The 72,089-nt window shown below is 42.2% G+C and overlaps 1 protein-coding gene across 4 annotated transcripts; it reads left to right on the forward strand.

The window, feature by feature from the left end:
• The first annotated feature begins 347 nt into the window (after positions 1–347).
• Positions 348–37,681, forward strand: LOC123997431 (zinc finger protein 644-like). 4 transcript variants are annotated; one of them, XR_006832112.1, is made up of 10 exons: positions 348–451; positions 4,075–4,124; positions 18,781–21,858; positions 22,169–22,379; positions 22,607–22,817; positions 22,992–23,190; positions 25,772–25,897; positions 32,191–32,296; positions 35,427–35,492; positions 36,485–36,608. XR_006832112.1 is itself a non-coding variant. In XM_046301644.1 (10 exons), exons 4-10 carry the CDS (start codon positions 18,795–18,797, stop codon positions 36,864–36,866), a joined length of 4,299 nt encoding a protein of 1,432 aa, XP_046157600.1. In that variant the 5' UTR covers positions 368–451; positions 1,318–1,373; positions 4,075–4,124; positions 18,781–18,794; the 3' UTR covers positions 36,867–37,681. The 4 variants fall into 4 exon arrangements, 3 of the variants coding, with proteins under 3 accessions (XP_046157599.1, XP_046157600.1, XP_046157601.1); XM_046301644.1 differs by lacking the exon at positions 35,427–35,492 and adding an exon at positions 1,318–1,373 and having other exon boundaries at positions 368–451; positions 36,485–37,681; XM_046301643.1 differs by lacking the exon at positions 35,427–35,492 and having other exon boundaries at positions 36,485–37,681.
• The last annotated feature ends 34,408 nt before the right edge of the window (positions 37,682–72,089 follow it).

Consider the following 72,089-nt stretch of genomic DNA (forward strand, 5'->3'; position numbering starts at 1 on the left):
TTCCACTGTCTAACAAACATTTCACCGTGTGTGTTAGACAACATTATCACTCTACCCCTACAGTTATTGCCATCTTCCAAGCTCCATTTAACCCAACGACTTTTCTACAGTGGGTCTGGGATGGTCCATATTTTGAATAGGGGACCGCTAGTTTTTGTCGTGAAGACCATTGCCATAATTTGAACAAGAATGGAATAAAATACCGATTGTATTACATTATGTTCATTGCCTTTTGCAGTGTCGGCGAAAGAGAGGAAGTCCTATGCGTCGTGCTATTCAGCTAACGTTAACATTTATTTCCCTCCGCTGCAAACATCCCTCTCAGAATTATAGTTTAACCTGCAGAATTTTAAGCAAAATGGCGACACTGTAATGGATGGAGGACGAAAAACGTACAGTGTCAAGTGTAATGACAAACTTGCTAATTGTTATTGTTTCCTGCATTGGGAAGGTAGGTCTCATGCTTCGATACACGCGTCTATAGACAATATATTATTATTTGGGGTATCTGGTGTTGACATGTTTAGAGGTTCGTGGTAGCCCTGGTTTTATTGAGCACGGAATTACAGCGGACACACTGGCACCATACTGGCATAGAGATGAGATAACGCAAGACGTTGGCTCGACATGCATAATGGTCAGTATGGACTGATGGACTTGACTTCCATTCACCAATTTGTGCACTGTCAAGTTACCCGATACTCACTAAGCACTCCATTGTCCTGTATGTTGTAGTTAAGCACCGTTCCAAAAGTTCTTAGCTTTCAGCTACTCAATAGACTCTTTGTTGATTCTTTAGCTACGCAATGGGGCTTGTAGCCTACCTGTACCCAATAACTTAACACAGAGGGCTATACCTTTTAATTAAAGGGGGTGTTGTCAAACTCCAGACAGAGCTATACGTGTCACATCTGCAGCCAGTCTGATATTTTAGTCATTTGACACTTCAAGTATTCAAACAAGCATGGAGCAATGCATTCCTCAACTAATTAGGTCAGATTTGTAGCCACTACCCTAGGCTACTTACTCAACTTTTTTAGAAGACTTACACGAATCATGCACTTGACCTATTTGAAACTTAGACTGATTGTTTCAAAGTATTAAATACTATTATAATCGATTCCCACATTTTTTGGGGGGTTCTGCTGTCATGGAATGCCTTTCCCATACTAAAGATACTCATAGAATCAAGTGCTATTTGCATGTATAAATATCACTGTGTCCATTCCATTCAAACATGAAAACAATATGTGAAATGCATTATATGGGTATCATGTCTCTGCATGCCCTAATGTTAACTGTAAACCATTGTTCTAGAAACAGATTCCTGCAGTAGCCTACTTTAAAGGCAATGGGATCTTTGCACTTTGAAGGTAATCTGCCACAACAACTGCTAATTAAGTATGCTCACATTAATAGAACATTAATAACACCTTTCAGTTATGGGAGTCACTCACCCCAGTTACACTGTACCTGGAATTCATACAAATTTTGAAGAATTTATAACATATTATGATAATCTATGATTATGACCTACCTCAAATAATATTGACTTTATGTGAAAGTTGATCTACAGTTGAAGTCAGAAGTTTACAAACACTTAGGTGGGAGTCATTAAAACTTGTTTTTCAACCACTCTACAAATTTATTGTTAACAATCTATAGTTTTGGCAAGTCAGTTAGTGTATGACACAAGTAATTTTTTCCAACAATTGTTTACAGACAGATTATTTCACTTATAATTCACTGTATCACAATTCCAGTGGGTCAGAAGTTTACATACACTAAATTGACTGTGCCTTTAAACAGCTTGGAAAATTCCAGAAAATTATGTCATTAGAAGCTTCTGATAGGCTAATTTACATAATTTGAGTCAATTGGAGGTGTACCTGTGGATATATTTCAAGGCCTACCTTCAAACTCAGTGTCTCTTTGCTTGACATCATGGGAAAATCAAAAGAAATCAGACAAGACCTCTTAAAAAAATGGTAGACCTCCACAAGTCTTATTCAGCCCTTGGGAGCAATTTCCAAATGCCTGAAGGTACCACGTTCATCTGTACAAACAATAGTATGCAAGTATAAACACCATGGGACCATGCGGCTGCCATACCGCTCAGGAAGGAGACGCATTCTGTCTCCTAGAGATGAATGTACTTTGGAGTGAAAAGTGCAAATCAATCCCAGAACAACAGCATAGGACCTTGTGAAGATGCTGGAGGAAACAGGTACAAAAGTATCTATATCCACAGTAAAATGAGTCCTAAATAGACATAACCTAAAAGGCCGCTCAGCAAGGAAGAAGCCACTGCTCCAAAACTGCAATTAAAAAGCCAGACTACGGTTTGCAACTGCACATGGGGACAAAGATGGTACTTTTTGGAGAATTGTCCTCTGGTCTGATGAAACAAAAATAGAACTGTTTGGCAATAATGACCATCGTTTTGTTTGGAGGAGAAAGGGGAGGCTTGCAAGCCGAAGAACACCATCCCAACCGTGAAGCACGGGGTGGCAGCATCATGTTGTGGGGGTGCTTTGCTGCAGGACGGACTGGTGCACTTCACCAAATAGATGGCATCATGAGGAGGGGGAAATGATGTGGATATATTGAAGCAACATCTCAGACATCTGTCAGGAAGTTAAAGCTTGGTCACAAATGGGTCTTCCAAATGGACAATGACCCCAAGCATACTTCCAAAGTTGTGACAAAATGACAGCAAAGTCAAGTTATTGGAGTGGCCATCACAAAGCCTTGACCTCATCCCATAGAAAATTTGTGGGCAGAACTAAAAATGTGTGTGCAAGCAAGGAGGCCTACAAATCTGACTCCATTACTCCATCTCTGTCAGGAGGAATGGGCCAAAATACACCCAACTTATTGTGGGAAGCTTGTGGAAGGATACCCAAAACGTTTGACCCAAGTTAAACAATTTAAAGGCAATGCTACCAAATACTAATGTAGTGTATGTAAACTTCTGACCCACTGGGAATGTGATGAAAGAAATAGAAGTTTAAATAAATCATTCTCTCTACTATTATTCTGACATTTCACATTCTTAAAATAAAGTGGTGATCCTAACTGACCTAAAACAGAGACCTTTTACTAGGATTAAATGTCAGGAATTGTGAAAAACAGAGTTTAAATGTATTTGGCTAAGGTGTATGTTAACTTCTGACTTCAACTGTACACTCTGGCGTCACACACACGCAAGCACACACACACACACACACACACACACACACACACACACACACACACACACACACACACACACACACACACACACACACACACACACACACACACACACACACACACACACACACACACACACACACACACACACACACACACACACACACACACACACACACAGCAAATTCCTCCTTGTAAACCGATTTCCCAGTTTGACTTAATAAATGAGATGGACTAGGCAAGTTATCCTCATTGATTATATGTAACTTGACAAGGTCAAATGTAAGACGCCAGAATACGCAGAATGCACGGCATAGCAAAACATCATGTGTACAGAAATGCATCCCAAATGGCACCCTATTCCCTACATAGTGCACTACTCTTGGCCAGGCCCCATAGGCCGCTCTGATCAAAGGTACTGCACTATGTAGGGAATAGGGTGCCATTTGGAACACAACTTGAGTCTGCTGTCTTGACGCGCTCATACTGCTATAAATGAAGACGCCAGGGACTACTGTAACGGGAGTACACTGCCCTGAATTATCAACTCAGATGAGCAGCTGCAGTGAGAGATGAGATATTTTAGTAATCCTTAGGAAGGATATAGTACCAAGGACCACATATCTTTTAGTAGCAAAAGGAAATAAGGGCAGAATGATTGGATGATGTGGCATACATTGACAATATCCTCTTAGTATAAACCATTGAATCTATAGGAAATGTCCTATTGCAGCTACTTCAGTAGCCAAAACTGCCATTGTACCATTGCCATTGAAGGGAACATTTGTGTATCACTTTTAAAACTCAAGTTTTGATACTGTATGCTACGCTATATTACTGTGTGGATACATAAAGGCCATTTTTATTTCTTTATTACAGGTGGGTTTTCAGAAGACCGTAGAGTGGAACCAATGGTTTGGAACAGATTGGTAAGGAATGACTGCTTTGGAATCATTTATTAGTAAACCACAAGCATTAGTAACATGTCTACAATTGCATTTTGTGCTGAACCATATTAACCATAACCTTTTACTGTAGTGTGCTAAATCAGGGTTTTGGTAGTCTTAAACAAATCTAATTTGAAACCAAAGTATACACTTCACACACATGGTTATGGGCTTAAGAAAAATACACCTGTACCATGTCAGATATGTCAGCTATAGAGTTGAAATATATTCAATTTTGAGTTTTCTTCCCAATATTACACTTTATGACTGAAATATAACAAAACCATCTGACAAAGAAACACAATATTCTAAGCTGTTAAAAAAATATATGTTTATTAATTATGAAATTGTAAAAATATTAACAACATTCCACCCATGAGGCCGCTAGTCATTTGACTGCAGGAAAGGGCTACTTATCTTTGTATACTTCAATGAATGCATATTAAATTCAAAATTGAAGAAGATGTCATGCATGACTGATCATTTTTTTCAGGTTATATTGAAGGAAAGGGATCTTAACGCACAATAATGTGACTGTATGTTGTTGAGGTGTGATGATTGTGAGACGCAGTTGTGTTTCTCCATACATACTGCCATAACACCTGAAACTGTAGCTCAGAGCTGTGAACTGCTCTGATACTATAGCTAGGTGTGATTAGATTAAGCAGAGTCAAATTAAATCTCAGATGTCACTTCCATCCCAAATTGCACCCTATTCCCTACAGTATATAGTGCACTAATTTTGACCAAGAGCCACAGGAAATAGGGTACCATTTGGGACGCACACCATTTGTCACTGCCATCTCCAACAATACACTACACTACATCACGCTTGGCAGGTCATAGGCAGTGTTAAGTCTATTTCCTGTTACTCTGATTATACCTCTAGTCATACACATAGACCAAGAAGAGATTGACGCAAAACAATATGACTGTGATTTTAAGTGTTGTTATGTGATCTAGTAATATTGTAATATTGAAATTAATATTCTATTTTCTTGAATGACATACATTCATGGTACGTTTGATCTATATCCAAGGTAACAGGGGACGTCCTCAGGACAATCACAACATTCACTGTTGGTCCCTTACTGGGACTATATAGTGCATCATGTGTAGAGAGAGGGTTCTAGCCCCTTGCAGGTCTCCTGGGGTTTTGACCCCTAAACTCACTGGGCACTCCAGTAACACAGGCTTGTTGAAGTATCTCTACAGTGTCAGCCAATCTGTCTGTTCTCCTCAAACATGTCTGTCAGGTTACAGAGCGTTCCCACCACTAAGGGGCACAATATTATCACTAATGCCTTAATTAACCCCCCCCCATTCAGACGAGTTAAGTTACAGGTCTAGATGAACAATGGCACATAACAATAGGCAAGCATTACAGTGATTAATTACTATTTTTGATTTGTCATTGCAGTCTATAATTTTTCGAGGAGTATTTGTAGAGTCTGACAACAGTGAAGGTCGACAATCACACAAAAAAGCAATATTTCAGAGGAAAAAAAGCATTGAAACATTTTCATTGTGTTCCATACTAAATTAACCTACATTTCTAAGATCCTAACTGTATACAATATTTACTTATGACTGAATAGATACGTCTATATCAAGTCTACGGTATGTTGAATGCACATATAAATACAGGTACGTTTAGTGATATTTAAAAGAAATAGAAAGTATTTGTATTTCCATTCTGTAGCTCTGTAGTAATAATATAATCTTCATAATGTGACCACATAATGTCATCCAAATTAACCACATGCTAGACCACAGACAAGAAGGCCCAATCAGTAAAGACGTTTGAAAATTCTTGTGCAGATTCCAGGATCAATACAACCAAGGCCGGAAGAATGTTCTATTGATGTGGAAGCTATTCACTCATTGAGCGCCAATTAACCAAAAATGTAAGCCCTGTGTTTGTATTGATTGAGAGGGTAACAGCAGAAGTTTGCCACTAAATTAGTAACAAGGCAGCTGGACCTTTCTGTGATATCTATCAAGGTTGTGGCCATCCTAATTAAATTTCCCATTTATTCTCAGAAGTTGGATGTGATATTTTTGAGATTTGAGCATAGGGCTACACAGGCCAGACTTGGCGCTCTGGTACCGCTTGCCGTGTGGTAGGAGAGAGAACAGTCTATGACTAGGGTGGTTGGAGTCTTTGACCATTTTTAGGGCCTTCCTTTGACACCGCCTGGTGTAGAGGTCCTGGATGGCAGGAAGCTTGGCCCCAGTGATGTACTGGGCCGTTCACACTACCCTCTGTAGTGCCTTGCGGTCGGAGGCTGAGCAGTTGCTATACCAGGCAGTGATGCAACCAGTCAGGATGCTCTTGATGGTGCAGCTGTAGAACCTTTTGAGAATCTGAGGACCCATGCCAAATCTTTTCAGTCTCCTGTCGGGGAATAGGTTTTGTTGTGCCCTCTTCACGACTGTCTTGGTGTGCTTGGACATATTCGTTTGTTGGTGATGTGGACACCAAGGAACTTGAAACTCTCAACCTGCTTCACTGTAGCCCCGTTGATGAGAATGGGGGCGTGCTCGGTCCTCTTTTTCCTGTAGTCCACAATCATCTCCTTTGTCTGGATCACGTTGATGGAGAGGTTGTTGTCCTGGCACCACATGGCCAGGTCTCTAACCTCATCCATAAAGGCTGTCTCGTCGTTGTCGGTGATCAGGCCTACCACTGTTGTATCATTGGCAAACTTAATGATGGTGTTGGAGTCGTGCCTGGCCGTGCAGTCATGAGTGAACAGGGAGTACATGAGGGGACTGTGCACGCACCCCAGAGGGGCCCCTGTGTTGAGGATAATCGTGGCGGATGTGTTGTTACCAACCCTTACCACCTGGGAGTGGCCCGTCAGGAAGTCCAGGATCCAGTTGCAGAGGGAGGTGTTTAGTCCCAGCTTATTGATGAGCTGTTCGGGCACTATGGTGTTGAACGCTGAGCTGTAGTCAATGAATAGCATTCTCACATAGGTGTTCCTTTTGTCCAGGTGGGAAAGGGCAGTGTGGAGTGCAATAGAGATTGTACCATCTGTGGATCTGTTGGGGTGGTATGCAAATTGGAGTGGGTCTAGGGATTCTGTGATAATGGTGTTGTTGTGAGCCATAACCAGCCTTTCAAAGCACTTCATGGCCACAGACGTGAGTGCTACGGGTTGGTAGTCATTTAGGCAGGTTGCCTTAGTGTTTTTGGGCACAGGACACAGGCTATGGTGGCTCCTTGAAAACGGCAGCTCTAGCCTTTAGCTCAGTGAGGATGTTGCCTGTAATCCATGACTTCTGGTTGGGGTATGTACGTACGGTCACTGTGGGGACGATGTCATCAATGCACTTATTGATGAAGCCAATGACTGATGTGGTGTACTCCTCAATGCCATTGGAGGAATCCCAGAACATATTCCAGTCTGTGCTAGCAAAACAGTCCTGTAGCTTAGCGTCTGTTTCATCTGACCACTTTTTAATTGATCTAGTCACTGGTGCTCCCTGCTTTCTGAGCCTACCGTTATACTTATGGTTAGTTGTTACATAGTGATGAACCTTCCTTTCTCTCCTCTCAACCATCTCAGGGAGACAAATCCTCATCTAATCAGCTCATTCTAGACACATTCCTGCCAGCTTGATTTATAAATGACCTTCAAAAGGATAGATCAGGGCCATTTTTTCATATTATATTTTTGAAGGATTTGTATGTCATTTTTAGGGCAGTGAAAATGCTCCCTTAAACTAAGTCCTGTTCTGATTTGAGTACTATTCACTTCTTAAGAGGGGTAAGATCGCTGCATGGTCAGCTGTTCATACTAATGCCGCTGTACTAAACATAATCTCATTATTCTGACTGCAGAGGTTATATTACAAATCTTTAAAAAATTGCATTGAAGGACTGCTACCTGGTAAATTACAGTATCCTACTCAGACATTTGGAATATGTGTTTGATATTATGAAGATAGGAGTAAAACAATATATTTTTATCATTGGTACAGTTATTCTTCTAATCACATCAATGTTTATTTTTCACGTACACAGATTAGCAGATGTTATCGCAGATGCAACGAAAGGCTTGTTTCTAGCTCCAACAGTGCAGTAATAACTAGCAAAAAAACAATACTCACATCATCAAAAAATATGAAATTGAGAAATATCAGAACAAGCAATGTCAGAGTCCGGTGTATAAATAAATATATATAGTGGTGTGTATAGACAGTATGAACAGTATATGAATAGATAAGGTGTGTACAGCAGTAGTTATATAGGAGGAGCCATGACTAGAATACAGTAAATCCATATAAAGTGGCTCATATATAACATCATGAAGTACACAGAATCTTGCCTTTCATAGTTCAGTCTTCTAGTGTTGTGTTGTGTGTTGAGTTTCTGCCTGTGAAGTGTTGTGTCCAGTCCACCTGTGTGTACAGGACAGGAAGGCTGCAGCAGGGCCATCTGTTGGTTACTGTTGGTATTGGAAGAGGTCCAGTTATACACATGATCAGGTTACAGTAATATACCTCTCATGATACACATCTGACAAGTACTCCCATGTGACTATGACAATCATAGATTAATGTTAGCTCAAACCACTACTCAGTTATCTGATAGATAACTTGTAGGGGTAATTGAGTATTTAGTCAATCTCTACTTTATTACTCATATCTTGCTCTATTGATGTAAAGATATAAAAATACATATTTAAATAGAAAGCGATTAAGGGAGTGTGTCTTACAGATACACATGTTCAGCTGGTTGAGAGTAAGGATTGATAGTCTTAAACTGAATCGTTAGAGATTCAAATATTTTGAACGAGCTATAAGTTATAGTTTCAGACTCTCACTCTGCATGTTTGACTGATTGATAGTGACTAATACTATTTAACTGTAATAAACTGAATCGTTAGAGATTAAAATATTTTTAGGGCTTCCAAATCAGGTTTTCAATGTGAGTAAATCTGATGAAAGCACTGCCTGGCGAACATTTGACTGAGAGTCTTTGAAGAGTCAACTTGAAATGAATCCCACAGCATCAGAAAGTTAGTGAGAAGAAAAGAACAAACTAACAAATTCAATAAAAGGAATGAAAGATTAAATCATCCTTCATGAAAACAGTATTCTGTGGATATTTTTTCTGAACGCTCACAAACTGATGCAATCACGCTCGCAGCAGCATAATAGATGAAGTTATATCATGTTATAGTCATATCATGCATTAGCAATAGATGCCATAAGCTCTGTCTATAATTCATGAATCTATATTTAAAATCACAGATAGCAGGTGGAAGAAGACTACTTCCAATGGTATTTAGTACAGTTGTAATGTTGCTACATCCTTACAATAAAATAAAATATCTCAGAACAATGGGGGGGTCAGTCAGTCGTCAAAAAGGGACATTTGTGAACCTCTTTGATTTTTCTGGTTTCTTTTCATCTGGAAATGAGAGGGAGGGAGGTTTTTAAAATCTCCTTAAACTCCCCCAGGCCTGACCAGCCTCCCATAGGGTTAATGACCGGGGCCTAGTCTCTGTTGATTAATACACATACTCATAGGATGGATGTGGTGTGTGTGTGTGTGTGTGTGTGTGTGTGTGTGTGTGTGTGTGTGTGTGTGTGTGTGTGTGTGTGTGTGTGTGTGTGTGTGTGTGTGTGTGTGTGTGTGTGTGTGTGTGTGTGTGTGTGTGTGTGTGTGTGTGTGTGTGTGTGTGTGTGTGTGTGTGTGTGTGTGTGTGTGTGTGTGTGTGTGTGTGTGTGTGTGTGTGTGTGTGTGTGTGTGTGTGTGTGTGTCAAACCCTCGCCTGTGATCAGTGGCTAAGGGTTAGACGGTAGACGCCAGCCCACCCCACCTCTCCACGGTGTACCTCCATTGATAAGATTATATTAATTGGTATGAATAGAGAGCACTTTCTCCCCCTACTCCACCTCTCCTTGTATACGTTTACCATTATACTCATTAGATTCCCCAGTGCGGTGCCTCCCAGCCAGCTTCCCTTGTCCTCCACATCCCCCTGGGGTCTCCTGGGAGGCAATTTGCATCTCTGCATGGAGCCTCTCTGGGGTTATTGAGGAAATATTAGCCTCTTTTCTTCCCCGGCCGACCCTTTGATTTATTTGGAGGCTGGGCTGGTAGAGTGGCAGGCCCATGTTAATGACTGGTCCTGGTGCAGAACCCCTGGTGCAAGCCACTCTTTGATCCACGCTGGAAAGGTGCAATTGACAAGCACCACCGAATAATCATGTTATGTGTGTGTGGGTGGGGGGGGGGGTCTGTGTGTATATCTCGATGTATATGTGTGTGTACTGTATGCACAGCTTAGATAGGTGGACCTTGAGAAATGACAAGAGGGAATCCCTTTGCTGTCAGGGTCAGTGCGTTCAAGTTGCTCAGTGTCTCTGATGACCCAGAGTGCATTGTGGGTTAGATTATAAAGGTTAATAAATACAATTATGTTTGATTGGAAAGGTTTGTGTTTACTTACTTGTATCCCTAGCTATATCTATGTGTTTTTTATTATTTTATTGTTTGCTTGGAAGGGGAAAGTTATTTTCCTTCCTTCGAACCAGGAACAGTTCATGGGCAGTTGTTATTATTATTGTTAGTCTTTGCAGATAATTTACTTCTCGTTTATGGGCCTAGGACTAAGGACCACATCCCCACTTCTGGCCAGCCATATAGTTCAGCTCAGCTGCCACACAGTAGGTGTAGCAATCTAACAACACTCTAACGGCCTGCTAGATTACACGTTCTTTACCTGGAGAATACACTAATAGCCGAAAGTATTTTAAAACGGAATAATATTATCGGAGAACACACAGATTTAAAGGTATAAAGTACTTTAAATGGGGGACAATGCTCTGTTCTACTGATGATGAATAATGCTGAATCAATTGAGTTTGGGTTGCTTTGTACTGTAGCTAGCTAGTGAGAGGTCCTTGTTATACCCCCTTCTGCCTGATCCATCCTTGCCATGTACTCTGTACGACTGATGGAGCCAGATATTCATGTTATGTTTTTAAAGAAAGGTAATGAGAGATTTTTCATCCTGATATGTGCGATGCTTGACATTCCTCCAGATGTAAGCGTGCTGATGCCTGCTCACTCGGCAGAGAGAGGAGCCTGTCCTCCGTTTGGAGAGGAGTTTGACACTGACATCTCTTTCATGTGATTGGTCACGTGTGTGACTACAGAAAAGTGGCAGTGACAAAGTTTTATAGGCCTATATTTTATATAATTCCATCTCAACAAAAAGACAGGGTGCAATCTGAGCATGCCCGATCATGATCATAGCAATTGCTTGTATCATGCATATAGCCCCGAAGTATTTATATATGGTGAGCTCTCACATTTACTAAAAGCCAAAATCCATACAACTAATAAATAAATTAAATAAATAAATACAAATAGCAAAGCTACCAATGCATTCTACATCTAGGCCTACATCACACATTCAAAACAGATGAGAAGATATGAATCAACAGCTCATGTCATGAAGGATGCAACAAACACAGTGGTACATGGAAATGTGCCATTTTCAACAGGCATGAACAGCACTGCACAGCTTGCCAGAACCAGCCGAGTAGATGAGTGTGGCGGCGATATGCTTTAGTTAGAGTGTGTCCCAAATGGCAACTTATTCCCCATTTAGAGCCATAGGGCTCTGGTCAAAAGTAGTGTACTACTGTATATAGAGAATACAGTGCCATTTGGGACTTAACCAGTGACTGTTTTCTTCTCAGTATTTGTGTGTATCTAAACAGAACAGAAATGATGTTCATGAACCATCTGTCTGCTGTAGTATTCACAGTGACTGTGTCCCAAATGGCACCCTACTCCCTATATAGAACACTGCCTTTGACCAGAGCCCATAGGGAAAGTAGCTGCTCCTCTGTGGCCACTGGCCCTGGTCTCCTCCTCATTGTGAGAGAGAGAGAACTCACTAAAACGGTCACATGAATGCTTGAAAAAAACCTCAGACCTAAGATTTTTTTTCTTCTCCTTAAAAAGGAGAGAAGTTTAAAACTAACAAAGCCCAGGGAAATCCCCATCAGACATCCCTCCCTTAATCCATTTAATTTTGAAAGGTATTGTTTAAAGCTTCAAAGTTTATATAGTTTAATCCCCTCTCTAACACTACGGGCAGAAAATGAGGCCATGTCAGCAGTTTGAACAGATATAATCTACTCCACACAACAGAAAAGCCTTGTGCTAGACAAGGTTGCGTAGGTTCCCTGTGAACTCAAACGTTTGATGTTGCTACCTGCTATTGAACATGACTTCTGTCTTAACCCAACTGTCACTCGCTCCCTGTCCTCTTTTATCACTCCCAATGTTCTCTCTACACTTTTTTTCATCAGTAATTCTTCCATCACAGCCATTTAATTTATTCTCTTTCTGTTTTTTAGAGAAAAGGGCATGAAAAGGTTTGGGGGTTTGGTGCGAGGTGTAGTTTTTTACATGCTCTTTATTCTTAACTCTGAGAAAGGAAACTAGCCCACTTGGTTTTTACTGACAGGATGTATTATTCTTTTGTTTAGTGAAATTCAGGGCTTGCTTTCAGAGCATGTTTCTGGCTAGTTGAATTTGAGTCCACTCCTCATTGCCACAACTTTACATCACTATTGCCTTCATGGTGTGTAATCAGCATTTTTTTCTCTCTGTTTTTGTTATTGTTCCATAGAATAGAAAGAAAGCTCAAGGCATGTTCTATTATTCTTACATTCTTCCGAACCTTTGTTTACTGAGTCCAAATATACACACCACAACCTATTTTAGAACATAGGCTATTAATATATAATTTTAATCTATAACAGTGTCTGTGTCCCAAATAGTTCCCTATTCCCTATATAGTACACAATTTTGACCATAGCCCTGTCAGCCCTGGTCAAAAGTAGTGCACTTGTGACTAATGCATTTCTCTTCATTAGAACTGTTTGAGTCAAATACATGTCTTTTTACTCTAGCAGTGGATTACATTGTTTGGCTATCAAAGGCTTTGTGTAATTACATTACCATGATTCAGCTGACAAGACTGAGTGTAGTGCGTCTGCTCAGGATACAGGCATACATAATCACACCCCGAATCAGGATACAGGCATACATAATCACACCCCGAATCAGGATATAGGCTAGAGGTTGTCCGATTAATCAGAATGATTAATTAGGGCCGATTTCAAGTTTTCATAACAATCATAAATCGGTATTTTGGGCGCCAATTTGACAATTAAAAAAAAATATATATATATATATATTTCACCTTTATTTAACTAGGCAAGTCATTTAAGAATACATTCTTATTTTCATTGACGGTCTACGAACGGTGGGTTAACTGCCTCGTTCAGGGGCAGAACGACAGATTTTTACCTTGTCAGCTCGGGGGATCCAATCTTGCAACCTTACAGTTAACTAGTCCAACACAATAACGACCTGCCTCTCTCTCATTGCACTCCACAAGGAGACTGCCTGTTACGCAAATGCAGTAAGCCAAGGTAAGTTGCTAGCTACCATTAAACTTATCTTATAAAAAACAATCAATCATAATTATAAGTTAACTACACATGGTTGATGATATTACCAGATATTATCTAGCATGTCCTGCTTTGCATATAATCTGACTGAGCATACAAGCATACAAGTATCTAAGTATCTGACTGAGCGTTGGTAGGCAGAAGCAGGTGCGTAAACCTTCATTCAAACAGCACGTTCGTGCGTTTTGCCAGCAGCTCTTCGTTGTGCGTAAAGCATTGCGCTGTTTATGACTTCAAGCCTATCAACTCCCGAGATGAGGCTGGTGTAACCGAAGTGAAATGGCTAGCTAGTTAGCGTGCGCTAATAGCGTTTCAAACGTCACTCGCTCTGAGCCTTCTAGTAGTTGTTCCCCTTGCTCTGCATGGGTAACGCTGCCTCAATGGTGGCTGTTGTCGTTGTGTTGCTGGTTCGAACCCAGGGAGGAGCGAGGAGAGGGACGGAAGATATACTGTTACACTGGCAAGACTAAAGTGCCTATAAGAACATCCAATAGTCAAAGGTTAATGAAATACAAATGGTATAGAGGGAAATAGTCCTATAATTCCTATAATAACTACAACCTAAAACTTCTTACCTGGGAATATTGAAGACTCATGTTAAAAGGAACCACCAGCTTTCATATGTTCTCATGTACTGAGCAAGGAACTTAAACGTTAGCTTTCTTACATGGCACATATTGCACTTTTACTTTCTTCTCCAACACTTTGTTTTTGCATTATTAAAACCAACTTGAACATGTTTCATTATTTACTTGAAGCTAAATTGATTTTATTGATGTATTATATTAAGTTAAAATAAGTGTTCATTCAGTATTGTTTTAGTTGTCATTATTATTATAAAATAAATAAAATAAAAAATTGGCCGATTAATCGGTATCGCCTGTTTTGGGCCTCCAATAATCGGTATCGGCGTTGAAAAATCATAATCGGTCGACCTCTAATACAGGCATACATAATCACACCCCAAATCAGGATACAGACGTAGATAATCATACCCCAAAATCCCTCTAGAGAGAGTGGATGCTATTATGATATAGATTACCTTTTGTTGACAAGCTATCTGGATGATAAAAATGAACTTAATCAAGCCAAACGTCATGTCATGTACAAACGTCATGCAAGTCTGGAACCAACAGTGCCCTGCACAGCTTCTACCCTCAAGCCATAAGACTGATAAATAGCTAGTTAAATAGTTAACCAAATACCTACCTGGACTATCTGCGTTGACCCCCCTTTGCACTAACTCTTTTGACTCATCACACTGCTGCTACTGCTTATTATCTATCATGTTGCTTAGTCACTTTACCCCTACCTACAGTATATGTACAGATCTACCTCAATTGCCTCGTGCCCCTGCACATCGAGTCTGTACTGGTCCCCCGTGTATACAGTATAGTCAAGTTAGTGTTACTCATTGTGTTTTTATTCCTTGTGATATTATCTTTCTATTATTTTCTATTTTTCTCTCTGCATTGTTGGGAAGAGCCCTTAAGCAAGCATGTCACTGTTTGTCTATACCTGTTGTTTTACCAAGCATGTGACACATAACATTTGATTTGATGTATGAAACTGCCCACTTTATTCTCTTTATTCTCTTTACAAGCACCATTGAATTTATTGCAAATTCATAATTGTGAGCTCTAAATTTACAGTAGTTGCTGAATATCTGTGTTATTATTACCGTGTTATTATGAGAGTTGTAGGCTACACTAATCTTTTTGGGCCTGTTTCTCTTGTGTCTCTGCATGGGTCTGTCTGGGTAAAGGTGCAGTCTGTGATATTAACTATCATTTGTTTAAGTATATAACTTGTTAATGCCTCAAAAGCTTACCCCATCCTAAGCAAAGATATCTGGTGTCACTGGGTCTATGTGGTTATTGGTTAACTGTAGGCTTTAGACCACACTGCAGCATATGAACTGAACCAAGCCTTTCCTATTCACTGTGACATTGAGGAGAACAGTGCTGTGCTCTCCTCTCATTGGGACTGCTGAAGAGTCAGACTGAATCTCTGCCTGTTTATTTTGATCCGTGGGTTTTGATACTCACACTTGAGAGGCAGCTTCATAAATTCACTATGTGTCAAATAAATCAATAGTTCCCATTAGCTGAGGAAGTTGTGGAGCTGCTGCAGTACTTGAGGGGCAGCGCCGCCCCCCCCTTGTTGTTTAGATGTGTGTTTTCTCTCCCACTGAAGGCAGAGGCAGAGACATACTACATGGGGATAGGTGGCTGTCTGTTGATCCATTCAGACAGCTCCAGTGGTTGAACTGGTCTGGTTGACTGGTCCTAGTTGGGAAGAGGGAATTCCTTTGGACACTAGTCCCAAACTCAAAAGCCTTTAGCACTGATTCCCTACTGATGTTAAGACTGGCTAGCCTGGCACTCTTTTGTGATGTTTTCAGGCTATTCACATGATATTTTAGCCATTTCCTGGACATTATGATAAATATGGTGATGAATGGAGCAACAGAGATATTTTCGTTATTTTTCTAATTGTAACACAAAATTGCAATAAAAAATGTAATAAATGTCATATTTTTTTGCAGGTTTTGGTGAGGGTCAAGAGTAAGACGTTTAAAGTTTTAAATGCTTTTCTACAATGCTTTTAAAGATAATGGGTCATTGAGACAAGCTGGTTATTAAATATCTCAGAAAGGTTTATGTATCTTCAGGGAATCCAGAATAATAATGATAATATGCAATTATCGCCTCCCTTTTTCTTCTGTAGTAACCTCAAGATAAGGTGCTATACAAGTGTTCCTGAAAGTACTGATAGACCTGTAAAAAAATATTAAAATAAAGAAAGAAAAAGCCAAGTAACATATTATACATATCTGGGAGGTGGTTTCAGTAAGAGCTCTTGTTATTCCTTCAGTAGAGTTTGGCTGAACATAACCGTTCCATTTCAGAGAATTCTAGAACATGATGATTACTGAACATTCTCTCATATAAGATGTCTTAGGGAATGATGCAGAGCTGGATTAATGGTAATACATCTCATTGATAAGATACAGATCGATCTATGCATACGGTTTAAATGTATTTAAGATTATAATCCTTGCAAATAGCTTCCAGAAAGGCAAAGTCAGCCTTTTAACATTGACTAAATGAAGTAAATAGAAGCAAAAAATATGTTTTCAATTGCATCCCTGTTGAACCCTGAATGTTTGCTTTTGGTTGTTATATATGGAGCAGAGAGAGAGAGAGAGAGTCATATCGCATGCTAGTAGCCCCACTAATGAGCCTTTAAAGCTGAAATCATATTCTGATGGCTTTGCCACCCTGCTGTTCGGGGGGTAGCAGTGAAGTTAGCTTTAAATGCAGAGCGTCTGTTCTGCCTCTCCCTCCCTGCTAACCCAAGCCCCTACAGTAACACCACAGCAGACGGAGGGAATAGGGAGCTCGGAAGGTTTTACCTCAGAGGTGGTAACAGTGAAGCCACTCATTAACACTGAATTTACCACTTTGTTAGCGACGTAGCTTCCTGCAGAGAGCAGCCAACACTGGATCATGTCAAATCCACTGAGCATACATTGTAGACTACACAATAGTTCCATCCCAAATGGCACCCGTTTCCCTATAAAGTGCACTACTTTTGACCAGAGTCCTTATCGGCCTTGGTCAAAAGTAGTGCAGTAAATAGGGAATAGGGTGCCATTTGAGATGCAGTCTATGTCTATCAGCTTGGGCTACAACAACCCTGCCTGGACACTTCACATTGTACCAAGCTGTAAAATACATCACCTCGCCTCAGTCTCACAGCTTGGCTATTACAAGGCTGGGAAGAGTGTTAAATATTAGAAGATTTTATTAATGTATTTTCACTCTCTTAAGTGGCTTGTTTAACATGTTCAACAGTTGAGTCTATATTACATTTCGCAATCTGTCAAATGTTGATTGCTGTTTATATGTTTGTTAGTGATGGGGGGGAAAAATCGAGACAGTAACATATTGTGATATTATTTTTCATTATATCGGTATTTGACTCAAAGTATCGATTTGTTGGCTGCACCTGTGGCAATACTCTTGCATCCTATAGCTTGGTGTCCATCTTCCAAAATAGTTTGCCAACATGTTTTCAGCATTTTATTTTTCTGACTGATCAAAACTTGTTTTCTCATAAACCTATAGTGAGCAATATGTTTGGAGCATCAAATCGCAATACATATAGAATCATGAGAATCGTGAGAACAGTAATACATACCTTTATCAGCACCTAAGTATTGTGATAATATGTGTGTGTGTTTATAGATGTATGTGTGTTTATATCTCTTTATGTATGTGTGTGTGTGTGTGTGTGTGTGTGTGTGTGTGTGTGTGTGTGTGTGTGTGTGTGTGTGTGTGTGTGTGTGTGTGTGTGTGTGTGTGTGTGTGTGTGTGTGTGTGTGTGTGTGTGTGTGTGTGTGTGTGTGTGTGTGTGTGTGTGTGAGGGAGTGTTTCCATGCGTGTGTTTGTGTGAGTGTATGTGAGACAGACAGATTGTGTAGCCCGACGCATGCCAATTTGTCAGGATTGGAGCAACAACAGTGTCGTGCTGGGACCCGTGTTAGCACCATCACAGAGTGCTAAGACTGAGTATGATCTCATTGGAAGTCTACTTTGTTCACATGGAAATGGACCAATTTTAGCAGGCGTCTGGGAGCGTTCGGGGGAGGAACAGGAAGGTTGTATCCCAGAGGTGTGCTATGGTAATTAAGAGCCCTCACCGGGGTATCTGAGGCTAACAGCAGGGTTTGTTGTGAAGAGAAGTGGTGGACTAGGGTGTTAGGAAAATCATAATGCAGTACCAGAGAGCCGATCAGAAGAGTACTGTGGATGAAACTCTCATTGTGTGGAACAATTGGAGAGAAAGTAGGCAGAGCTGACACTGAACACTGACTGATTTTCTGTGTGTATAAGGAATAATAATTGTTTGTTATTCAACATAATATTAGCCTGCATTTTGACTTTGTACCAATACAAGTGTTATGGGTTGGGCTGTATATATATTTCCTTTTGCCACATTTAGACTTGTTTTAATCATCCATTTTTCATCGCCTTTAGCCCTCAAAACACAATATAAATTATTGAGTATGTTTTAAGCTGATTTGGTGTTTTTTTCTCTGTTTCTCTCTTCTCAGAACATACTGGGGAGATGGCTGATATAAAGCCAAATGCACAAGAGGACAAAGAAGGAGATGTGGTGGAACCATTGTGTAATAGCTCCGTTGCCACTCAGGAGCCATTACAGCGTCACACATCCTCCCTTAAGAACAATGCTGCAAGGTTGACAGAGCAGCTGTCCTCTGACAGACTCTCAAACCCTTTAAATGGAGCACAGCCCAGTCCAATTGTACCCAGCAGTGTCCCTGCTGTTCCCCACACAGCCCAAACAGCCCATTCACTACCTTTTGTAGCACTTGTTAATGGACCTGCTTCACACCCTAACTCAGAGGAGAGCTGTGGCCTGAACAAAGACAGCACAACGCCCAACAATGTCCTGGTGGAGGCCCAGGACACCCAACTATGGCAAGCAGGGAGGGACACAAGCCCTCAGGTGTTACCGCCACCCAGTGAGCTTCAATCAGACGCCCTGAAGAACCCAGCAGGGCCAGGGCCTGTTCTGAAAACATTAGCCACCACGCAGCCAGAGGCCAACAACACGTCACCATCTGACTCTGGGGAGAGTGAGGCTGAACTTCCCTACCAGGCCCGTGACACCACCTTGTCAGACCACAGTCCACAGCCTCACCAAACGCCAATTAACCAAATATGGACGGCTGAGAGAGTCAAGGCTAGAGCTAGATCTATATGGGACTTACACACCACAGAGTCCTCTGAGAGCTCGTCGGACGGTTCTGACGGGGCTGACTCACTACACTGGGATTCTCAGAAAGAGCTTATACGGGTGTTGTGGAACAATCGTAACGTTGACAACAGCTTACAGGAAAACACTGCGGGAGTGGGAGTGATGCCTCAGCTTACCAGCCAAAGACAGAGGAAGCGTAAAATACACCTGGTGGGTACGTCAGGCTCTCCTGAAAAAGTTTACAACAGCAGCTCAAATCACACCTACAAAAAGTGGCATATTGAAGAGGAGGAAGATGATGACGAGGATTTTGACATCGCCAACGTAAATGATGAGGATTTCCCTTGTAAAAAGGCTGATGTACAATCTTCTGTGAATTCATGTCAAGAGCATCCCAGTGACAGTCCTGTAATCATCAAGAAACTGATTATAAGAGCAGATTGCCACGAAGACAATCACTCCGACTCCCTCTTTAGTAGAAAACCCAAGCAGCTAAAAACAGAGCAATCCGAACAAGAACCATCGTTCTTCCCATGCACAAAGTGCAATGTTAATTTCAAGGAGAAAAGGCATTTGCATAGACATATGATGTATCATTTAGATGGGCATAATCATCAGATACGCCACCACGAGAACGTTCCAAGGCCTTTTATATGCAGGGAGTGTGGGCGTTCGTTCCGCGATCGCAACTCCCTCCTCAAGCACATGATTATCCACCAGGAGAGACGGGAGAAACTTATGGAGGAGATACAGGGACTCAACAAACTCCGAGACGAAGGCAGGAACGCCAAGTTGCAGTGCCCGCAGTGTGTGTTCGGGACCAACTGCCCCAAGACGTTCGTCCAGCACGCCAAGACACATGAGAAGGACAAACGTTATTACTGTTGCGAGGAGTGCAACCACATGGCCCTGACAGAACGGGAGCTTGAAGCACACCTGTACGCGGTGCACTGTGACACACTGCAGTACAAGTACAAGAACATGATCAAAGATGAGGAGTCAGAGTTTCCTACAAATAACAATGAAGATAATGAATCAAGATCTGTTGTGTTTCACTGTAAAGTGTGCCCTTTCAGCACCCAGAATCAAAATGACCTGAAGAGCCATTGTGACCTAATACACCAGTTTTGTGAAGATGAATGTGACAGTCCACCGTTTAACAAAGCATCTGACCATCAAGATCAATATAGGCTAGCTGGCCCGTCCAAAAAAGCAGATTTAAATCTCCTACAGCTGAAGCAAAAGTTCTATATTAAAAAGCCTGCTTTTTGGAAAAGAGCAGATTTGCCCTTTTGGTCTAGTAGTGTAGCTGACTTTTACACAAGAAACAAAGCAGACGCACAGAAGTATTATAAAGATCTTACTGCCTCACAGTTTAAATGTAGTATTGGCAGCTCAACAAAAAAGCTGTCACCATCTATGTGGAGGAGCGACAAGCCAAACAAATTATCTCCCAAACCAACAGAGAAAATAGACGTGACAACAGGTCTCCCTTATGTTGAGGAAGAGAATCAACAATACGACCATGTCATTTCAGGAATCTCAGAAAGGACAAAATATCCCTCAAATGTTGACGTGTTGGTTACATCCAAGATGGCTAAAATAGGCCAGATGCTAAATCATAGCTATGACTCTGACAAGAGTCAGGGAGATAGCAACGACTTGACCTGCAGGAAGTCAGAGTCCCAAGCTGTTACCCGAAAGTCTCCATCCAAACGAAAAATGTCCACACCATTCCGCAACACTGTGGACAAGGTGGTTGATAATGTTTTTCCAAAACTGAACCCAAAGTTAAGAGAGACTACCACTCCTGAAGACACAGAAGATGATGATTATGAGGACACGTATGACTTTAGTGCCTACACCAGCGAGGCTACAGCCAATTTCCTGGATAGTAGTGAGAATGAGAGGAATCCCTATGCCCGTAGCTACTTCATACGCAGACAGAGGGGCTCTTTTGTTAAAGAAGATCCTGCACCTGCCGCTGATGTCGGACATTTTGAAAAGAACGCTACTCAGGCTGACCACCATTTTGAAAAGACTGAAGTCAAGGAGGGGGAGTATGACAGCGATGACATACAGAAGCTTATCATCAAAGAGGAGTGTATAGAAAGCTCAGTGTGTGACGATTCTCCGGAGTCACCCACCACCACCAAAACACACAACCAAAGTCTCTCCTATGAGTATGACGTCTCCCCTCCATGTGGGTCAGAAAGAAAGTCCTGCCCCTATTGTCCTGCTGTGTTTGAGTCTGGGGTGGGCTTGTCCAATCACGTGCGAGGGCACCTGCACAGGGTGGGGCTGAGTTATGATGCTCGCCACGTGGTGTCACCTGAGCAGGTAGCTTCTCAGGACCGACAGCCACGCATACGCAGGAAGATCCCCTCTGTGGCACGGAGGATCAAAAAAGGTGAGCAACTTATTATATTTTCCCTGTCTTTATTCAATTACTTATTGTTTCTTATTGTACTGTAATAGGGTAATTCATCTGTAATAAAAGTAATCTGAAATCACATCTAACAATATTTGTGACTGCTTCTTTCACAGTCAAGTGTGTCATGTTATTATTTTATAGATAGTGTGTAATATTCAAAGTTACCACAAAGTTACATAGTAATTTACCTAGATCGCTTTGGGTAAAAGCATCTGCTAAATTACTAAAATGTTCATGTAAATATAGATATTGTGTTAAAACCTTTTTTTAAATCTTCATGTTACAGCTGAGAAGCCGGAGTCTCAGGCGGAGCACACCTGTCCTTTGTGCTGTGGCTGGTTCGACACCAACACGGGCCTCTCCAATCATGTGAGGGGCCATCTAAAGCGGATAGGGAAGACCAGCACCACCAGCACCAGTAAGAGTCCAGTGTGTATCCTTAACGAGCTGCTACAGGATGAGCAGGAACACCAGAACATCTTCCAGACCCTCAACAGGTACTATAAACAATTCTTCCACAAGTTACTGTTTACACCTTTTAGGGATATAATAGAATATTCTATCTTATATCAGCTATATATTTATTTTGAATTTCTCTTCATTTCAATGTATTTTTCATTTTTTCTACTTTTATGTCATTGTACTTTTTCATGTACCTCCCTTGCTATATGTTGTGACTAGTGTATCCTATATCATTGTTGTGTTTCATTTGAAATCTGAACAGGAAGCAGTTCCTCTCTCGACCAATCATCTCCCAGAAGTTCATCGGGAGTGATGGGCTCTTCCTGACACCCACAGGGTTCCCTGTGAAGATCCAACATGGCTGCCAGCCAGGCAAGGATGGCAATTCCACTTCATGGGGGCCCAGTGCAACTACACCCAGGCAGGAGGAAGTTAAGGGAGAGGAGTTATTTTCTGAAAGGAAGAGTATAGAGGTACAGTTGTTGTGTTGTTTTTTGGTGCTATGTTCTTTTGTGTGTTGTACTTTTACTCTTAGTTATGTTGCTTATAATTACATATTTTTTTATTCTGTAAGTGTCCTTGGGTATCTTGAAAGGCGCAAGTAAAATGTATTATTGTTATTAATAGTATTATTATTATTATTACAGATACGAGGGGTCAGGGAACCTTCCCAGGGCACTTTAGTAGAGCTGCTGAGGAAGAAGAAGTTGGACAAGGAGCAGGGGCAGCTGAGGGATAACAGCAGATCGTATGATGCAGATAGGAATCACTTTACTGTGACCAAAGAGAGGTTTGAGGAGAGACAGAACCAGCAGGCCAGCAATCTGGAACCACACTGGGCCCAAGGTAAGCAGATTCACAGCTAATTTCTATACAAATCAGAATATCATGTCTTTTTAGCGACCAGAAAAAATTATACTTTTTTTTTTGTGATTCGATTTTGAACAGTGGATAAAAGGACCTACATAGCCAAATTATAATTTGTTTTCTGCGAAGTAACCGTGAAACACTATACAGTTAAAAACTACAGAGTTAGTTTATCTGCCAAATATATTTTATTAATGGTACTGATTATTGTAGTGCAACAAGGCCCCTCTGTGACAGCAAAACATATATGACATATGATCAGTCTGTTTCAAGTGATGTAGAATCAAAGAAGACAAGAAAGCCAGTTAAGCCAGATAGATGATGGATAGAAGTGACAGACAGCTTTATTAGCTTAATTGGGTCGCCAGTCTGTTCTTTTCACAGTGTTCATAGGCTTGATCAGTTTAGTCCTTTGCAGATAGGTATGATTATTTTAGGTGATCTTTATAACAGTTTTATTGAGTGCAATGATACAGAGTTAAGATAGTAGTTTACCCTCCAATTACAGTAGATCAGCTTGCCATAATGAAACACAAACTTGTCTTGTTCCGCAGCTGTTTTGTGTGTTTTATTATTGACAGGCGCTCATGTTAAATCACAAAATGTCATTCAAATTGAGCTTCATTAAATATGTATGTGAGCATCATCATAATATCCCAGTACTCTGTCTGCTCTTCTGTCAGCAACCTTGAAGTCACCAGGAATCATTATTATTGTAATAAATTGGCTTTGAAATTGAAATTAAAACCTGTCACGTCCTTTTGATGTGGTTCTGGGAGCACATCAGCTGTGTTTACACACCTTTGTTTAATCTCTGTCCAAATAACAGTTTCCGTCCGTTTCGCAGAAAGATTAATAAAGATGTCTAAATCAGATATCGGAACCTCCCAAGTGGCACAGCGGTCTAAGGCATCACTACAGACCCTGGTTCGATCCCAGGTTGTGTCACAACTGGCTATAACCGGGAGTCCCATAGTGCGCAGCACAATTGGCCCAGCGTCATCCGGGCTAGTGGAGGGTTTGGCCGGGGGGGCCGGCTCTGTAGTTGGCTTATTGCACTCTATCAACTCCTTGTGGCGGGCCGGGCACCTGCAGGCTGACTTCGGTCGTCAGTTGAGCGGTGTTTCCTCCAACACATTGGTGTAGCTGGCTTCTGAGTTAACCGGGCGGGTGTTAAGGAGCGCGGTTGGGTGGTCATGTTTCGGAGGACGCATAACTCGACCTTCGTGTCTCCCAAGCCTGTTGGGGAGTTGCAGCAATGAGACTAGATCGTAATTGAAATTGAGAGGGAAAGGGAGGTAAAATACAACAACAGAAAATACAAAAATATATATAGATTTTTTTAGATGTCCATCTCAATTCTAATGATTAGCCGTTCTGTGGCTGACATTGTTGAATGTCATAGTAACATTTTACATTATAGCTGAAAGCTGAAACCTTAAAAGGGAGAATAGACTGACTCTGACATTCAGATTTAATCACCTAAGGCTTTTACACCATTTTGGTGTAATCAGTGTTATGTTAAATGGAGATTTAACACATACACTGGGGAGAATACTGTATAATATATACTTAAGCTTTTTTATGGGCATTAGTTAATTAATCAAGAAGAGATTCATTTTGCACATGCAATTGTTGCAAACGATTTGCAGGTAATTTAAATAACCTTTAGTGGCTTGTCATGGTTAAAAAACACCTCCGTAGCAGATGTTTTCCCCCCTATTAGGTGTGAAATGAATGGGAAGCTGTCTCTATAATTTTCACACCACTGCCAGTAGCTTCAGGACAGCCTGCATAGAAACTTGGTGTGGGCTTGTCATCCAATCAAATCTGCTCTAAAGGGTGTACTGAGAGACCTTTCCTAATCAAACGCTTTTATGATTTAACATGCTCTAGATGTAGCCTGTAGTGACATGCCAAACTATTGTAATTCATGTGCAATATTGACACAATCAGCACAGTATGAATTTCTTATCATAGCCTAAATCAAATTCTAAACCCAGGTGAAAATAGGCACCCTGGAGTTCTTAGATTGTGATAAACATTACTCTCAACAATACAGCTCCAACTGCAGAGTGCAAAACAGATCTTTCCAATATGAAAACAGATGGAGGAAGAGGTGATGGCACTCAGGGAATAGCAGTTTACTTCATGTTCATCTCTATGTGCTCTGTAGTCACTTTTAGCCATATTTCTTCAGATTTTTCCTTAGAGTCACCTCAACTCACCTCCAGATTATATTTGTCAAAGACGCTCATCAAAGACCCTGAAACCAAACAATTTATTTAGATGTAATGTGTGTAGAAGTTGAACAAACAAAATGTCTCTAATGGAAGATAACTGTTAATGAAGTAAAAAACGAATGGAGCGAGGTAATCCGGAGGCTTAGTGGCATTTGAATAAAATGCTATACTCTTGACACTATTTCAAAGGCATTCTCTTGCAAGAAAAGTGTTGTTAAGGAGTGTTTTGAACATATTTTACATTTTGAACTGAACTTGTGTGTGCTTTGCTTTCTTTTGAAATGTCTCTTTCCCTTTCACATGTCTCACTTTTCCAGAGAGAAATGAATCTAATAAGAAGATGTGCATTCACTGTAACACAACCTTCCCCAGTGCTGTTAGCTTGTCCAATCATCTTCGCGCTTACGCACGCAGGAAGACGATCGCCATGATGGAAGGAACAAGTAAGTTCTCTGAGCCTGGTCAGAAAAATCAAGAAAATAAAGGCACATTTCTGAAATTACAGTATTGAATGTTCCTTGTAGAAAATGTACACAACATCGCGTCCCAAATGGCGCCCTATTTTCTATATAGTGGACTACTTTTGACCAGAGCCCCATAGTGCTCTGGTCAAAATTAGTCCACTATTTTAGGTAGTGTTCTGGTCAAAAGTAGTCCATTATGTAGTTAGGGCTCTGGTCAGAAGTAGTCCACTATATAGGTAGTGCTCTGGTCAAAAGTAGTCCATTATGTAGGTAGGGCTCTGGTCAGAAGTAGTCCAATACATAGGTAGTGTTCTTGTAAAAAGTAGTCCATTATGTAGGTAGGGCTCTGGTCAGAAGTAGTCCACTATATAGGTAGTGTTCTGGTAAAAAGTAGTCCATTATGTAGGTAGGGCTCTGGTCAGAAGTAGTCCACTATATAGGTAGTGTTCTTGTAAAAAGTAGTCCATTATGTAGGTAGGGCTCTGGTCAGAGGTAGTCCACTATATGCAGTTGAAGTCGTAAGTTTACATACACTTAGGATGGCGTCATTAAAACTTGTTTTTCAACCACTCCACAAATTTCTTGTCCTAACAGACTTGCCAAAACTATAGTATGTTAACATCTACTTGGTGCATGACCTAAGTAATGTTTCCAACAATTGTTTCACTTATAATTCACTGCATCACAATTCCAGTGGCTCAGAAGTTTACATACACTAAGTTGATTGTGCCTTTAACGAGCTTGAACAATTCCAGAAAATGATTTCATGGCTTTAGAAGCTTCTGATAGGCTAATTGACATAATTTGAGTCAATTGGAGGTGTACCTGTGGATGTATTTCAAGGCCTACCTTCAAACTCAGTGCCTCTTTGTTTTACATCATGGGAAAATAAAAATAAAAATCAGTCCTCCGAAAAACAACAACAAGTCTGGTTCATCCTTGGGAGCAATTTCCAAATACCTGAAGGTACCACGTTCATCTGTACAAACAATAGTACGCAAGTATAAACACCATGGGACCACGCAGCCGTCATACCACTCAGGAAGGAGGTTCTGTCTCCTAGAGATGAACGTACTTTGGTGTGAAAAGTGCAAATCAATCCAGCAAAGGACCTTGTGAAGATGTTGGAGGAAACAGGTACAAAAGTATCTATATCCACAGTAAAACAAGTCCTATATCGACATAACCTGAAAGGCCACTCAGTAAGAAAGAAGACACTGCTCCAAAACCGCCATAAAAAAGCCAGACTACGGTTTGCAACTACACATGGGGAAAAATATGGTACTTTTTGGAAAAATGTCCTCTGGTCTAATGAAACAAAAATAGAACTGTTTGGCCATAATGACCATTGTTATGTTAGGAGGAAAAAGGGGGAGGCTTGCAGCCAGCTATTTGTCGTCCTTAACGTAGGTGACTCTGCTAGCTAGCCAACGCTAGCCAACGTCTTCTGTATAGAACTCAACTACCCGGTCGCATTCACAGGTAGTATCACATTTTCACTTCATTTCATTACAGTACAACGGTTTGATTTGTTTGATCGTAGCTAGCTACTTAGCTAGCTACATAGCCGTCTTTGTATCAAAGATAATTGTGTAGTCTAGAGCGATTTTCTAGGTTCGCTAGCCAGCTATTGTCGTTCTTTTAACGCAACGTAACGTAAACAACACTGCTAGCTAGCCAGCTAGCCCCCGAATAGCAACACTGCAGAAACTATTACACTCAACGGAACGACTTGATTAGTGTAGTGTCAACAACGCACCCACTGCTAGCTGGCCTACTTCAGCAGTACTGTATCATTTTAATCATTTTAGTCAATAAGATTCTTGCTACGTAGCTTAACTTTCTGAACATTCGAGACGTGTAGTCCACTTGTCATTCCAATCTCCTTTGCATTAGCGTAGCCTCTTCTGTAGCCTGTCAACTATGTGTCTGTTTATCCCTGTTCTCTCCTCTCTGCACAGACCATACAAACGCTCCTCACCGCGTGGCCGCGGCCACCCTACTCTGGTGGTCCCAGCGCGCACGACCCACGTGGAGTTCCAGGTCTCCGGTAGCCTCTGGAACTGCCAATCTGCGGTCAACAAGTCAGAGTTCATCTCAGCCTATGCCTCCCTCCAGTCCCTCGACTTCTTGGCACTGACGGAAACATGGATCACCACAGACAACACTGCTACTCCTACTGCTCTCTCTTCGTCCGCCCACGTGTTCTCGCACACCCCGAGAGCGTCTGGTCAGCGGGGTGGTGGCACCGGGATCCTCATCTCTCCCAAGTGGTCATTCTCTCTTTCTCCCCTTACCCATCTGTCTATCGCCTCCTTTGAATTCCATGCTGTCACAGTTACTAGCCCTTTCAAGCTTAACATCCTTATCATTTATCGCCCTCCAGGTTCCCTCGGAGAGTTCATCAATGAGCTTGATGCCTTGATAAGCTCCTTTCCTGAGGACGGCTCACCTCTCACAGTTCTGGGCGACTTTAACCTCCCCACGTCTACCTTTGACTCTTTCCTCTCTGCCTCCTTTCCACTCCTCTCCTCTTTTGACCTCACCCTCTCACCTTCCCCCCCTACTCACAAGGCAGGCAATACGCTCGACCTCATCTTTACTAGATGCTGTTCTTCCACTAACCTCATTGCAACTCCCCTCCAAGTCTCCGACCACTGCCTTGTATCCTTTTCCCTCTCGCTCTCATCCAACACCTCCCACACTGCCCCTACTCGGATGGTATCGCGCCGTCCCAACCTTCGCTCTCTCTCCCCCGCTACTCTCTCCTCTTCCATCCTATAATCTCTTCCCTCCGCTCAAACCTTCTCCCACCTATCTCCTGATTCTGCCTCCTCAACCCTCCTCTCCTCCCTCTCTGCATCCCTTGACTCTCTATGTCCCCTATCCTCCAGGCCGGCTCGGTCCTCCCCTCCCGCTCCGTGGCTCGATGACTCATTGCGAGCTCACAGAACAGGGCTCCGGGCAGCCGAGCGGAAATGGAGGAAAACTCGCCTCCCTGCGGACCTGGCATCCTTTCACTCCCTCCTCTCTACATTTTCCTCCTCTGTCTCTGCTGCTAAAGCCACTTTCTACCACGCTAAATTCCAAGCATCTGCCTCTAACCCTAGGAAGCTCTTTGCCACCTTCTCCTCCCTCCTGAATCCTCCGCCCCCTCCCCCCTCCTCCCTCTCTGCAGATGACTTCGTCAACCATTTTGAAAAGAAGGTCGACGACATCCGATCCTCGTTTGCTAAGTTAAACGACACCGCTGGTTCTGCTCACACTGCCCTACCCTGTGCTCTGACCTCTTTCTCCCCTCTCTCTCCAGATGAAATCTCGCGTCTTGTGACGGCCGGCCGCCCAACAACCTGCCCGCTTGACCCTATCCCCTCCTCTCTTCTCCAGACCATTTCCGGAGACCTTCTCCCTTACCTCACCTCGCTCATCAACTCATCCCTGACCGCTGGCTACGTCCCTTCCGTCTTCAAGAGAGCGAGAGTTGCACCCCTTCTGAAAAAACCTACACTCGATCCCTCCGATGTCAACAATTACAGACCAGTATCCCTTCTTTCTTTTCTCTCCAAAACTCTTGAACGTGCCGTCCTTGGCCAGCTCTCCCGCTATCTCTCTCTGAATGACCTTCTTGATCCAAATCAGTCAGGTTTCAAGACTAGTCATTCAACTGAGACTGCTCTCCTCTGTATCACGGAGGCGCTCCGCACTGCTAAAGCTAACTCTCTCTCCTCTGCTCTCATCCTTCTAGATCTATCGGCTGCCTTCGATACTGTGAACCATCAGATCCTCCTCTCCACCCTCTCCGAGTTGGGCATCTCCGGCGCGGCCCACGCTTGGATTGCGTCCTACCTGACAGGTCGCTCCTACCAGGTGGCGTGGCGAGAATCTGTCTCCTCACCACGCGCTCTCACCACTGGTGTCCCCCAGGGCTCTGTTCTTGGCCCTCTCCTATTCTCGCTATACACCAAGTCACTTGGCTCTGTCATAACCTCACATGGTCTCTCTTATCATTGCTATGCAGACGACACACAATTAATCTTCTCCTTTCCCCCTTCTGATGACCAGGTGGCGAATCGCATCTCTGCATGTCTGGCAGACATATCAGTGTGGATGACGGATCACCACCTCAAGCTGAACCTCGGCAAGACGGAGCTGCTCTTCCTCCCGGGGAAGGACTGCCCGTTCCATGATCTCACCATCACGGTTGACAACTCCATTGTGTCCTCCTCCCAGAGCGCCAAGAACCTTGGCGTGATCCTGGACAACACCCTGTCGTTCTCAACCAACATCAAGGCGGTGGCCCGTTCCTGTAGGTTCATGCTCTACAACATCCGCAGAGTACGACCCTGCCTCACACAGGAAGCGGCGCAGGTCCTAATCCAGGCACTTGTCATCTCCCGTCTGGATTACTGCAACTCGCTGTTGGCTGGGCTCCCTGCCTGTGCCATTAAACCCCTTCAACTCATCCAGAACGCCGCAGCCCGTCTGGTGTTCAACCTTCCCAAGTTCTCTCACGTCACCCCGCTCCTCCGTTCTCTCCACTGGCTTCCAGTTGAAGCTCGCATCCGCTACAAGACCATGGTGCTTGCCTACGGAGCTGTGAGGGGAACGGCACCTCAGTACCTCCAGGCTCTGATCAGGCCCTACACCCAAACAAGGGCACTGCGTTCATCCACCTCTGGCCTGCTCGCCTCCCTACCACTGAGGAAGTACAGCTCCCGCTCAGCCCAGTCAAAACTGTTCGCTGCCCTGGCCCCCCAATGGTGGAACAAACTCCCTCACGACGCCAGGACAGCGGAGTCAATCACCACCTTCCGGAGACACCTGAAACCCCACCTCTTTAAGGAATACCTAGGATAGGATAAGTAATCCCTCTCACCCCCCTAAGTTTTAGATGCACTATTGTTAAGTGACTGTCCCACTGGATGTCATAAGGTGAATGCACCAATTTGTAAGTCGCTCTGGATAAGAGCGTCTGCTAAATGACTTAAATGTAAATGTAACACCATCCCAACCATGACGCACGGGGGTGGCAGCATCATGTTGTGGGGGTGCTTTCCTGCAGGAGGGACTGGTGCACTTCACAAAATAGATGGCATCATGAGGAGGTGGAAATGATGTGAATATATTGAAGCAAAATTTCAGACATCAGTCAGGACGTTAAAGCTTGGTCGCAAATGGGTGTTCCAAATGGACAATGACCCCAAGCATACTTCCTAAGTTGTGGCAAAATGGTTTAAGGACAACAAAGTCAAGGTATTAGAGTGGCCATCACAAAGCCCTGACCTCAATCCTATAGAAAATGTGCGGGCAGTACTGTAAAAGCATGTGCAAGCAAGGAGGCCTACAAACCTGACTCAGTTTCACCAGATCTGTTTTATTTTATTTTTATTTTATTTATTTATCCGTTATTTTACCAGGTAAGTTGACTGAGAACACGTTCTCATTTGCAGCAACGACCTGGGGAATAGTTACAGGGGAGAGGAGGGGGATTAATGAGCCAATTGTAAACTGGGGAATATTAGGTGACCATGATGGTTTGAGGGCCAGATTGGGAATTTAGCCAGGACACCGGGGTTAACACCCCTACTCTTACGATAACTGCCATGGGATCTTTAATGACCTCAGAGAGTCAGGACACCCGTTTAACGTCCCATCCGAAAGACAGCACCCTACACAGGGCAGTGTCCCCAATCACTGCCCTGGGGCATTTTTTTTTTTTTAGACCAGAGGAAAGATCTGTCAGGAGGAATGGGCCAAAATTCACCCAACTTAACGTGGGAAGCTTGTGGAAGGCTTCCTGAAACATTTGACCCAAGTTAAAAACAATTTAAAGGCAATGCTACCAACTACTAATTGAGTGTATGTAAACTTTTGACCCACTGGGAATGTGATGAAAGAAATAAAAGCTGAAATAAATCATTCTCTCTATTATTATTCTGACATTTCACATTCTTAAAATAAAGTGGTGATCGTAACTGACCTAAGACAGGGACTTTTTGCTAGGATTAAATGTCAGTAATTGTGGAAAAACTGAGTTTAAATGTTTTTGGCAAAGTGTATGTAAACTTCTGACTTCAACTGTAGTGGTCAAAAGTAGTCCATTATGTAGGTAGGGCTCTGGTCAGAAGTAGTCCACTATATAGGAAATAGGGTGCCATTTGGAACACAACCTGTGACTCTCTGTCCTGGTGTCAATCAGTTGTACGGAGTAAGTCTGTAGTAAGTTGGTCTGTACTGACTTGGCCTGTACTGAGATGGTCTGTGTTTTCCAGCCTATTCCTGTATACAGAAGAAGCGTAGGTTGAGGGCTGGACCAAAGAAGAAACTATTCTCAGCTCTCCCACCTGCTGTTGAGGAGATGTACAGACTCACCTGCAGGTATGTAGGACCACAACAAGCTTCTGTCACTTGTCGGTTTTGTTGGCGTCTTGATCTGTTGTGCATATCATCCTGTGGCCACAAGGCACAAATATATCCTGGATTACCCTTTTAATACTGTGAAATGGTAATGTATTGGTTCTAAAATATACACTACATGGCCAAAGGTATGTGGACACCCCTTCAAATGAGTGGATTCAGCTATTTCAGCCACACCCGTTGCTGACAGCCATGCAATCTACAAACAGTAGCAGTAGAATGGCCTTACTGGAGAGCTCAGTGGCACTGTCATATGATGCCACCTTTCCAACAAATCAAATATATTTATAAAGCCCTTCTTACATCAGCTGATATCTCAAAGTGCTGTACAGAAACCCAACCTAAAACCACAAACAGCAAGCAATGCAGGTGTAGAAGCACGGTGGCTAGGAAAAACTCCCTAGAAAGGTCAGAACATAGGATGAAACCAAGAGAGGAACCAGGCTATGAGGGGTGGCCAGTCCACTTCTGGCTTTGCCGGGTGGAGATTATAACAGAACATGGCCAAGATGTTCAAACGTTCATAGATGACCAGCAGGGTCAAATAATAATAATCACAGTGGTTGTCGAGGGTGCAACAGATCAGCACCTCAGGAGTAAATGTCAGTTGGCTTTTCATAGCCGATCAATCAGAGTATCTCGACCGTTCCTGCTGTCTCTAGAGAGTTGAAAACAGCAGGTCTGGGACAGGTAGCACGTCCGGTGAACAGGTCAGGTTCCATTGCCGCAGGCAGAACAGTTGAAACTGGAGTAGCAGCACGGCCAGGTGGACTGGGGACAGCAAGGAGTCATCAGGCCAGGTAGTCCTGAGGCATGGTCCTAGGGCTCAGGTCCTCCGAGAGAGGGAAAGAAAGAAAGAAAGCGAGAAAGAGAGAGAGAATTAGAGAGAGCATACTTAAATTCACACAGGACACCGGATAAGACAGGAGAAATACTCCAGGTATAACAGGCCCGAGCCCCCCGACACATAAACTAAGGCATAAATACTGGAGGCTGAGACAGCAGGGGTTGGGAGACACTGTGGCCCCATCCAACGATACCCCCGGACAGGGCCAAACAGGCAGGATATAACCCCACCCACTTTGCCAAAGCACAGCCCCCATAAAATGGAGCTCTATAGGAGAAAGCCCTGCCTCCAGCTGTTTGCTTAGAAATTCTAGGGACAGTTAGGAGGCCTGCGTCTTGTGACCATAACGGACGTGTAGGTATGTACGGCAGGACCAAATTGGAAAGATAGGTAGGAGCAAGCCCATGTAATGCTTTGTAGGTTAGCAGTAAAACCTTGAAATCAGTCCTTGCCTTAACAGGAAGCCAGTGTAGAGAGGTTAGCACTGGAGTAATATGATCACATTTTTGGGTTCTAGTCAAGATTCTAGCAGCCGTGTTTAGTACTAACTGAAGTTTATTTAGTGCTTTATCCGGGTAGCCGGAAAGTAGAGCATTGCAGTAGTCTAACCTAGAAGTGACAGAAGCATGGATGAATTTTTCTGCATAACTTTTGGTCAGAAAGTTTCTGTAAGTTTGTCAGTCAGTTTGTCAAATGAGTGCTGTTATTGTCAAGTGGAAACGTCTAGGATCAACAATGGCTCAGCCGCGTAGTGGTAGGCCACACAAGCTCACAGAACGTGACCCCCCCAAGTGCTGAAGCACGTAGCACGTACAAATCATCTGTCCACGGTTGCAACACTCACTACTGAATTCCAAACTGCCTCTGGAAGCAACGCCAGCACAATAACTCTTCGCTTGGGAGCTTCATGAAATCGGTTTCCAAGGCCGAGCAGCCGCACACAAGCCTAAGATCACCATGCACAATGCCAAGCGACGGCTGGTGTGGTGTAAAGCTCGCCACTCTTGAGAGATGAATCATGCTTCACCATCTGGCAGTCCGAGGAAGAATCTGGGTTTGGCCAGGATAACGCTACCTGTTTGGTGAAGGAGGATTAATGGTCTGGGGCTGTTATTCATGGTTTGGGCTAGGACCCTAGGTTCCAGTGAAGGGAAATCGTAACACTACAGTATACATTGACATTCTTGAAGATTCTGTACTTCCAACTTTGTGGCAACATTTTGGGCAATTGTTTCAGCATGACAATGCCCCATGCAGAAAGCGATGTCCATACATAAATGGTTTGTCGAGATCAGTGTGGAACAACTTGACTGGCCTGCACAGAAGCCAGGGGCACCAATGTGTCGGAGGAAACACCGTACAACTGGCAACCGTGTCAATGTGCATGCGCCTGGCCCACCACAAGAGTCGCTAGAGCGTGAAGGGACAAGGACATCCCGGCCGGCCAAACCCTCCCCTCACCTGGACGACGCTGGGCCAATTGTGCGACGCCTCATGGGTCTCCCAGTCGCAGCCGGCTGCGACACAACCCGGGATCGAACCCAGATCTGTAGTGACGCCTCAAGCACTGCAGTGCCTTAGTCTGCTGTGCCACTCGGGAGGCCCCAAAACTCCATTTTAAAATGTCCATGATTCTGGATTGAGATGTTTAACGAGCTTGTGACCACATATTGTATTGTATGAATAGTGTTGCCTTCTCAGATACTAAGTTGTAGGGGTGTAACTGTACATACCAAACCGTTCGCTACCAGGACCTCGGTTCGGTCAGCCCTGTGAACCATAATGAAAACATTAAAAAACTATATTTACACAATAAAAACACTAGGCCTATAGGCCTCTGCCTCTTGAGTAAATCAAAAAAACATTTCAGGCTATTCCGTTAAAACAACTAGAGCCTATGCACATGTTGTAATCAAAATTTGAATCTTAATTTGCGCATTTCATACTGTCCTTTTGTGAGGAATTAGTTATGTACGATGGTGTGTGGTTGGGTCGATAAACCAGAATTGGAGTATCCTCCAACATCGTTTAAATCTCCAGTTTGGGAACATTTTGGCTTCCCAGTAGATTACAATGGCGATGGACAGAGAGTTGTGGATGCAACGTTAACAGTATGTTTCCACACTCAACGAGAATAGCCTTAAATATGTTGACACATTTACACCGATATTACCCCAGTTTACCGGAGCAAGACGGAAACGCAAATAAACAATAACTCAACATCGTCTCCCCTCTGCATTCAAGCTGATTCTGATTCTGACCGGACCAAAGCTGATTCTGACCGGGCTAAAGAAATTACAAGAGTGATAGGTAGGCTATGTTTATATTTTTTTTACAGCCATTGATTTATAGCTGCGCATATGCACCCATTCTCGGAGGTTGAGAATAGAGGGTTTCAGCACCTTGTGAAAGTGCTCGAACCACGTTATGAACTTCCCTCTTGCATTGCACCCATTTCAGAAAACATGTAGTACCCGCTTTATATAAGCAAACCAAAGCCTAAGTTTACAATTAATTACACGCATTGACCACCTATCACATTACCCTGGAGTGGTAGATGTACCGTGCTACAGACACAGCCTCTTTATAAGATTCACAAGTGCATATCTGGTACTGAAGGAGGCAGTTGCATGGTGCGTTCGAACCAAGTGGGAAGTGGGAACTTACCACATACGACTGGGGGAAAAAAATTACTCTAACGCCCCTCCAACTGGTATATACTAGTGGGAAACTCGTCTATCATCCTGAGCACCCACTTCTCCCACATGGTATCCTCTGATGTCACCTACTAAGGAAATGGCTTCTATAACAACATTTTCAGCAGTTATATGCAACAACAAAACATTTATAAAAAGCAATCTATTAATGTGGTTTTTGAACTCTATCATTTGTTTACAAGCATGATATCTGTAATTTTAGTGTATGGTTGACACAGCTTGTTGGCCATTAGCCAATCAGCATTTCTGAATGCATTCAACTGGTAGTTTATGACTTCACAACTCGTAGATTCCCACTTCCTACATGGTTACAAATGCAGCATCAGAGTGGAAACTTGAGAGGCCCAACATAACAATCCGGTCACAACAGACAATGCAAGTAACATTGTGAATGTTGAACAATGTGAATGCCATTTCATTTTACCACTGTACCAAAACCAAACCGCAATATGCACCGAACCCTGGGTTTGGTGAACTGTTACACCCCTACTAAATAGTATCCATGTCTGCAAACCAAACCTAACCTAGCCTAGCCTAGCCTATCCTTCCTTAACCAAACCTAACCTAGCACTCTCTCCCATGCAGATTCTGTGACCTGGTCTTCCAGGGTCCTCTGTCCATCCAGGAGGATTGGATCAAGCACTTACAAAGACACCTCATGCACACCAGTGTCCCTCATACAGGGGCTGGCATGGTAGAGGTCCTGGGACTACACAAAGAGATATCCTCCTTCCCCCCCCAGCAGCACCCCTGTCTGGAGCACCCAATGTCCAAATTGCACCCCACAGCCCACGAGCCACTGGAGCACCATGGGCACCCCTGCTTGGAACACCCCGAAACCCACGAGCACCCTGAGCCACATGATGAGCACCCCTTGCATTATGCATATCCCTCATCCAATGAGCACCCCAGCCTGGAGCAGCACACGGCCACGCCCCCTCCGGAGCTTCTTCCAGTGGCTTCCTGAGCTAAAGGGTTGTTTACAACATTTTCACTTTAGATCTTTATCCTGCACATGTAAATATGGATAGATACATAGAAATATATAGAGATAAATACAAATATTCTAAATATGCACATGGACCTACTAGCCCTTCTCTCTATTTTTTAAGACTGGTATCTATACTATACTGTAGATGATAAATCTTGTTACTTAGACATACAGAAAAGTTACGGAATATACAGTTACAGAGAACTCTACTTGAGATGCAAAAAGGCCAACAACATTCGCTGAAGCTAGAACAGTTGTCAGTTCAGAACCTTGTATCTCAATTTTTTTAACCTAATGTATGCAGTGCAGTTACCTCTTCTACATTTAAGTTAAGTTTTACTTACAGATAATCTTGCCATATTGCAACATGGACGCATGTTAAATGTGTCTTCTTGTTTCCTTCTTTACACTGTTTAGCAGTCAGTCAGAACTTTGAACCCAATACCAATGGGGTGGCAGGTAGCCTAGTGGTTGGACCGTTGGGCCAGTAACCGAAAGGTTGCTAGATTGAATCCCTGAGCTGACAAGGTAAAAATCTGTCGTTCTGCCCCTGAACAAGGCAGTTAACCCAATATTCCTAGTCAGTCATTGTAAATAAGAATGTGTTCTTAACTGACTTGCCTAGTTAAATAAAAATAAACCAAAAGAGACCACTCACACCTCAACATTCTGATAATAGTAAATGCTTTGCCCATTACTTTGAGGCTTTTTCTCATTGACAAACATTTAAGGAGACAGCGTGATAAGATTTAAATTTACACAATATGTACAGTACCAGTCAAAAGTTTGGACACACCTACTCCTTCAAGGGTTTTTCTTTATTTGTACTCTTTTCTACATTATAGAATAATAGTGAAGACATCAAAACTATGAAATAACACAAATGGAATCACATAGTAACCAAAAAAGTGTTAAACAAATCAAAATATATTTTATATTTGAGATTCTTCAAAGTAGCCACCCTTTGCCTTGATGACAGCTTACACACTCTTGGCATGCTCTCGACCATTTTCACCAGGAATTATTTTCCAACAGTCTTGAAGGAGTTCCCACATATGCTGAGCACTCGTTGGCTGATTTTCCTTCAATCTGCGGTCCAACTTATCCTAAACCATCTCAATTGGGTTTAGGTCGGGTGATTGTGGAGGCCAGGTCATATGATGCAGCACTCCGCCACTCTCCTTCTTGGTCAAATAGCCATTACACAGCCTGGACGTGTGTTGGGTCATTGTCCTGTTGAAAAACAAATGATAGTCCCACTAAGCGCAAACCAGATGGGATGGCGTATCGCTGCAGAATGCTGTGGTAGCCATGCTGGTTAAGTGTGCCTTGAATTCTAAATTAATCACTGACAGTGTGACCAGCAAAGCACCCCCACACCATCAAACCTCCTCCATGCTTCACAGTGGGAACCACTCAAATCAAATTTTATTAGGCACATACAAGCGAAATGCTTGTGCTTCTAGCTCCAACAGTGCAGGATTATCTAACAAGTAATATCTAACAAATTACACAACATATACCCAATACACACAAATCTAAGTAGGAATGAATTAAGACTACCGTAATTGCTGGACTATTAAGCGCACCTGAATATAAACCGCACCCACTGAATTATTAAAAAATATGTATTTTGTACATAAATAAGCCGTACATGTCTATAAGCCGCAGGTACCTACCAGTACATTGAAACAAATTAACTTTACACAGCCTTTAAACGAAACTCGGCTTGTAACAAATTAAACAGTGACCTACCAAGAAAGGCATTGGTCACTATCTTCCTCCTCCTGTACACTGAAACCACTGAAGCCATCTCCTTCGGTGTCGGAGTTGAATAGCCTCAGAATTGCTTCATCCGATGTTGGATCGTTTTCATTGTCGCTCTTGTCACTTTCATCCGGAGGCAAATACCCCGCTGAGCTCATGCTGCCCCTTCAACACGCAGCAGTCCAGCCTTTCGAAACCCGTTGATGATAGTGGATTTTTTGACAATGCTCCACACTGTCAGGACCCACTGGCAGACTTGACCATAAGATGCTCTTCACATGCGGCCATCTGCTTTTCTTCCCTCTGAAAGCTGTTGTCTTTTTGCACTGAGTCAGTTCCTCTCGCTGCTGTTTCCAATGTCTTATCATCGACTCATTAAGGCCAAGCTCCCGTACAACAGCTCTATTTCCTTTTCCAACAGCCAGATCGATCGCCTTCAACTTGAAAGCTGCCTCATATGCATTTCTCCGTGTCTTTGCCATGATGAGGGTGACAAAATTACTACCGTAATCAGAATGATGGGAAGTTTGAGCGCACTCGATTTACGTCACATTATGTGACGGTGCTCAGTTTTTTGGCGGCATGAATCTTGTGAAAACGGGAAAAATCCATAAATTAGCCGCGTCATTGTATAAACCGCGAGGTTCAAAGCGTGGGAATAAAGTAGTGGTTTATAGTCCGGAAATTATGGTATATACATATGGACTAGCGATGTCAGAGTGGAATGGACTAAGATACAGTAGAATAGTATTGAAAAAAGTATATACATGAGATGAGTAATGCAAGATATGTAAACATTACTTGTTTGAATGAGATACCGTAGAATAGTATAGAAAACAGTACATACAGTTGAAGTTGGAAGTTTACATACACTAAGGTTGGAGTCATAAAAACTTGTTTTTCAATCACTCCAGGTTGAAGTCGGAAGTTTACATACACCTTAGTAGGATGTTTACGTACACGTTTACATACATCTTATTTTAAGAATGTGAAATATCAGAATAATAGTAGAGAGTGATTTATTTCAGCTTTTATTTCTTTCATCACATTCCCAGTGGTTCAGAAGTTTACATACAGTCAATTAGTATTTGGTAGCATTTCCTTTAAATGGTTTAACTTGGTTTAACTTGGGTCAAGCTTCCCACAATAAGTTGGGTGAATTTTGGCCCATTCCTCCTGACAGAGCTGGTGTAACTGAGTCAGGTTTGTAGGCCTCCTTCCTCACACACGCTTTTTAAGTCCTGCCCACACATTTTCTAAGTAGGAATGAATTAAGATAGGATTGAGGTCAGGGCTTCATGATGGCCACTCCAATACCTTGACTTTGTTGTCCTTATGCCATTTTGCCACAACTTAGGAAGTATGCTTGGGGTCATTGTCCATTTGGAACACCCATTTGCAACCAAGCTTTAACTTTCTGACTGATGTCAGATGTTGCTTCAATATATCCACATAATTTCCCCTCCTCATGATGCCATCTATTTTGTGAAGTGCACCAGTCCCTCCTGTAGCAAAGCACCCCCACAACATTATGCTGTAACCCCCGTGCGTCATGGTTGGGTTGGTGTTCTTTGGCTTGCAAGCCTCCCCCTTTTTGCTCCAAACATAACGATAGTTATTATGGCCAAACAGTTCTATTTGTGTTTCATTAGACCAGAGAACATTTCTCCAAAAAGTACCATCTTTGTCCCCATGTGCAGTTGCAAACCGTAGTCTGGCTTTTTGTATGGCAGTTTTGGAGCAGTGGCTTCTTCCTTGCTGAGCAGCCTTTTAGGTTATGTCGATATAGGACTTGTTTTACTGTGGATATAGATAATCTTGTACCTGTTTCCTCCAGCATCTTCACAAGGTTCTTTGCTGTTGTTCTGGGATTGATTTGCACTTATTGCACCAAAGTACGTTCATCTCTAGGAGACAGAACGCTTCTTCTTCCTGAGTGGTATGATGGATGCGTGGTCCCATGGTGTTTATGCTTGCGTACTATTGTTTGTACAGATGAACGTGGTAGCTTCAGTTGTTTGTAAATTGCTCCCAAAGATGAACAAGACTTGTGGAGGTCGACAAAAAAATGTTTAGGTCTTAGCTGTTTTTTTTTTTTCACATGATGTCAATCAATGAGGCACTGAATTTGAAGGTAGGCCTTGAAATACATCCACATGTACACCTCCAATTGACTCAAATTATGTCAATTAGCTTATCAGAAGCTTCTAAAGCCATGACATCATTTTCGGGAATTTTCCAAGATGTTTAAAGGCACAGTCAACTTAGTGTATGTAAACTTCTGACCCACTGGAATTGTGATACAGTGAATTATAAGTGGAAATATCTGTCAACAATTGTTGGAAAAATTACTTGTGTCATGCACAAAGTAGATGTCCTAACCGACTTGCCAAAACTATAGTTTGTTAACAAGACATTTGTGGAGTGACTTCAACTGTACATATGAGATGAGTAATTCCAGATATGTAAACATTATTAAAGTGACTGGTGTTCCATTCCTTAAAGTGGCCAGTGATCCAGTCTATGCCTATAGGCAGCAGCCTCTAATGCTCTAGTGATAGCTGTTTAAGTCTGATGGCCTTGAGATAAAAGCTGTTTTTCAGTCTCTGTCCCAGCTTTGAAACACCTGTACTGACCTTGCCTTCTGGATGATAGCGGGGTGAACAGGCAGTGGCTTGGGTGGTTGATGTCCTTGATTATCTTTTTGACCTTCCTGTGACATAGGTGTCCTGGAGGGTGGGTAGTTTGCACCCGTATGGAGATCATCCGTTCACCTACTTTGCGTCTCACGACACAGTGGTTGGAACCAAAAATCTCAAATTTGGACTCATCAGACCAAAGGCCAGATTTCCACCGGTCTAATGTCCACTGCTCATGTTTCTCAGCCCAAGCAAGTCTTCTTATTATTGGTGTCCTTTAGTAGTGGTTTCTGTGCAGCAATTCAACCATTAAGGCCTGATTCACGCAGTCTGAACAGTGAGTGTTGAGATGTGACTGTTACTTGAACTCTGTGAATCATTTATTTGGGCTGCTATCTCAGGTGCAGTTAACTCTAATGAACTTATCCTCTGCAGCAGAGGTACCTCTGGGTCTTCCTTTCCTGTGGCAGTCCTCATGAGAGCCAGTTTCAGCATAGCGCTTGATGGGTTTTACAACTGCATTTGAAAAAAACCTTTGAAGCTCTTAATTTTCCACATTGACTGACCATGTCTTAAAGTAACAATGGACTGTCATTTCTCTTTGCTTATTTGAGCTGTTCTTGCCATAATATGGACTTGGTCTTTTACCAAATAGGGCATTTTTCTGTATACCACCCCTAACTTGTCACAACACAACTGATTGGCTCAAACACATTAAGAAGGAAAGATATTCCACAAATGTACTTTAAATAAGGCACACCTGTTAATTGAAACGCATTCCACGTGACTACATCATGAAGCTGGTTGAGCGAATGCCATGAACCTGCAAAGCTGACATCAAGGCAAAGGGTGGCTACTTTGAAGAATCTCAAATATTATATTTTGATTCCATATGTGGTATTTCATCATTTTGACGTCTTCACTATTATTCTACAATGTAGAAAATAGTATTTTAAAAAACAAACAAATTAAACATTTGAATGAGTAGGTATGTCCAAACCTTTGACTGGTACTGTATATACACTTTCTGGCTCTGCAGCTCCAATTTTACCGTAAAAATCAGTATCACAGTTATCACTGACCTTGTAACCTTGCGTACTGTTCGACAATGCAAACAACTTTTCCTCTAAAACATATTAGTTACACTTGAATAATGCAACGATTCACAAGTATATAGACAATTAAGGGGTTTATTTATGTTCGTACACGCATTAAATGTAGCTTGAAAGACAATGACACAGATAGCATGTTAGCATATCAAACATGAACAATTCCCCCTCTCATTCGAAAATAAAAGTAGTTTCAGCACATTAACGTTACCTTAAAACAAACCAGGCTTCATCTTATCAGTATCATGGAAGTCATTATATGAGGTAAATGCAAAATTGCGAATGAAAACGTTTTTCCTGGTGAGTTGATCAGCTTCTTGACTGGATTGTGACTGAGCAGCCAAAGCAGGAAAACGCAGTTGAGCTTCCCTTAAAGCGACGGTGACAATTTCAGAACGTAACCGGCTGTTACTGCAAATTCAGGTGAAAGCTCAATCAAACAAGTCTCAAATATAATGAAAATGTCTTTACATTTCAGCTGTTTCAAAAACATTGTTCTGCTATTAGTATTTTTAATGTTGGGCTCAGCGAGACAATTCTGTTTACACTGCCCTGCTCAGAGGGAGGAAACTGTCGGGCGAGTGTCATGTGCGAGCTCCGGAGGTAGCATTCGAGACGTGAGAAATAAGCACGTTTACATTACAGTTATGTCTCAAGAATCGATACCTCTCAAGAATCTCTCGAGATGATCCTTAAAGGGATATTTTGGCAAATGGCCCCTTATCTATTTCCCCAGAGTCAGATGAAATCTTGGATACCTTTTGTAACCAGTATGAAGGAAGTTAGAGGTAGTTTCGCAATTCAATGCTAACTACCATTAGCGCAATGGCTGGAAGTCTATGGGTATCTTCTATCAATGCCTGTATTCTATGGGTATCTACCCATAGACTTCCAGCCATTGCGTTAACGCTATGTACTGTAGCAATTGCTCTAGCGTAAGTTAGCAACTTCCTTCATACTACATACAAATGGTATCCACAAGCTCTGGGGAAGTAGATAAAATCACGAATTATCCCTTTAATTCTCATCAATGAGAATATACCCTTTAACTGTAGCCATAGGAGTCACAATCAGAATACAGGGTCAATCATTCATATCACAAATTATATGCATTGCTAGAACTGTCCTTATTGTATGTATGGACACAATATCTGCTTTCTCTCCAACGTTTATGCTGATTATTTACTATTTGGCTTGTTCTGACTTAAACAGTAGGCTAACTGTAATTACGATATGTTCTAATTTTATGTTAATCAAGCAAAGATCTCAAATATCAATATTAGATTTTATTTACTGAAATATTCTAAACAAGTTTGAATGTTGGGTTACTGGATTTGTGTAGAGTGTAAACTGAGTAGCCCATCATATGCAATATTGCAATGCAATCTTACCTCTGAAGTGTTTCATGGGAATGGACTTGCTTCAAACCACTGCTTCATTAGTTTAACTAGGAACCTTTGCTTATTTGCTAACGTTGTCAAATAAGCATACAGAAGCAGTGGATTGAAGCTACCTACTGCCGCACACTGGTTGAATCAACGTTGTTTCAATGTAATTCGTCAACGTATTGTGACGTGGACTCAACGTGGAAAATACTTTGGATTTGAAAGAAGTCACAAACCAGTAGTGTTTTCATCTAACTTCAACCAGTGTTGTAAACATTGAAATTAGGGTAAAACTTCAACCTAAATACATTCACTTAACCTGATTAACAGGTTGTTACACCAATGAAATGTCTACATAATCATAAAAGCTATGTATACATTGAAATTGTGTTGAAAATGTAATAGAAATGTATTTTTAAAAATGTCATCATATATTCAATATGCACTGAGTATACCAAACATTAGGAACACCTTCCTAATATTGACTTGCACTCCCCCATTTACCCTCAGAACAGCCTCAATTTGTCGGGGGTGGACTCAAAAAGGTGTCGAAAACGTTCCACATGGATGCTGGGCCCATGTTGATTCCAATGCATCCCACAGTTGTGTCAAGTTGGCTGGATGTTCTTTGGGTGGTGGACCATTCTTGATACACACAGGAAACTGTTGAGTGTGAAAAACGCAGAAGTGTTGCAGTTCTTGACACAAACTGGTGCTCCTGGCACCTTCAAAGGCACTTAAATATTTTGTAGGGTTAATATTTTGTAGGGTTATAGGGTTAATGGTAACTACTTCTAAACTTCCAAAGATGCAATCAACCTTGGACGAATGATAGAATACCTAGCTTCAAGTTGAAATGATGGTGTCCTTTGGGCAAATCAGATGTTAATGTAGCCTACGTAAACCCTACCTCACTCCAAATTTACTTTCACAATCAGCTTGTGTGAGAAAAGTTAGAGGAGTTATTTAGTTATTTGGGCCTAGGTTGTCTACACAAATTAGTATGGAATCAATGTGTAACTGTCTTGACATAATAGCTCAGCTGAATCGAACACATCTTGTTTCTGAAGCTAAGCAGAGTACATAGTGTTAGGTATCTTGTTCTCACTGAATTGCATTACCCTTTATATAACAGTAGGAGTCAATGTTCAGGCAGGACTTGTTGGATGGTAGCTTCACATTTTATTTCAATATACCTCTTTATTTAAGTCGATAGCATGACGTTGAAACAATGACGTTGATTCCAACATACCATTTTACCATTCAGTTCAAATAAAATGTCTAATCAAATATGAAATTCAACAAAATATGTTTTATGTTTTCAACGTAATTTTAACATTTACATAGTTCTGATGATTATGTTGAAATTAGATTGATGTAACAACCTGTTAGTCAGGTTAAGTCAATGTATTTAAGTTGAAGTTTTACCCTAATTTTCGATGTTTAAGTTAAGACGCTGGTTGAAATGAGATGAAAACAGTACTGGATGATGACATTCTTCAAATGAATTTTCACGTCAGAATACGAATTACATTGATTCAACCAGTTTGTGCCCAGTGGGTAGTCTCTCTTCCAAAAAAACATTAAGATGTAAGACAAAAGATTAAGCAAGGCTGAGATAGTGGTGAAATATTGCTTTAAGGCATTTATTAGGTCTAGTTAATGAAGCACATTCTTCTGTACCATTCTTTGATGATTCAACACCACCAAGCACTACTTTCTAATATTATGGAGAACTTAACTTTCCCTTCCGAAATTGATTTTACAGCCCAATAAAAGGACTAGGAGCATTTTAATCTAAGTCAAGTTACAATGTAAATCACATTTTCATGGCGCTTAAACTTCCAGATATATATTATATTATGCTAAGTAAAATACATAAGCTTAATGTTTTATTCATCTGGACAGCACTAGATGATGTCTGAGAGATGTGAATGTACTGTAATAAGGTCTGGTTGGTTTAACATCCATACCTCATTTTGGATGTATTAAGAAAGAAGGCTCTATATACCATGTATTCATTCAGCTTTCTGTAGTAAATATAGCAAAAACTTGCTGAAATAAGATACTGAAATAAAATACTTGAATTGGCCTTTTTACTTGTTAATTTGCTTCATATATTTTAACTTATTGAAGTACATCAAGTACATTTTCCCCCCCATTTTTGTTTTGTATTTTTTTTAATTATTGTTCCCTCACTCCCTAACAAATCCTGCTGACTTCGTCTATACAGTTGTGGCTCTACAGAAGAAATATACACTGATTTTATATAACCTGCCATTCGCCTTTTGTTTTTAGCTTTTGTGATTAGAATGTTTGGTTGGTGTGACTGCTGTTTTATCATAACAATTTCTGGGTTCTTCGTAGAGCCCCGGTCAAAAGTATTGCATTATATATGGAATAGCAGGCCATTTGGGATGCACACACATCTGCTAGAAACCCAACCCATGGCACAGGGGGCCAACCCTGCAGTTTATCCTGGACGATCAAAGCTGTACAAACCAATTGTCATCATGTTCCTCCGGAGGGGATTCTCAAGTACATTAATGCTCCTTCTCGGGGAAATAATTGTGCCACTCTGCGACTTCATTAGGTCTCCTGGCTGTTTCAAAAGATGATCTCTGCGGAGGTTGGGAGCCACGTCGCGGGCAGACAGCGTCCCAAGGGGCCCCATGAATAGAAAACAGAGAGAGATTATAATGAGATTGTGCCAGCCATGACCAGGAGTGTAGTTTTTATTATTTCACTGGTAACCAGAGAGAGAGAGCGAGAGAGAAAGAGAGAGTGGGAGAGAGAGGAGGAGAGGAACATAAATGTTATGGTGGAAGGAGCCACAATGGCCATCTGCCATAGTGGTGCGGTGATAGCTAGTAGCGGACCATGCTTCTGCCATAGTGGTGCGGTGATAGCTAGTAGCAGACCATGCTTCTGCCATAGTGGTGCGGTGATAGCTAGTAGCGGACCATGCTTCTGCCATAGTGGTGCGGTGATAGCTAGTAGCAGACCATGCTTCTGCCATAGTGGTCTGGTGGTAGCTAGTAGCAGACCATGCTTCTGCCATAGTGGTCTGGTGGTAGCTAGTAGCAAACCAGAGCATTAGGGCCTGAGAATCAACATCATCCCCTTATTCCCCTGATTAAATAAAGAGAAAGCATGTAACGTATATGCAGCGAGCCAGGAAGTAGGTGCAGAAGGTGAGTTTAATAATAATAAACATGAAGATAACACAAAACAGGAGAAGCTTACTAAACGTGACCAAAACTAATACTGCCTGATGACTGAGGCTACTGAGGGCTATATGAAAGGAGAGTAATCAAGGTGGTGATGAGGTTCAGGGGAGCAGGTGTGCGCAATGTCGGTTTCCAGGACCGGTGGTTAGTGGACTGGAGACGATGAGCACTGGAGGGAGGGAACAGGATTAGGCGTGACAGTAACCCCGATGCAGGGCTCCAGCCGCAGGACGACGATAACCAAGAGAACAGCCTCGAGGGCGAGGAGCGGACCGGTCCGGATGGCGGAAATGGAAATCTCGGATGATGTTAGGGTCCAGGATATCCACCACCAGGACCCAAGTGCGCTCCCCAGGACCGTACCCTTCCCAGTCCACCAGGTACTGGAGCCAAACCACACAACATTGGGATTCCAGGAGGGACCTAACAGCATAGGTGGGGGTCTCCTCAATGTCCAGGGGAGGCGAAGGGGTGTCGCGGGGGACGGCATCATCCAGGGGACCAGGAACCACCAACCTGAGGGAAACTTGAAATGGTGGTTAGATTCAGTAGTTAGTGGGGAGTTGTAATCTTTAGGTTACCTCATTGACCCTCCGGAGAAATTTGAAGCGCCCCACAAACCGGGTCAGCCCGGTGGAGGAGTGATGCAGTGAATTCTGGGTGTACCCTGCCTAGGGAAGGAACCGGGCCCATTCCCCCTGACGGTCCTGGCAGTGACTCCTAAGGAACCTCCCCAGGTCTTGTTTCATTCTTTCCACCTGCCTGTTGGACTGAGGCCGGTACCCAGAAGTGAGGCTGACCGTCAGCTTCTCCATTAGGACTCTCCATACCCATGATATGAATTAGGGGCCACGGTCGGCGACAATGTCCTCCGAAAGGCACAGTGCCCGGAAGACCTACTAGAGCAGTGCCTCAGCGACCTGGAGAGTGGTAGTGAGACCAGAGAGAGGGATACAATCGGTTCCCTCTCCAAAGCCTGGCGGATTTCTACGTCTACGTCCCAAAGCATGGGGACAACGATTCGGGAGGGCAGTATGATGGGCGCAGTCAGGACAGGAACCTCTGGGCGTTATAACAGGGTGAAGTTGAATCTTCAGTCGTCTCGCTGTCCGTATGTACTCCTGGTTCTAATGGTCGGTGAGGATGAGAAACGGGTCCTTGGTGCCCTCCAACCATTGTCTCCACTCTTCTAGTGGCAAATTCACCGATAGTAGCTCCCAGTTTATGACATCATAGTTCCTTTCTGCAGGAGACAGTTTTCAGAGTTGTAAAAACATGGATAAAAATGTTGTGGGATTACCTTGATGTTGTGGCCCCCATGCCCACTTCTGAGGCGTTCACTTCCACCACGAAGGGCAGCGTAGGATCTGGGTGTTTCAGCAATGGGGCGGAGGTGAAACGCTCCTTCAGTAGGCAGAAGGCCTCATCGGCTGCAGGACTCCACACCACCTTTGAGGAGAGAGGTGAGAGGAGAGGCGATGGTGCTGAAGTTGGGACTGGCCATGACCTGATTGTGTTGACCAATGATGGTTGCCAGGTATGCGCAATGTGGGTTGCCAGGAACGGGGGTTAGTAGACTCAAGATATTAACCGCTTGAGGGAGCGTACATGAGTAGGCGTGATAAAACAATGTATAAAAAAATCCATAAATGTAGCCTATAATTCCTGTGCAATTCCTATCCATAGGTGACACTGAGGTTTTACTTTAATTATTTGTATCTGGCATTAGTGTGTAAGCCTAAGCTTTAGGGCCTAACTGTATGCTTGCCAAATACATGCCAATCCCTAAATGCTTTTGGGAACTTGGACAGAAAAAGTTCAAGTCGATCCATTGAGGGAAAAAGGACAATGTGGGAGTGTAATTAAATAAGAGAAAAGCTGTGAAATGGAGAGTTGAAAATAAATAGAAGGGAGGGCCAGAACAGTAGTCTAACTCATTATTGGGAAAGATTTGGTGAAGTGTTAAAAGAGGATGATAGCAGTATGTTATGTGTGATGATTGTGAGGCGCTACACAGATTTGACAGTCACAAGATGGGACTTTAAATATGGCACATAAAGGGAACTGTACTGTTCAGATGGGTTAAATGGAATAGGAACTGAAATATTGAACATGCAGGTCTATAACCGTTCACATAGCCTAAACCTTTCACATTATTCTCTGTCCCCAACGCACTAGACGACCAGTTCTTATAGCCTTTAGCCGTACCCTTATCCTACTCCTCCTCTGTTCCTCTGGTGATGTAGAGGTTAACCCAGGCCCTGTAGCCCCCAGTTCCACTCCTTTTCTCCAGGCGTTATCATTTATTGATTTCTGTATCCGTAAAAGCCTTGGTTTCATGCATGTTAACATCAGAAGCCTCCTCTCTAAGTTTGTTTTATTCACTGCTTTAGCACACTCCGCCAACCCTGAAGTCCTAGCCATGTCTGAATCCTGGCTTAGGAAGGCCACCAGAAATTCTGAAATTTCCATCCAAATTTCCAGAGCGTTGGACTAGTAACCGTAAGGTTGCGAGTTCGAACCCCCGAGCTGACAAGGTACAAATCTGTCGTTCTGCCCCTGAACAGGCAGTTAACCCACTGTTCCCAGGCCGTCATTGAAAATAAGAATATGTTCCTAACTTACTTGCCTGGTTAAATAAAGGTAAAATTAAAAAAAAATAATAATAAGATAGAACAGCCAAGTGGGTGAAGTTGCAATCTACTGCAAAGATAGCCTGCAGAGTTCTGTCATGCTATCCAGGTCCGTGCCCAAACAGTTCGAGCTTCTACTTTTAAAAATCCACCTTTCCAGAAAAAAAGTATCTCACTGTTGCCGCTTGTTATAGACCCCTCTCAACCCCCAGCTGTGCCCTGGACATCATATGTGAATTAATTGGTCCCCCATCTATCTTCAGAGTTTATACTGTTAGGTGACCTAAACTGGGATATGCTTAAACTTGTTGAGGATAGGGGGCAGTATTTTCACTTTGGATGAATTGCGTGCCCATAGTGAACCTCATCCTACTCTGTCCTAGATTGCTAATATATGCATATTATTATTACTATTGGATAGAAAACACTTTGAAGTTTCTAAAACTGTTTGAATTATGTATGTGAGTATAACAGAACTCATAGGGCAGGCAATCTTCCAAACAAGATGTGAAGTTCTGAATGTGGGGCAACTTTGACGTCATCGCCCCCTCCTTTCCCAACAAGATATGGATCTGGTAGCACTTCCTACGCCTTCCACTAGATGTCCCCATTCAGTAGAAAGTGGAATGGAGCATTTGCTGTGAACTTTGACCCAATGGGAGGGGAAATAGTCAAGTGTCCCGACAGAATGCCATTTTCCTGTGGCTCATTTCTCTGTGGGTGCTACCACCGTTCCATTTGGCTGCAGCTGAAAATGTATGATCCGGTTTGAATGTTATTGGATAGATATGATAATAACATCCTAAAGATTGATTCTCTACTTAGTTTGACCAGTTTATTCGACCTGGAATATATCTTTTCGAAGTTTTCATGCGAGTTGTCCTGGACCAGCAGTCAGTTTTTGGGCACGTGAGCTGAAAGTGATAGCAAATGCAGCTAATTGGACACTAGTATTGGACATTATGGAACAAAACAACGATTTATTGTGGAACTAGGACTCCTTGCATTACATTCTGATGAAAGATCATCAAAGGTAAGGGAATATTTATGTGGTAATTTCGTATTTCTGTTGACTCCAACATGGCGGAGAAATACTTTTACGTCTGAGCGCTGTCTCAGATTATTGCAATGTTAGGCTTTTTCCGTAACATTAAAAAAAAATCTGACACAGCGTTTGCATTAAGAACCAGTGTATCTTTAATTATATCTAGAACATGTATCTTTAGTCAAAGTTTATGATGAGTATTTCTGTAATCTGGCGTAGCTTTCTATAATTCCTCGGGATATTTTGGAGGCAGTTCTGAACATGGTGTCAATGTAAACCGAGATTTGTGGATATAAATATGCATATTATCGAACAAAACATAAATGTGTAACATGTCATATGAGTGTCATCTGATGAAGATTTTCAAAAGGTCAGTGATTCATTTTATCTCTAATCCTGCTTTTGTGACTCTATCTTTGGCTGGAAAAAATGGCTGCGTTTTCCCTTTGATTTGGTGGTGGTCTAACATAAATATATGTTGTGTTTTCGCTGTAAAACATTTTAAAAATCGGTATGGGTAGATGAACAAGATGTTTATCTTTCATTTGAGGTATTGGACTTGTTAATGTGTGAAAGTTAAATATTTCTAAAGAATATTTTGGAATTCCCTGCGCCACATTTTCAGCTGAATGGGGGGGGGGGTGGAGTTCCCTTGTCATAACACCCCGGCCGTCCTACAATCTAAACTAGATGCTGATAATCTCACACAAATTATCATGGAACCTACCAAGTACAACCCTAAATCCGTTAACACGGGCACCCTCATAGATATCATCCTGACCAACCTGCCCTCTTTCCCCCTTCTGATGACCAGGTGGCGAATCGCATCTCTGCATGTCTGGCAGACATATCAGTGTGGATGACGAATCACCACCTCAAGCTGAACCTCGGCAAGACGGAGCTGCTCTTCCTCCCGGGGAAGGACTGCCCGTTCCATGATCTCGCCATCACGGTCGACAAATCCATTGTGTCCTCCTCCCAGAGCGCCAAGAACCTTGGCGTGATCCTGGACAACACCCTGTCGTTCTCTACTAACATCAAGGCGGTGGCCCGTTCCTGTAGGTTCATGCTCTACAACATCCGCAGAGTACGACCCTGCCTCACACAGGAAGCGGCGCAGGTCCTAATCCAGGCACTTGTCATCTCCCGTCTGGATTACTGCAACTCGCTGTTGGCTGGGCTCCCTGCCTGTGCCATTAAACCCCTTCAACTCATCCAGAACGCCGCAGCCCGTCTGGTGTTCAACCTTCCCAAGTTCTCTCACGTCACCCCGCTCCTCCGTTCTCTCCACTGGCTTCCAGTTGAAGCTCGCATCCGCTACAAGACCATGGTGCTTGCCTACGGAGCTGTGAGGGGAACGGCACCTCAGTACCTCCAGGCTCTGATCAGGCCCTACACCCAAACAAGGGCACTGCGTTCATCCACCTCTGGCCTGCTCGCCTCCCTACCACTGAGGAAGTACAGCTCCCGCTCAGCCCAGTCAAAACTGTTCGCTGCCCTGGCCCCCAATGGTGGAACAAACTCCCTCACGACGCCAGGACAGCGGAGTCAATCCCACCTTCCGGAGACACCTGAAACCCCACCTCTTTAAGGAATACCTAGGATAGGTTAAGTAATCCCTCTCACCCCACCCCCCCTAAGTTTTAGATGCACTATTGTTAAGTGACTGTCCCACTGGATGTCATAAGGTGAATGCACCAATTTGTAAGTCGCTCTGGATAAGAGCGTCTGCTAAATGACTTAAATGTAATGTAAATGTAAATACACCTCTGTTGTATTCAACCAGGATCTCAGCGATCATTGCCTCATTGCCTGCTTCAGTAATGGGTCAGCGGTCAAACGACCCTACTCATCACTGTCAAATGCTCCCTGAAACACTTCAGCGAGCAAGCCTTTCTAATCGACCTGGCCGGGGTATCCTGGAAGGATATTGATCTCATCCCGTCAGTAGAGGATGCTTGGTTATTTTTTATAATGCCTTCCTCACCATCTTAAATAAACATGCCCCATTCAATAAATGTAGAATCAGAAACATATATAGCCCTTGGTTCTCTCCAGACCTGACTACCCTTAACCAACACAAAAACATCCTATGGCGTTCTGCATTAGCATCGAACAGCCCCCGTGATATGCAACTTTTCAGGGAAGTTGGAAACCATTATACACAGGCAGTTAGAAAAGCCAAGGCTAGCTTTTTCAAGCAGAAATTTGCTTCCTTCAACACAAACTCAAAAAAGTTCTGGGACACTGTAAAGTCCATGGAGAATAAGAACACCTCCTCCCAGCTATAGAGGATAGGAAACACTGTCACCACCGATAAATCCACTATAATTGAGAATTTCAACATGCATTTTTCTACGGCTGGCCATGCTTTCCACCTGGCTACCCCTACCCCGGTCAACATCACTGTACCCCCCACAGCAACTCACCCAAGCCCCCATTTCTCCTTCTCCCAAATCCAGTCAGCTGATGTTCTGAAAGAGCTGCAAAATCTGGACCCCTACAAATCAGCCAGACTAGACAATCTGGACCGTTTCTTTCTAAAATGATCTGCCGAAATTGTTGCAACCCCTATTACTAGCCTGTTCAACCTCTCTTTCGTGTCATCTGAGATTCCCAAAGATTGGAAAGCAGCTGCGGTCATCCCCCTCTTCAAAGGGGGACACACTCTTGACCCAAACTGCTACAGACTTATATCTATCTTACCCTGCCTTTCTAAGGTCTTCGAAAGCCAAGTCAACAAACAGATCACCAACCATTTCGAATCCCACTATACCTTCTCCGCTATGCAATCTGGTTTAAGGGCTGGTCATGGGTGCACCTCAGCCATGCTCAAGGTCCTAAACGATATCTTAACCGCCAACGATAAGAAACAATACTGTGCAGCCGTATTAATTGACCTGGCCAATGCTTTCGACTCTGTCAGTCACCACATCCTCATCGGCAGACTCGATAGCCTTGGTTTCTCAAATGATTGCTTCGCCTGGTTCACCAACTACTTCTCTGATAGAGTTCAGTGTGTCAAATCGGAGGGCCTGTTGTCCGGGCCTCTGGCAGTCTCTATGGGGGTGCCACAGGGTTCAGTCTTGGACCAACTCTCTTCTCTGTATACATCAATGATGTCGCTCTTGCTGCTGGTGAGTCTCTGATCCACCTCTATGCAGATGTCCACATTCTGTATACTTCTGGCCCTACTTTGGACACTGTGTTAACAACCCTCCAGACGAGCTTCAATGCTATACAACTCTTCCGTGGCCTCCAATTGCTCTTAAATACAAGTAAAACTAAATGCATGCTCTTCAACCGATCGCCTCCTGCACCTGCCCGCCCATCCAACATCACTACTCTGGACGGTTCTGACTTAGAATATGTGCACAACTACAAATACCTAGGTGTGTGGTTAGACTGTAAACTCTTCTTCCAGACTCATATCAAACATCTCCAATCCAAAGTTAAATCTAGAATTGGCTTCCTATTTCGCAACAAAGCATCCTTCACTCATGCTGCCAAACATACCCTTGTAAAACTGGCCATCCTACCGATCCTCGACTTCGGCGATGTCATTTACAAAATAGCCTCCAATACCCTACTCAATAAATTGGATGCAGTCTATCACAGTGCCATCCGTTTTGTCACCAAAGCCCCATATACTACCCATCACTGCGACCTGTATGCTCTCGTTGGCTGGCCCTCATTTCATACTCGTCGCCAAACGCACTGGCTCCAGGTCATCTACAAGACCCTGCTAGGTAAAGTCCCCTCTTATCTCAGCTCGCTGGTCACCATAGCAGCACCCACCTGTAGCACACGCTCCAGCAGGTATATCTCTCTGGTCACCCCCAAAACCAATTCATCCTTTGGCCGCCTCTCCTTCCAGTTCTCTGCTGCCAATGACTGGAACGAACAAAAATATCTGAAACTGGAAACACTTATCTCCCTCACTAGCTTTAAGCACCAGCTGTCAAACCACTCACAGATTACTGCACCTGTACATAGCCTATATCTATAATTTAGCCCAAACAACTACCTCTTTCCCTACTGTATTTATTTTATTTATTTATTTATTTTGCTCCTTTGTACCCCATTATTTTTATCTCTACTTTGCACTTTCTTCCACTGCAAATCTACCATTCCAGTGTTTTACTTGCTATATTGTATTTACTTCACCACCATGGCCTTTTTTTGCCTTTTACCTCCCTTATCTCACCTCATTTGCTCACATTGTATATAGATTTCTTTTTCTACTGTATTATTGACTGTATGTTTGTTTAAACTCCATGTGTAACTCTGTGTTGTATGTGTCGAATTGCTTTGCTTTATCTTGGCCAGGTCGCAATTGTAAATGAGAACTTGTTCTCAACTTGCCTACCTGGTTAAATAAAGGTGAAAAAAATACTACTTGGGAAGGAGACACATTCTGTCTCCTAGAGATGAATGTACTTTAGTGTGAAAGGTGCAAATCAATCCCAGAACAACAGCAAAGGACCTTGTGAGGAAACAGGTACAAAAGTATCTATATCCACAGTAAAAAAAGAGTCCTATATCGACATAAACTGAAAGGCCGCTCAGCAAGGAAGAACTGCTCCAAAACAGCCATAAAAAAACAGACTACGGTTTGCAAAAAATAAAACTGTTTGGCCATAATGACCACCGTTATGTTTGGAGCAAAAAGGGGGAGGCTTGCAACCCGAAGAACACCACCCCAACCTTGAAGCACAGGGGTGGCAGCATCATATTGTGGGGGTGCTTTGCTGCAGGAGGGACTGGTGCACTTCTCAAAATAGATGGTATCATGAGGGGGGGGGTGGGGTGTTGTGGATATATTGAAGCAACATCTCAAGATATCAGTCAGGAAGTTAAAGCTTGGTCGCAAATGGGTCGACCCCAAGCATACTTCCTAAGTTGTGGCAAAACGGCTTTAGGACAACAAAGTCAAGGTATTGGAGCGACCATCACAAAGCCCTGACCTCAATCCTATAGAAAATGTGTGGGCAGAACTTAAAAAGCATGTGCGAGCAAGGAGGCCTACAAACCTGACTTAGTTACACCAGCTCTGTCAGGAAGAATGGGCCAACATTCACCCAACTTATTGTGAGAAGCTTGTGGAAGGCTCCTGAAACGTTTGACCCATGTTAAACAATTTAAAGGCAAGGCTACCAACTACTAATTGAGTGTATGTAAACTTCTGAATCACTGGGAATGTGATGAAAGAAATAAAAGCTGAAATAAATCATTCTCTCGACTACTATTCTGATATTTCACATTCTTAAAAAAAGTGTTGATCCTAACTGACGCTAAGACAGGGAATTTTTACGAGGATTAAATGTCAGGAATTGTGAAAAAACTGAGTTTAAATGTACTTGGTAAAGGTGTATGTAAACTTCCGACTTCATCTGTACATCATCACTGCAGGGAACATTCAGATGGATCCTAACAAGGTGTGAGTGGTGGTGGAGTGGCCCCAACCCCACAATCCAGAGTCCAGCTTCAACATTTTCTGAGATTTGCTATTTCTACCACCACTTCAGCTGGGGCTACAGCACCCTCTCTTCCCCCCTCTCTGCACTCTCCTCATCCAAGTTCCGTTCACATGGTCCCCAGCTGCTGACCGGGCATTTTCGGATCTCAAGCATCGATTCACTACAGCCCCCATCTTAATCCATCCGGACCCATTCCGTCACTTTGTGGTGAAGGTCGACATGGTCTCCGATCGTGGTCGGAGACCATGGGTGGTGCTCTGCACCCTCATTGATTCATCGGCCAGCCTGTCCTCCGGGTTTCATCCCCAATCTAACGGCCAGTCGGAGCAAGCCAAACAGGACCTGGAGACGACACATTGTTGCCTTGTGTCTGCCAACCCCACCCTCTGGAGCCATCAACTTGTGTGGGTGGAGTAAGACTGCAACATCCTTCCCTGCTCGTCCACTGGTCTCTCGCCCTTTGCGTGTTCCTTTGGTTACCAGCCTCCGCTCTTCCCTGAGCAAGAGGAAGAAATCAGCAAACACTCAGTCCAGATGTTTGTCCGCCGATGTCGGCGTACCTGGAAGAGAGCCTCCACTCTTCTTAAGAACACCTCCAGGTATCGGCGACAGGCGCACCCAACCTGACACCGGATCTACTCAGGATCTGCCCCTCCGGGTGGAGTCCCATAAACTTTCCCCCCGCTTCAATACAAAGAAGTATATATTTTTAAACCTGCATATTTAGCTAAAAGAAATCCAGGTTAGCAGGCAATACTAACCAGGTGAAACTGTGTCACTTCTCTTGCATTCATTGCACGCAGAGTCAGTATATATGCAACTGTTTGGGCCGCCTAATTTGCCAGACATTTACGTAATTATGACATAATTAGGACTATTTCTCCTAATTTCATTGCAGAAGGGCAAAATCATTTCATAATTTCATTCATACTGAAAATCAAGTTCAAGCGAGCTTTTGCCCTTCTGCTCCTGCTCCAACTGGATTGTGCAATGTAACAGGAATATTTAGACTTATGGATGCCACCCGTTAGATAAAATATGGAACGGTTCCGTATTTCATTGAAAGAATAAACGTCTTGTTTTCGAGATTCATAGTTTCCGGATTCGATCATATTAATGACCTAGGCTCATATTTCTGTGTGTTATCATGTTATAACTAAGTCTATGATTTAATAGAGCAGTCTGAGTGAGCGATGGAAGGCACCAGCAGGCTCGTAAGCATTCATTCAGGGTAGCCTAGTGGTTAGAGCATTGGACTAGTAACCGAAAGGTTGCAAGTTCAAATACCCGAGCTAACAAGGTACAAATCGGTCATTCTGCCCTTGAACAGGCAGTTAACCCACTGTTACTAGGCCGTCATTGAAAATAAGAATTAGTTCTTAACTGACTTTCCTAGTTAAATAAAGGTAAATAAAAAAATAAAAAAACAGCACTTTAGTGCGTTTGCCAGCAGCTGTTTATGACTTCGAGCCTATCAACACCTGAGATTAGGCTCGTGTAACCGATGTGAAATGGCTAGCTAGTTAGCGGGGAGCGCGCTAATAGCGTTTCAAACGTCACTCACTCTGAGACTTGGAGTGGTTGTTCCCCTTGCAGCTTTAGTGGAGTGATGGGTAACGCTGCTTCGAGGGTGGCTGTTGTTGTTGTGTTCCTGGTTCGAGCCCAGGTAAGAGCGAGGAGAGGGACAGAAGCTATACGGTGGCAATACTAAAGTGCCTATAAGAACATCCAATAGTCAAAGGTTAAAGAAATACAAATGGTATAGGGAGAAATAGTCCTATAATTCCTATAATAACTAGAACTTAAAACTTCTTACCTGGGAATATTGAAGAATCATGTTAAAAGGAACCACCAGCTTTCATATGTTCTTATGTACTGAGCAAGGAACTTAAACGTTAGCTTTCTTAAATGGCACATATTGCACTTTTACTTTCTTCTCCAACACTTTGTTTTTGCATTATTTAAACCAAATTGAACGTTTCATTATTTATCTGAGGCTAAATTGATTTTATTGATGTATTATATTAAGTTAAAATAAGTGTTAATTCAGTATTGTTGTAATTGTCATTATTACAAATAAATGTAAAAAAATGGCCGATTAATCGGTTTCGGCTTTTTGGGGCCTCCAATAATCTGTATTGGTGTTGAAAAATCATAATCGGTCGACATCTAGTGTAGATTGATGAGGGAAAAAATTAAGGCTGTAATGTAATAAAATGTGGAAAAAGGGAAGGGGTCGGAATACTTTCCGAATGCACTGTATTTGGATACGTCCATAACAATGCTCTTAGAGACGCTATTTTTCCTGGCATAGAAAATGTGCTCTCTCGTCAGGACACAGAGGAGCTAGCCAACAAAACAACAAACACAATCACTTCAAACTGAAGCTGTAAAGACTGCAAACTAGCTACACATCGTTTCGTTTACCATTTCATTGTATATATCCATAAACATGATGTCAGCTGATTCATGATTTCGACTGGCAGAGAAATGCTGCCTGCCTGTCTGTCTTGTCCCGACTTCAATCCTACAAATTCATTACTATGGGACACCTGGAGATTGAATTTGAATTTTGAAACAATGTTGCAAATGTTGGAGAGACAGACAGCAAGGTTTATACAAATCTCTGCTGTTGAAAATGAAATGTTACTCTAAATGAAATGTGAGATAACGTCTAAATGCTTTTTCTAGTGGAGATCAGGTTCATAACTTGCCTGGCTGGGCTGATGAGACAGTGGGATTGCGGAGTCAGATGGAACAGAGTATATAGTCATTTTAACGTCATAGATTTATCCGGTGGTAATTTGTGGAATAGACACCGGCTGGAATGCTGTTTTATACAATCAGCAACCAGGATTAGACCCACCAGTTGTATAACATTAGCTAAAGCAGACACAAGCCAAACAAGTTACTGCCACCTCGTGGCCTGGAGTGTTTAAACGAAGCAAATTGGTTCTATGTGAACATCAAAAAGTTAACTGCCGACACTGTGGGCAGAGGTACTAAGTAAGCATACCTATCGGAAGTCAGATTCCTCGGTGTGTCTGACCCTTTAGAGAGTTTCAGGTGGACTAGTAGACTATGGATACGTCTTAAATGGCACCTTATTCTCTATATAGTGCACTTCTTTTGACCAAAGCCGGAACCCTATGGGGTGTAGGGAATAGGGTGTATTTTGAAATGCAGCTGCACCATGAGAAACTGGATTGACTGATAGCCCTTCCCTGTCTGTTGGCCTGGCTTTTTTCACCCACCTTTCCATCTGTGGCAGTGGAGCTCCAGAGTTCAAGTCCATTGATCACGTCCTTCTCTCTCTTTCTTTTCTGTCTGGTTATTCTGACGTGCCAACCTAGCCACCGCTGTCCGCCGGCTTCCTGTACAAAAAATGAAGAGAAAATCAATAGTTTTCCATTATCCATTTGGGCAGTGTCACTGGCCTGTCAATGATCCCGTTACAGGAGAGGTACAGGGGTGAGATGGCATGTGTGGCACCCTATTCCCTACATACGGCACTACTTTTGTCCAGAGCCCTATGGGTCATATGGGTCAAAAGTAGTCCATTATATTGGGAATAGGGTGCCATTTGGGACAACATCCATTGCCCCACTCCGCTGACAAGAGAAAAACATGCTGACAGACACCAGGAACAAGTTGGAACACAGATTTGCACTTCAAGCGGTCGTCAGAAGAGGCCGGGTGTGAGAGGCCACCACATGACAAGGGGGCAAGTTCAGAGGGGGTGGGGATGGAGGGGTGATAGGGGGATAGTCAGGGAGGGAAGAGGTGGGGGTGATGAGGATCAGTCAGGGAGGGAGAAGGGAAAGGATGGGCAGAGAGGAATGGAAGGGTGTGTGTGGGGGGGGGGGCACTGTTTCTTGCCTGTCTGCCTGACTGTCTCGATCCCCCAACACTCACACTTTTATCCTCCCATTAATAATTTACTTCTGGATGCACCAAAGGAAAGGAAACCCAGGTGCCCTGATTGTGGCTGAAGGAAATTAATCAAATACATCGCCCTTTGGTCTCCTCTCTATACTTATACCCCTAGCCTGTCCTGACACTTTACTACAGCCACAGCATACACTACTGGGTTAAATAGTACATTAATTGGATGTTTTCATATGTTTGAATGGTTCTTATTATTTATGAAAACATACAAATTATGGAAAGTTTTGCTATTGAGGACAGGGCTGGTTGTAATGAGCTCTCAAAAAGTGTTCCAAAATGCATTATTAGTAGCCTATATTATTAATTATTTAATAGACTAAGTGCTGTTATACATTTTAATAATAATGTTTTAATAATAAAGAGTGAGGAGTAGAATTTGTATATGTTTTATTTAGACTATGGCTGAACATGTGCACAGTATATTATTGACCTGGAACAAATCTAAAACACTTCGAAAATAGGTTTCAATGTTGGAGCTATGGGACCAATCTATGGTGTATAATGGGTAAATTTCATAATTTCCCCATAACATTTGTTCCAAGAATTGTCAACTCCTCCCACTGACCAGCTAAAGTAAGTAAAGGAAGACATCAACCACTATACAAAAGCACGGAAATCAATACATTTAGACAAGAATAAAAACCACTTGCAATGCACCATTTTGGTCCTCCAAAAATATGCTTAATATTTTGTCAAATGCCATTACGTTTCTTTCCCTGCCTGACCAAGATTAAAAGAAGACATATATTCAATGGACAGTGCTCCTTTGCCATTCCCTGTAATGTACACACAAAATACAACCAGGCTTCAATAGGCTGCTCTCCAAGTCCGTCGTATAGTAACAGTAAATGTGTTTCCAATTCCCTTGTAATTTTATGCGGGGAAAATAACGATCGTTTTAAATAAAGAAACCATTATTTGAATCTATGACACATCAGTGAAGGTTAACAAGGAATACCCCTATTATTTCACTGTAAATTACTTTAATCTGGACCATTTAAATCCTGACGCGATCATCCGCCATCCGGTAAAATGCTCCTCCATCACTTACACTCTCTTCGATAATAAAATGCCAACTGTTTTTCAATTAGAACATCACTTTTCTCATCCTTTTTTCATTTTTTTCACCCCTCCATTAAAACAATCTAACGTACCAATTCAGTTCATGATGACTGTAGGGAATAGTCAGGTTAATATGTTGACAAGCTTTAACAATAGCGGGTCATGTTGCTCAACACGCTCGACTGGTTCCGTTCAGCTCAGTGGCTGACAGGTCCTAATCACGCGCTGCCCTAAAGGCACGGGGCACAGAACATTTTAATTACTGAATTATAGACTAGCTTGAGCTCGCCGGCGTTAAACTGAGACATAATTAGGACCAGAGTTATAATAATTGTTTCTGCTAATTGGGCGGACAAGTGCGTTATGGTGCAATTATAGGACTATCTATGCAATAATTATAAATGTGTTCTTAATAATATAAATGTGATATAATTGCTACCGGACTTTGGTTGAATTCGTTTTCGTCATTATAAATGTAGGGTTTTCAAACATAGGCAAATCAGTGAGCTTGTCAGGTTTTATAGGTCTATAAAATAGGCCTGCACCGCCTTATACATTATTTTAGGAGGATACGTCAATACAATATAGCCAATCTTTTTTGGACTACTATCCAGAGATAAACTTCACAAAATATATATTGCATGAACAGTTTGAATAAGGCTGCAATATTGTTTTTGTTGCATTATAAGTAAGGGAAATTACACGCCAGCTATACTGTGTTGTTGACAGATTCGTCCTCTTTCCTCAGTGAAATATGTTGTGCATACTGACTGCTATATGAACCAGCCAAGCGTAGCGGATGTCAATTCCAATAGCACGTTTCAGCAGCTAATGTGTCATTTACAACAACAAAAATAATAATGTAGTGAAGAGAGAGTCCTCCTTCCTTAGACCGTGACATTCTGGAAAGTGATGTGGCACCTCTAGCAACGCCATTATTTCCTATTAATTACTCGCTAAAGAATGCCTTTAGAAATAGCGCGAGGTGTGACGGGGAGCTGGTCAGCGAGAGAGCAGCTGCCCCTTCAGCCCTCCAGGCGCGCGCTGACCTCCTTTTTTACTTCCATAAATTGGCGGTTTGACAAGCCATAAAACGGAAGAGATTTGATTTGGATACGGGAAGAAATGCAGAATATGAGCCAGAAATGACGAGTCAGAATAGATCTCGTTGTCAAGAAGACATGTCGAGCATGAAAAATGAATCCATGATGTCCCCTTTTACGAGCGTAAATCTGTTTTGGAAACAGAATGCCTATGTTTATAGTCCATCCGAGTTAAGTTTATAGCAGCCTATTCATTGGAATTGCTTAGTTCAGTTAATTGTTATTTTTACTTTGTAGACATAACAAACTAGAGCTGTTTGGATATGTAACCTATTTATTGAATTCATATTTACGACAGAAAAGTTAGGTTCTTCGAAATCACCGTCGAATAGAAAAGCAAACAACACTCTTATAAACTTAACACAATTTGGCAACATTGTGAGTTCCCAATATTTGCTGGTGTTAATTGATTGTGTCAAATTAATAGAACATTTGGATATGAGCCAATCAAACTGAAATAACGTGGGCTGCATTTGGCTTTGTTCCTCCTCTTGTCAGCCTTACAAGTCATGAGCCTTATTACTGTAGAAAAACTGTATGTAGACTTTGGATTATAACAGGTATGCAGTTCTACCATCTGACGCCAGGAGACACTGCGGTTCGCGTTCTGAAAGTCCCACGACCTAATAGGCGATACACTATATCCTTGCACTAATGTCTGCTATTTGAAATGAACAAAACAAGAATACAGGATCTAATGAGATGTTTAAATGTGACACTTGGTTATTATGACAGGTGCTCTTTCCATTTAGTTTCCCACTATAATTCTCAGTAAAAATGTGTTTTGGAAATGAATGTGGCATAAAATAAGACCATTAACAAAAGCTCAGTGCAACATGCAAATATACATTTCTATTGCTGATGCATTTCATACTATATTGAATTGATAGGCCTAATCATAGGAGCCTATGAAAGCAAACTAGCAGTAGGCTGAAAAAATACATGTTATGGACTTGTCTAATTTACAAAATATAAACAATAGGTAGACTGTACTATTATGGTATAGTTGTATTTTTAGTCGTTATAAATGTACATTTGTAGACTCTTCCTTCATGTTGACAAACATAGAATTAGGGCTTTTATTCCAGCTATGTGTAAATGACCTTGTCCTATTTAGGCCTTCTGTGGCTTGCAATACTGAAAGGGATATTTTAGACTGACAACGATATAATTCAGTAAAAGCTTTAACGTTTCTTAAATGTATTACTTTGTACAGTACTTGTCTATTCAATCTAAACAATTTTGTATTTGTTCCCCTCGTTTTCCTCATCCTTTTATATTTGCTTCGCACACTTTCTCAAATGTCATAATTCCCAACATTACCGCAGGCATCACTCGCTTTTTCATGCTGTTTTGTTTGCTATTGTGCCAAACACGCCGCTATTGTAAAGATGACATTAGAGTGTCTCATGGTTTAAATCCCTTGAGCTGCTCCGTCTCCCTGGGCACTGAGGTCATAGGTCGAATCTTGAGATCAGTAGTAAACGTCTGCTGTCTGAGTGAGCTTGCATGGTGAAATTAAGTAAGACCTATTGGCAATAGTCCTCTGGGAGTTCCCGTTGTGTACGTTTTAGTAAAAACTATTTAAAATTGGGTCTGTTTGAGCATATAATATTCACCTTTGATGTGTGTAGGTCTATAGGAAGTGGTCGTTGGTGTCTCTCGGATAGACTAAACATGCTAAAAGGCTAAATGTCCTGGCCTGAATATGAGGAGTGAGGAGGTCTATTTTTACACAATAAAATGCATACTAATTTAATTTTTGGGACCTGTTGGTGTGCAGGGCTAAGACTACAACTCATCACTATTTCATGCAATGACGATATATGCATGCCTTGGAAAAGTGTGCATGGGAATCAGAGTGATACCCCCCACTGACATGGATGTTATCATGATGCTGTCCTATTAACCTTGAAATAATACATCGATATTATATTCTTCAATCTCTCTGTCAGAGAAAATCGGAATGGCACATTTGGAAACAATGACATGTCTGCTGTTTGTTTTAACACCAGACATAAACAAACAAACACAAATCTGCAGCAAACATGTCATATGGTTTTCTGGTGTCTGTTTACTCTGCTACAATTTAAGCATGGAATAACTCTCTACAATGTGTACTTTTTTGTTGCTTTGTTGATATAGGCCTATTTAATTGCAACCCAACTGTATACCGCTGTCGAAAAAAGTTCCAGGCGACAAGTGAATATATAGAGCAAATGACAAAACAGAGAGTGAATAAGTGACAGTTAAAAAGACAAGAGGATGTGCAGCTAACAGGGAAACGCAGCAGCTACAAAGTCACACATACCTTTGAGAGCGCAGTTTGTTTTATAGCACATCTCCCGGGTTGTATCTCCTGTCGATTTGCTAGGGAAAAAAGCCGAAGCGAACATGCCCTGTTTAAGAAACAAACATGCAGATTTAGATGGGATTGTGACAGCAGCATACCTTACTTAGAGACTTCATGTCCCACAAGACTCATATTATAACAACAGTGGAGAAAAGGCTATAATGCAGAAAGAAGAGACTCAGCACGGTTGACAACATTTATCGTCACTCTGAAAGAAGTAAATGCAAATAATGGGATGCCAACTAAGAGCTAATAATATGTTTGAACCTTTAGATACAGAATAGAATAAACAGTTGCGATAGTCACAGGAGTTGCTTCTCAGAGCAACCTGCTCTAGGCTATAGGGTAATTATTATCACCCCATATAAGGTAACATTTAAATCAAGATATGTACTCTATTCTACAGTGGCTATGATGTGTTAGCACATTGTAATCTGACAATTAGCTGCGATAAAATGTTTTCATAATCAGGTGTAAAAGTAGTCAAATGTAAAGGAGCAACTCGTCATCATAGCCTAACCTTTCAGTTTAATAATTCATTTTCTGTCCGGGTCTTTCTGGCTTCTTCAAAAGACTCAAACCTGACAAGGCGTGTGTTAAATCTCTGCTCGTCCAGGGAGTTGTCACCTGTTATGTGTGGTACTTACTGGCTGTCACCGCCGGCTTACCGCTTCTCCTCTCGTCACGCTTCGCTCATCTTCCAAACCGATGCCGTAGTCATGCACTTGGCGCGGTCGCTCTTGATTCACTGGCTGCCATACTGGTTCCAAAATGTATCTTCCAGGAGTTTAGAAATTGTATTGCCCAAAAAGTTATTGCCTACCTACGGTGAGGTTACAAATGCAAGTAATGTAAATCGGTTTGATGTTTTCAAGTACACTCCCCTTTCCCACCCTCAGGACAAGGATATCAATATACACTGAACAAAAATAAAAACACAACATGCAAAAATGTCAATGATTTTACTGAGTTACAGTTCATATCAAGGAAATCAGTCAATTTAAATACATTTATTCGGTCCTAATCTATAGATTTCACATGACTGAGAATACAGATATGCATCTGTTGGTCACAGATACCTTCCAAAAAAGGTAGAGGCATGGATCATAAAACCAGTCAGGTTTGGTTTGACCACCATTTGCCGCATGCAGCACGACACATCTCCTTCACATAGAGTGATCCAGATGTTGATTGTGGCCTGTGGAATGTTGTCCCCCTCCTCTTCAATGACTGCAAAGTTGCTGGATTTTGGCGGGAACTGTAACACATTGTCATACACATCAATGCAGATCATCCCAAAATGCTCAATGGGTAACATGTCTGATGAGTATGCAGGCCATGGAAGAGTTGGGACATTTTGAGCGTCCATGAATTGTGTACATGTCCTTGCGACATGCTGAAACATGAGGTGATGGCGGCGGATGAATGGCGCGACAATGGGCCTCACAGCATCTCCGTGCACTCAAATTGCCATCGATAAAATGCAATTGTGCTCATTGTCCATAGCTTATGCTTGCACATACCATAACAACACCGCCACCATGGTGCACTCTGTTCAAAACATTGACATCAGCAAACCACTAGCCAGCATGATGTCATACACGCTGTCTGCCAGCTGCCTTGTACAGTTGAAACCGAGATGAATCGGTGAAGAGTACACTTCTCCAGTGTGCCAGTGACCATTGAAGGTGAGCATTTGACACTGAAGTCAGTAACAATGCCGAACTGCAGTCAGGTCAAGACCCTGGTGAGAATGAGCAGCACACAGATGAGCTTCCATGAGATGGTTTCTGACAGATTGTGCAGAAATTATTTGGTTGTGCAAACCCACAGTTTCATCAGCTGTCCAGGTGGCTGGTCTCAGACAATCCCCCAGGTGAAGTAGCCGGATGTGGATGTCCTGGGCTGGCATGGTTACATGTGGTCTGTGGTTGTGAGGCCGGTTGGATATACTGCCAAATTCTCTGAAACGATGTTGGAGGTGGCTTATGGTGGATAAGTTAACATTAGATTCTCTGGCAACAGCTCTGGTGGACATTCCTGCAGCCAACATGCTAATTGCACACTCCCTTAAAACTTGAGATGTTTGTGGCATTGTGTTGTGTGACAAAACTGCACATTTTAGAGTGGCCTTTTCTTGTCCTCCAGCACAAGTTGCACCCGTGTAATAATTATGCTGTGTAATCAGCTTCTTGAAAGGCCACACCTGTCAGGTGAATGGATTATTTTGGTAAAGGAGAAATGGTCACTAACAGGGATGCAAACACGTTTGTGTACAACATTTGAGAGAAATAAGCTTTTTATGCATTTGGCCATTTCTGGGATCTTTTATTTCAGCTCATTAATTATGTGAACCACACTTCACATGTTGCATTTATATTTTTGTTCACTATAGATAGCATCAATATTATAATTCTGTTGTTATTCCACACTTCATTTTACACTACATCTTTACAAATGATTATTTCTTTATTATAGGCCTATTCCACAATGTAAATATATTTATATTTTATGTAATCTAATCAAATCAGTAAAACCTGAACTACAGGTTTTACATTAACATTACATCTTAATGTTATAGGTCTGTAACCTTAAACTACGTATACGACTACAGATAATACCATCTCAAAAGTCTCTCATCTATTCCACTTGGGCTCCCGAGTGGCGCAGTGGTCTAAGGCACTGCATCTCTGTGCTAGAGGCATCACTACAGATATCCTGGTTTACCCGGCCGTGATTGGGAGACCCATAGGGCGGCGCACAATTGGTTTGGCTGGTGTAGGCTGTCATTATATATAAGAATTTGTTCTTAACTGACTTGCCTAGTTAAATAATAAACTTAAATTTTTTTTTTTAAATCAACACCAGGCATGTCTTCAATAGGCTACACTGGGCTTACTCAGTGTATATCATATTGGTCCTAGGGAAACACGGTATGCTATGCTGGATTGTCTTCCAGCTGTGTGTCAATTAGACTGTAATTAGTAACCTCTCTGCCTGGTTAAGAGCAGCCGCATAATGTAAAGACACTTCGAATGATCAATTTTGGACGTATTGTCAGAAATGTACACAGACACATGCCATCATTTGGAATAGGCCGAGTTACAGTATTTAGAATAGCTAGGTCTATTCCCCGTGTCTTGGTATAGGCCTAAGAAAGAATAGACCAACGCAGTGAACTGGAGTTGATCTAAAATATATTATGCCATCATCTTTCTGGATATAAAAACCCATTCAAAAAGAAAGAAAAATCAGAGTTAGAAGCTATTAAAGAACATTTAGGGGTTGGTTGACTTACAACCTGACGTCAATGATGATGATGAATCTATGTCGAAGACTTCAGCCGTGCAGGACAATGTTGAGCCCATAGAGTCTGCCCAATGTGCAATGAGTAGGTGGCTAATGTGAGCAAAATGTGAGCCAAACTCTGTGAATTACTGACCTCCACACCACACCACCACCACACCAGTCTGTTAAGTATTCTATTCTACCCTCCTCTCTCTGCTATTCAAGGTTGATCTAATCTAATCACCAGATCAACAACTGAAATCTATGAGAGAACAAATAATGGAGATGAAATGAACAAATGATTAGCATGCTGTGAAAAGTACAATTTGTTTCTTATTTAGCATTTAGATAACTGTCTATCCTGAGGAGCAAGCTTCAAAGTTGAACCCACTTTTGGCGAGGGGGATTAATTCTCTCTGCTGCATGCTTCATTGAATCTCTCATTACCAAACTTTGTCTGTATTGATGTTAGATTTGATTGAAGATTAGAGCATTTAGCAAATCTTGCTTTTCCGCGTGTATCATGCTTTTTCAAGCACAGCAGCAGAGCGCCTGCTGGTCAATACCCTCACTTTTATCCAGTGTCTGCTTCATTTAAACTTAATCAACTCCATCAATGAACTGGAACAGAGAAACGTCCCTGTGGAACAATGCTGTTCTTTTGTTAGATAATTCTCTGCTCTCCTTTCCAACCCGGTGGCTTTAAACCTAAAATTACACTATGATGAACGATTTCAATCAATATGATAATGAAAATTGGTTTGGGCAACTGTTTGCAGCGGGTTTGCAGGGCTTAAGAAGAAGCTATCCTATGTGACATTACTAATACATCCTCTCCTCCATGTGCAACTAGAGAGATTTCCTCTCTCTCTCCACCCCCCGCTGTTGTTGCAACCCCATACCTCTCTTTTTTTTATCGCCCCATCTTCTCTGACATTGACTATTGCTCACAGGACTGAAAATGATGTATCTTCGCTGAGGTAATGCTCGTGCCATATTGGAAACTGAGCCCATCGGTGTTGTATCATGCATACATGCATTGTTTTCTCTTTTTTTTCTGCAATAAATGATGTTCACAGCAGCATCTCCTGTATGCCAACAAACTTCCCTATGCTGAGGCCAGGCATATATCCATCATTGGTGGGACCTTGGTAGTCAGTGGAGGTAGGCTGGGATGTGATTTCTGTTTTAGAATAGGTGACGTGCTATATATCATACTAAGTATCACAGATTTACGTTTACAATGTTACGTCTAGCCTTTGAGGCCAGGCTGGGACGTTTTGCCCTTGCGAGTCACTACAATCTTATTCCTTGTACTGTAGCCTAGGCTGCTGCCTTGTTCATTATTTTTATACTGCCACCAAAGAGCAATTTCAGAAATTATTTGCAAGGTAAATGCAGCCCTCCATCTGTTGCCATAATATTACATGTATAACCTTTTCAAAGATAATCATACATTTAATGATCAACTGAAGAATGATATAGAGCTTCTCATAAAAATATTACTTCACATTTTCTTCTGTTTTTACAGAAGACTAGCTCCTGTAGGCCCAAGTCGAAAAAAGGTGTTTCTGAGTCTATTATGGAACGTGTCCACTAAGCACAATTTTGTGCTTAGTGGACACCACTTTCAGAGTGGAATTGAAAAGGTGTCAACATCAGTAGCCTACCATCCCCGTTCTCAACCACAGGAGGTTGGTGGCACCTTCATTGGGGAGGACGGGCTCATGGTAATGGCTGGAGCAGAATCAGTGGAATGGTATCAAATACATCAAACACATGGTGTGATGCCATTCCATTTGCTCCGTTCCAGACATTATTATGAGCCGTCCTCCCCTCAGCAGCCTCCACTGTTCTCAACTTATTAAGTCCCATGCCTTTATTTTAGACATTTATTATAAGCTAATTGCCACAGTCCATATTGGAGTAGATGTGTCCAGATGACTTCTTGGTAATGTTGTGACTTCTTGGTCATTTCTAAACCTTTAATAATGAATCTCATTTAGGCTATATCGAAACACTATTCGTTTCAGGAATTGACTGAATATCTCTTTATAGATGCATTAGGCCTACATACTTTATACCCAGGATTACTGATTTTATTAATCAAAACCTCTGGGTAAAGAATTACCATATTTCTACATCTCAATTACACATCTTGGTGAAAGGGTTTAATTCAAGTACCAGTCATAATTCCAACCTTTAATTAAGAATAGACCAGGCAACTTCCTCAAAATGTTCTTTAAAACATATTTTTGCCATTTCTTTGGCAGTAAATGTTAAGACTATATTTTTATTAGGGCCTTTTGCTGAGAATTATGATAGGTGATTAGCTTAGAGTTGCTGAAAAGCACGCATAAATGCACTATTAATGTCAATGGAAATTTGAACAGAAGAGTGCCATTTAGGCCTGAATGTAAAGGTTAAGGTGCTGTTGGCGGGATTTAGAAGGTGGTGGAACTTTACAGTTCCACGGAAATATACAACCGTTTTGTTCTGTTTGCTTCTGTTTAAGAAATGTTTTGCAACAGAATCGGCATAATGAATACGCCCCTGTTGTTGGCAGTCTTCCATCCCACGATGATCCATTCAAGCAAAGAACACCTGCTTAATGGTTTCCCTGATTCCCTCCCATGTGAGATTCCAAAGATGATGGCACACATGTAAAGAATAAAGTAGGTGTACATGGCTACGCCTCAACTTGATTCAATACACTTTTATTTTACATAGCCTCGACAAAAATAATGGAATTGGAAATAGTATAATGCATTTTAATAAGTAAAAAACATAATGTAACTGACATTTGAAAATGGATTATCCCAAACAATGTGTGCGCACTATACAGGTAAAGTAGTGCATGAAATGAGCGCTGCCAACATGACACTCACCCAACATGAGAAATGAAACATTGGATTTTGAAGAATAAGTAACATAATTAGTTAATCTAAACATGAATGTCAATACAAAATGTAAACTTTAGTATGAACATAAATAAATAGGCAAATATAAATGTTAAACAAAGTAAAACAAATATTTACAGTAAATATTCTCTTCTTTGGTTTCAGTTTTGAGGATGGACAACACAGGTCTACACATATGTAACCTACAGCGCAACACAGGCCTAAGAAGAGGATTCTTTGTCACATAAAGGTAAATAATGTCTGTGTGTTGTTAAGTGTAGCAATATGCCCATAGTTAGTATGTCCTGTGTAAGTACAGTCTATTCTTTGGGTGTTGAAATCCCTAGTATTTTTTTTATTTTGATAAAAAAACAAATTTGATGCAATAGTTTGCAAGTGTTTCGGGGGGGGGGCATTCCTGCATGTGGGCATTCCTTCATCTGCAGGAACAACCCCTGTCAAGCATCCCATTGGTTCCTTCATGGACCCCCGAGTATCCCATTGGTTCCTGCATGATTGCCCACTCCTTGCATTGGTTCCTGCATGAACACACGGGACTGTTAATGCACAATGTTATTTTGCATTAATGCCACCTACTGCACTGGAGCGCGCCCGCCTCCCTCCTCTACTAACTTAAAAAATGACCAATAGAAGTTTAAAGAGAGGCTCTTGCAGACGCAGGAATGCCCACATGCAGGAACGCCCCCAATTGTGGCCAACAATTGCACCCTTCTCATTTTATGTGAAGTTGGAACTCCAATCCGGCCACACTAGTCGCTGCTCAACTCCATCGTAAATCAGCGGCCAGCAATTTCTATAGACTGTTTGATTACTTAGCATCAAACCCAACACGTGCGCAACTATGGGGAAAAACAGACAGGGTTGGCTTAGAATGTTGACGAGTTCCCAGTTGTCTTGAATATGCTGCGTCTGACATTTCCAAGTTTAGTTCCCAGTTGTTTTGAATGCGGCATTAGCACAAGAGGTGACATCAGTCAAAACACCTAAAAACAAAACATGGTATCAAGAAGAAGAAAAAAACTAGCTGAAACGAGCCATCTACAATTTCCCACAAGGCAGCTTCTTGCCATTGCTGCTACCGATCTGGCCATTCAGAATCACAACATAGACTTTTGCCCCATTGAAGCGTGCACATCGTTTCCGTGACATTGTCAGCTAACCCGTCTATATGTCACTACCAAATCCATCCAGGGTCGTGGAGCAGGTAGATATGTGACACGTTGGGATGTGTTCTCT

This window comes from Oncorhynchus gorbuscha, linkage group LG15 (genome assembly GCF_021184085.1).
Source record: "Oncorhynchus gorbuscha isolate QuinsamMale2020 ecotype Even-year linkage group LG15, OgorEven_v1.0, whole genome shotgun sequence".
Classification (NCBI taxonomy): Eukaryota; Metazoa; Chordata; class Actinopteri; order Salmoniformes; family Salmonidae; genus Oncorhynchus; species Oncorhynchus gorbuscha.

What these genes read in the sequence shown, in the direction of transcription:
- LOC123997431 (XM_046301643.1), top strand. Translation starts at nt 18,795, where the DNA reads ATGGCTGATATAAAGCCAAATGCACAAGAGGACAAAGAAGGAGATGTG. An exon ending in ATCTTCCAGACCCTCAACAG is followed by an intron (nt 22,380 to 22,606) that starts GTACTATAAACA and finishes AAATCTGAACAG; the next exon opens with GAAGCAGTTCCTCTCTCGAC. An exon ending in ATGTACAGACTCACCTGCAG is followed by an intron (nt 32,297 to 36,484) that starts GTATGTAGGACC and finishes TCTCCCATGCAG; the next exon opens with ATTCTGTGACCTGGTCTTCC.